Raw genomic sequence first — 71,708 nt, forward strand, 5'->3', positions numbered from 1 at the left:
TGACTAATACATCTAATAATTAATTAATTAAATTCTTTCACCTGCTCTGTTTTATCAAACTGATCATTAATAACATGTCACAACTTGATACGTCACTAATAACTCTCTAGGATGGTATGTCACTGATGAGTTGATCATAAGTGACGGTCTAGCAAAGGATGACCTGTCACTTATAACTGTTAATAAATAACGGGTCACAACTTGATTCGTCACTTATGATTGGCCAAAAAAGATCTATCACTTATGACTAGTAATAAGTGTCGGGTCACAACTATGAACCGTACTGTTATTACAAGTGACGAATCATATTACGATCTGTCGTTAATTTCGTGTCTCCTTTGTCTGTTTTTCAACTATGAACTGTACTATTATTACAAGTGACGAATCATATTATGATCTGTTGTTAATTTTGTGTCTCCTTTATCTGTTTTTTATATAATGATATTAGATGCCTCCTTTTCTTTTCTTCTTATGTGCCACCCCCAGAATGCACGCGTGAGTAGGAATAACACAACATCAGTATACACATGTATGAATATTTTCGGTTTTGGTTGCATCTTGCACGACTCACATGTGAATAGAACTGCTTCCCACATCATGTCGGCGCCTCACTGAGTCACTGTATATGATGAGATTGTGTAATAATGAACAAAAAGGCTCTATGCATCAAAAGATGGAAAAGGTCGGATTCCATTATCTAAAAATTGAGTCATTGTGCATGCATGCACCCTGGCTCCGTCACAACCTTGTACGGCTCATACGTTTCTTAATTCAATTAACTTCTTTTGGCGCCGCACATTTTTACCATGCAAAGGACTACATGTATGTTTACTACATGCAAATCGATAAAAATAACATGCCGATGCAACTACAATTTGACCCAGACTATTATGTTTCAGTACTGCAGAATCCCCGGTGGCCTCCTCAATCTCGCGCTCCCCGGTGAGCCCCATCGTGAGCGGCCAGATCCATGGCAGTGGTGGATCTAGGGTGGGCAGCCGTGGACGTTGCCACCCGAGCAGCGACCATGGAGGCTAACTGAGCACCTCTAGCCCACGCTCCCTCCCATCCTCCTCATCCTCGATGGCATGCCCCTCCTCCCCAGGCTCCCCGGTGAGCCCCGTGGCGAGCAGCCAGATCCATGATGGAGGTAGATCCAGGGCGAGCGGTTGTGGGCGCCGCCACCCAAGCGAAGGCCGTGGATGCTACCCCAACATCATTGTGCTGCACAGTCGGTTCATCATATTAACCGGTAGTGATAATAAAATACAATTTATTTTTGAAAAATCATAATTTTTTTTATGAAGTTATATAGAGACAGACTTTATATGACAATAGTAACTCTGGATGAGATTTACAATTTTATAGTTGCAAATTTTTTTATTTAAAGCCATATAAATGCTAAAATAATTATCTAAAGACTATCGAAGGAAAATCACGTACTGAACCGCAAAGTAAATTGCTGGATCTAGTGTAACACTAGTAGAAATGATTGAAAAAGCGAAATATGTGGTCACAAAGTTGAAAACTGTAACTTCAAATACTTTTATCGTGATTTTGGTAGCTCGGATTGATGAAATATCTACGTAGCACTGACTCTCAGATGCAACACTATATCTCAAAAAAAATTCCGGTAAATTAGAGAAGGTAAAAAACTTTAGAGGTTGTGCCGATGATCTTCAGAGGCTTTTTGGGGGGTGAAGAAAGGGTGTAAACACTAGTATTTTTTCAGAGGTGTCTCATCGTTAGCTTCGAAAGTAGAGATCAAATATTGAAATCGGACTCTGTATGCAAAAGTTATTGCTGATTTACCGAACAGTGCATGGATTGGTATCTCAAATTTATAACTTCTTCATACGAAATTGAATGGAGATAAACTTTAGATGAAAATTGTAGCACTCAATGAGTTGTAAACTTTGTAGTTGACAATACTTTTATTTGAAACAATCTAAATGCCCAAATAATCGTCCAAAGATTTGAGTAGGAAAAATCAAAAGAATAAATTATCCCATAGTCATGAGATAAAACTGTGAGGTGAGATGATAAGGATGCTTTGCGCGAGATGTGAGGTCACGAGTTCAACTCCCACAAACTGTTTGAGTGCATAATTTTCTATATTCGATTATTTGACTCCCACGAAAGCCACAGAAAACCTGTCAAATGGGTCGTGTCTACTGGGCCAACCCAAGGTCTACCATTGTAGACATGCCCAAGGCACGATACGGTGTGATGGACCATGCCTGGGCTGAGCGTGCGGCATGCCGGGTCGGCACGACACAGCTTGGCCTAGCACTGTAGCAACTCGTGCGGAACGGCAGCGGCCCGTGCGGCATGGTGTGGCCCGACATGCTAGCGGTTTGCACTAGCTGTTGGGCGCGTGGGGCTAGCCCGGCTAGAGCACGGGCGGCACAACCAACACGCCAAAGCATGTGGGGCACACCAAAGCATGCGGGGCACAGTTGGTTAACAAGTTAAATGGGCTAAGTCCGGCCTGTTTAACTTGTTAACCCGATTTTTTTGAATTTTGTATCCTTTGTGGGCGTTTGAGCTCCGAAAAATTCAAAAAAAAACCAATTTTCATCTATAAAAAAAGCATCACCCTTCCATTCCATTCCACACCAGCAACATCATTTTCTCTCTTCTTTCCTACTCGGCATGACATGGCCTGGCCTAGCACTATAGCAGCCTGTTCGGAACGGCAACAGCCCGTGTGGAACGACAGTGGACCATGCCGCACGGTGTGGCCCGACATGCTAGCGGTCTGCGCTAGCTGTTGGGCACGTGGGGCTAGCCTGGCTAGAGCACGGGCGGCACGACCAGCACGCTAAAGCACGCGGAGCACACCAAAGCATGCAGGGGCACAGCTGGTTAACGGGTTAAATGGGCTACGCCCGGCCTGTTTAACCTGTTAACTTGGTTTTTTTAATTTTGTAGCCATTTTGTGGCCATTTGAGCTTCAAAAAATTAAAAAAAACATTTTCACCTATAAATAGAGCACCACCCTTCCATTCCATTTCACACTAGCAACATCATTTTCTCTCTTCTTTCCTACTCTCATTCTTGCCTCAAAGTTCTTGTGAATTTGTGAAATTTGGTAAAATTAGATTGAATTGTTACCAAAAATCCGAGAAATTTTAACACTGTCATCCTGCTATCTTGAAGAAATCTTGGTGATTTTTTGTATTTTTGTTCTATCTTGTTTCTTCCAATTTTTGTTTTATTATTTGATTATTCCTAATTCCAATATTTTGATTATTTATAGTGTTATTCGACATTGATCATGGACGTCGGTGGTCATGATCATGATGATACGTCTATTGATCATGATTTTTTTCTTCAAGGACTCTCAGGGGACTACAACTCCTTCGACGGTGCTGCAGGTGACGGACCCGACAGTGACCCTCCAGCAATACCTACAAGTGCACACATATCAGCAAGCACCAGCTATAAAAGATCAAGAGCCACTACTTTTGAAGTTTGGCAAGGCTTCGAAAAGATCTACAAAGAGGAAGATGGGGTAAATATCAAGTATGCAAAGTGTTATATTTGCAAAAATAAATTATCTGCAAAGCCCTCAGGTAGAACGAGACACTTGAAGAGGCACGCCACAACTTGCAAGCAAACGAGTGCAACAGCCATGAAGCGGATGGTGCTACAGTATAATCCCGACTGCTCTGTTCATCATTGAGAGTATGACTCCGTCAATGCACGAAAAGAGCTATGATGTTTCATTGCAAGAATGGATCTATCACTTAACATCGATGAGTCTGCTGCATTTGAAGATTACATTAAGGAAGCTCATATTTCTAGGTTTACACATGTTTCTAGACAGACAACTAGTAGGGATATGATAAAATATTACAATGTGTGTCGTAGCAAGTTTAAAGAAATGTTGCAAACATGTACATTTTCAGTTGCTTTGACCTCGAATACACGGGTAGGTAGAGCTCGAGAGGATTATCTTAATGTTGTTGCTCATTTTGTTAATAATGATTAGGAACTAGAAAAGAGAATAATAGGTTTTCGATTGATTGACAATGCGCATATCGGTGAAAGTGTTGCTGAAAAAATATCTCAAGAAGTTGAAGACTTTGGTCTCACAAATAAAATTATTTCTATCACTTTAGATAATATCGGTGCAAACTCTAGAACAATGATATTCTTACTCTGTTGTTCAGTCATATGCTGAATCTTTCTTGTTACATTAAAGTTGTGCTTATCATATTATCAATCTTATAGTAAAATTTGGTTTGAAGAGGTTGTCGCAATATCTAGAAGATTTTCGTATTGTAATATCTTTTGTGAACTCCTCTAACAAATGAATTGCAGTATATAAGCAATACTGTTTTGCGATGGGTGTGTGTCCATGTAAGTTTGTTGTGGATATGTTGGTAAGATAGAACTCTACTTTCTTGATGCTAAAACATATTGTACCATATAAGAGCACATTTGATGTGTTTATTCATACACTCTATCATCAGCATGGGGTTCACACTTTACTTACGGAAGTGCATTGATATGTTATCAAAAGAATACTAGAGTTTCTTAATTTTTTTATGATTCAACTGTGAGTTTATCATGAATTTATTATCCAACATCTTTCTTAGTAGTGCATAATATTGTTCCAATTTCTACTCATTTAAACAGCTATGAAAATGATAATTTTTTAAGAGATTATGTAGTTCCTATGAAATCTAAATTCTGAAAGTATTGGAAAGAAATTCCTTTGTTGTACGTCTTTGTCTTTATTTTAGATCCTAGAGCTAAAATTGTAGCTTTTTGTAGAGTTCTCTCAATTCTAGATGATGATCTTGGTCACGATTATTCTAATTATTATACTAATGTTCGTTCTAAGTTATTAGAACTTTATGGTAAATATGAAACAAAATATGATAGAGTTCGCTTGCAATGACCTCCACTAGCATTCACAACAAGTAAAAAAACGACAACATAGGGAAAAATATTTGGTGAAGGTTCTCCATCAAGAAGTTCAGACTCTTCTTCACTATCGTCTACGAGTACCGGAATTCCAACATTCGGAGAGGAGCTAACTACCTTCATCGACAGCAATGTTATCAGCTATGAACAAGAAAACTTCAACATACTGTAATGGTGGCATGATCACAAGACGAATTATCCAGTGCTTTCACTGTTAGCACGAGATTTGTTAACGGTTCTCATATCTACAGTTTCTTCTAAGACTGTCTTCAATTTTACTGGAAGGATAATCGAAAAGAGAAGAACAAGTCTATCAAGTGAGATGGTAGAAATGCTCACCATAGTAAAAGACTAGGAACAAGCTGAAGCACGAGTGCAACACACTGCAGAGAACACTGAGCTTGAAGCTTCACTTGAAAATTTGTATCTAAATGTTGATGAGAATGTATAATTTCTAATTTTCTATGCAGGGTTGTACTCTTTTTTTCTTTGCTAGAAAGTTTTTTAATGAGGCAACCTATTAATAAAGCACATTTTTAGAATTAATTATGTGTCCCTATTATTTCTGATTTTTTAATTTCTCGAGATTTTTTCTTTTTTTTTCAAAAATGACTGGGACCCACCACCCACCTCTCAATCTCTCATCTTGGCCTATAAATAGCCATGAGGCATGCACGGAGCTACCATCTCAAACTCCCTCCAAGTGAACAACAAAGCTACTTACTAGTCAAAACAACTTACCCACTTCAACAAAAATAGTTCCATATTTTCATTCATGGATCAAGACAACGAGAACTCGCATGCATGGTCATAGGTGTGGCAACATTTTGAAAAGGTTTTTAGAGAAATTAATGGGGAATAGGTTAGATTTGCGAAGTGTAATATATGCAGCAATGAATTAGGTGTTAGGTCTACAAATGGAACGGTACACTTGAGGAAACATATTAAATATTGCAAGTAAAATTATGGGGTTTCTAAAGAAACCATGTAATTTTTGGAGCAAATGTTGTACTCTTTTTTTCTTCTAGTAGAAAGGTTTTTAACGAGACAACCAATCAATAAAGTTCATTTTATCTGTTTTCTATTTTTTGAGTTTTTTGAATTTTTACCTATTATTTTAGATTTTTTTCTTTTTTGGAGTGTTGTCAGGCCGATCGTGCCTCCACCGTGCCCCGTGTCTCAACAGTGCCCACTGGGCCAGCCGTGCGTCGTTCCTCCATCGTGCCATGCACTGAGGGCGTAGCACGCAGGCCAGCCTGACAACGCCCGTTTAACTAAGTGGGTTTGTCGGGTCATGCCATAATCAGGTCGTACCTAGCTAGGCCAGTGCTAGGTCACCCTGACAAGCCCATTTGGATAGGTCTGGCCGTAGGGGTTCATCACAAGTCACAAAAGCCGCCCGGGGGGGGGGGTCATTCATCGAGTGCAGAAAAGATTATGGTCCAAAAAATATTGGATTTGGGACTGAATATCACTGCTTACAAACCGATAGTGATAACTCTATTTTTGTTGGTTCCAAAACCGGTAGTACTACTATCGAGTATCACTACCGCTTACTCACTCTAGTTCTAAAACCGGTAGTGATATCATTTTTGAACCTACAGTGATGATCTTTTCTATAGTAGTGTGAGGACCACCTCTCGTTTGCTTGCTTTAATAGATTGGTTAACTAGGATGTATTTACTTTTTCGCAAAATGTAAAAGTAGGCACCTTCCAAGTTGTACTCTTTTCCTTGCAGTGGAAAGCCCACTCTGGGGTGCAAGATTTTGCCTCGCACATGAAGGACAGTAATCCAAGGACTCTCCTATGGCTGACGTCCAAGGACTTGCCGCTTCGAAGAACCGAATGAGCCTGAGGGCCCCAGAGAGTCGATGCCTAATGGCTCACCTATAACAAAAAAGGGTAGTAGTCTAAGGGCTCCCCTATGGTTGATGTCTAAGGACTCACTGAGGGTTGTCGCTCACGTATGGGCTCAACACCTTAGAAAATCGGGCAAGCATAAGGGCCCTAAAGGACTGATGTCTAAGGACTCACCCATGTTAACGGAGGGTCATTACTCACGTATGGGCTTGACACATCAGAAAATCAGGCGAGCGTATGGGGCCTGAAGGGTTACTACCTTAAGATTCTCATGTAGCTAGGACCTGGGGAACCACCTCGCGTAAAAAATTGAGCCAAGTATACATAACTATTGTGAAGGCTAGTGCCACAGGGGCGGATAGCACATACCTAACCGTGGAAAACGGGACCTTTGTAATCAGATGCCTCACTTCGAACAGAGTAGTCGAGCGAGACACATCACAGAGAAAACTGCCAACACATTATTACAACAGATAATGATACAAGATTACAAAGGAGCCAGGAGAACGATCGAAGATCCTGAAGGATCACCTGAGAATATCTCCCTATATCTATGATTGTGTGCCAGTTGGAAGGTGAAGCCATGCCTAGCATCAAAAGAAGCTTTAGGGTCTATTTCTTTGTTGGACCAATCCCTAAAGTGAAGGGACTCAGAGGATGAAACCTTGACAAACGCACCAAGCACAGCTAACTTGTCCTCTTCACCAGGATCCTCCTTAGGGATAAGGAGTTTTGCCTCTGAAAAAGGTTGTGAAACCCTGCATTTCCTTCGAGCTTCTAGTACTGATTTGTCAAAATTCTCTCAGAACTCTCGAGCCTCGATGTTATAGGCATCCTGGATAGACTGTCGTTCATGATAATAATCTTCTAAATCCCCCTTGAGATACCAAAGCAGAAATCTTTGCCATGTCGCGTGAAGCATATAGAGACATTTGTACTCCATGTCCAAAGGCATTACATCTAATACAGTCCTCTTCGGGTCAGGCCCGATGACAGGGTCTTCTCCTACCTGAAAATAGGATGAGGGCTGCGGCCGGCGGTGCATTTGAAACATTGAAGAGTGAAGAAAAGGCATAAGAAGTATGACCAATAAAAATTGTTTCATTACCAAAAGCATGCCTTACAAAAACTTGGCAAGGACTGAAGTGTTTACAAAAGCGAAGCGAAAGCCTCAGCCTATGACCTATCCTAGAACCTAACTAAATGATTGGCGAAGCTAGGGTCAAAGATTCACACCTAGGCTCTGCCAATGTTGAATCCACCACTCTGGATCGCCTCCATCATGTCCCCACCGCGTGATCCTTCGGGCATAGCAACCACCGAAGTCGAGGTACTGGCCCTAACATTTTGGGCCCAGCGAAGGCTTTGGCTCGGCAATGAGAGTACTAGTACTTCTCAAAGAGCACGATCGATCGCCCTCACCCCACGATTCGCAGCCTTCACGCTAGTATCTACTTGGAATTCGTAACTCGGCGCCCTAAGAACTTTGAAGTGGGAGCAGCTAGTAGCCTTCATACCAGTGAAGGCGGCTTTGATGGATGCCCCGACGCAGAAGTCGCTAAAGTTGCACACGTCGGACTTAAGAAAAGTAGTGGCACGATGAATCCACCCGAGGGCACCCTGGAGATTCTCTATTTCGGCCCCCCAAAGTCAGGACCAAAACCACAAAGAGGCCACTGTTAGGGTAATGTACCATGTTGGCCCCCATTCGTTGACTTCAGCCATATTAGCCAACCCCAAAGGCAAATTAGCAAGTCTAACGTTGGGACAGAGATGTTTTTCTTATGCTCTGCAGGGATTAGGCCGAAGGGCATACAAAGAAGGATTGGATGTCTGAGGATGCAAGCGATGATCCTGAAGGGAGCACATGAAGAAAGAAATACCGAAGCGATAATCCCAAAGGGAGCACATAAAGAAAGGAATCCCAAAACGATGATCCTATAGATAAGGGATATAAATGTAATGATGATTGGGGTGGTTGAGGTATGGTTATCAATACTCCCACTTGACGGATGTATAATAGAGATGAACAGTTATTACACCCATTGTACGAGTCCACTATTCACGGTGTTGTGATCGAGATCCCAACACATGTGAATTGTATTTGAAACATGCATGTACGTGAATGATCTATGATGTGAACTGTCGTGAAGATGTATTCACCATTTTCAAATAGTGTTGTCTCTGAGAAACACAACACAGTGCATGTATGTGAATGACTTGTGATGTGAACTGTATGTGAAACGTGCATGTATCTGAATGACCTATGACTTGAGATGTGTATATCACTACTGGTTCAAGGTTGGACCCGGCAGTGATAGTCCAACTGCTGGCTTATGTCACGAACCGGCAGTGATATGATTATTATTACTAGTTTCTAAGACGATAATAATAATCTAGACTATCACTGTCGACTAATCATTGTCGGCTTGAAAATTGGCAGTAAAGCCAATTACCAGCCGTCAGTAAAGGTCTTTTCTGTGATGGTGCTTGGCAACCAAATGCACGTTTTGGGCGAACGAATAGAGAACATTTTGGGAGCCCCTTGATTATTCTTTGAGCTTTGTGTTTATAAATACAGTTTGGGCGAATGTCTGTCTAATGACAAAGTTGAATGCTCCTTTTGAGATGGAAAAAAATTGATGTATTACTCGATGACTAGCTCCCTCCCCATTTTTTTATGTGCTAATGTTTCATTGCATTTTTACAGACAGTTGGACTTTACAATTTGTGAATTTGCATTAGAGAGCTCAGAAATTTATTCACGTTGTATGAGTTTTCTGTGTCAACTACCTGCAGCTCTAAAAAGTGATTAGTAAAAAAATCACTGCGAGCTATATTGTTTAAGCGCTGTCAAAAGTATTGATGGATGCATAGCGTGCAAATGCCCTCTTTAGTTTCACAATCGCATTTGAATATATTCCAGCTAACCTGGATATTATGTGACCACAGCCTTTTAAGGAGGGAGAAGGGCCAGGTAAAGCTTCTCACTGGGTTCTCTCTTGTGGTTATTTCCAGTGTGTATGTTGAATCGCATGCTTCTTCCAATGTATATCCTATCCTGATCCGTATATTATTTTTATACATACAGCTGATCTAATTTTTCACATTCTTTGCCGAAGAACAATGCTGGAACACTTATGTCCGCAGTTGCCCATAGTATTATGTTATCATATACCCAAAGAGTCAGAAGTAATCAGCACTTACGGCCATCGTCATCTGGTAGAAGAAAATTTTATAAGATTGTTCATCAAAAGATCTTTACGAGACTCTAATTCATGACATCCTTCTTTGATTTAACGGCTGACGTATATAACTGGGATAAATAAGAGAGACACATAACATGAAAAAAAAAATCTTTTATAAAATCAGATCTCATGTAATTTCATTCCTAATCTCGTGCGCCGTCTCCTACTCCCCCGTCTCTGCCTCCCCGTATGCTCACGCTACATAGCATCCTAGCCCAACAGCGTCTCCCTGTCCCCCACCTCTACATGATAGTCCTTGCGCTTCCTGCTATCTGTTCGTGGCACCGGCTCAACTGTTCTGCCGAGGAGGCTCTCACTGTAGCGACGTCCCATGTCAGCGAAGTACTTTTCATGCCTACTCTAACTTCTCCCTACGGTGAAAATTTTGAGCACAACATGCCTAAACAAGTAGTGAATTCTCTTTCCACGTGTCATCACATTCGACGGCAGCGAATATCTATCAAGCAAACCTTGATAAAGTGGTCCTACCTTCGTCATGAATAACATGCATGCACACTTACACATAAAAAAGACACATAAAAGTGAGAATTCAGGAGGACAGTAGAGAAGGGAGATGGACTCTGGATGCTTTGGCCTCAGCTATGCCCATCGGCCACCATTGTGATGTTTGTGAGCTACTCATCGCTACCTTTGGTTTGCTCATGCTATATAGGTTATATTTGGTATAGCTTATTGTTAACTTTTACTTTTAAAAAACTATAAGCTGAAATAAATAGATTGATGTATTGCTAGTTTTTTAAAAGCTGAAAAGCTGATTTCTGATGAAATAAACTAAAAATTGATAAGCTAGCTGAGAGTGATTTTTCTGAAAAGTTAGTATACTAAGAACTTAAAATTTTCTCATAAAAGCAAACAGCTTTTAACATAAGCTATAAACAACTTTCAGTAAAAACCGCTTTTTAACAATAGCTAATAAGTTTCATCTGTGTCCAACAGGGCCATAGGCATGAGCATGTTCGCCCAACAGTGCTTCTCCATCCCCACCCTTATGTGAGTTATTTTTTACTCTTTATGCTATTCCAAGGTGTAACACCCTAGGTATTCTCGTACCCGGAATGTTACAGTTGGTAACAGAGACAGACAATAGTTCATTGGTGTAGTTAATTATTAACTTAGGCAAACAATCATTGAAATTTGACATAGGCTTAACCAAGTTCAAAATTGACACATTGATGCACAGTGGGATGGGTTTTTAGGTCTTTCATTGCATCACATTCCGCATATTTATTTGTTAAATTTCTATTGTCTTGTATTATTGCGCCTCAAAGCAGGATGTTGCCACAGGAGGCTTGCAGTGTCTTGTCCCAGGTACGAGTAAGATTCAATTGTTGGTAAACGGAGATGGTGAATAATTATTGTTCAACTTTGACCCATCCTCATGGACTATAATGTGGGAAACAGAATTGTTGTCCATGATCAGAGCCGAGTACCTCAATGTCGGGTCATAGATCACCAATGTGCATCCTTTTATCTTGTCTAGCCCGTCTAAGATGGAGCTAATCTTCGGAGTTTGCCTTCACATTCTTGCTTTGTTAAGTCCAGGTTCATTGTGCTTTTGTAGTGAGGCTTAGTGTCGTTGTATATATCATTTTCCCGTGGTGTGGGAGCTAATTCTATTACTATGTGAGTTGCAATCCAAGACGTGAATTTTTGTAGTTATTTACCCCTTCTCCTGGTATTTGACCTATTCCCTCATCTATATCTTTTGGCGTGTTCTCTCCAAGATTATTCGAAAGAACAATTGGTTGCTTGCATTGCTACCCAAGTAGTTAGACGTTACAACATTCTGCTTGGATTCCTCGTGGGCTATTCGTAGCTAAGTGGGTCAGAAAACATTTGTTGCCCTTTATTAATGGAATTTTTTAAGTGGTTTTGACTTATGCCTAGGTACCATGATTGTAGTATTAGTGGGGTTTTGTTTGATTTATCTACCTAGCGTGGTGTGTGAATAGTATATCCAATGGATGGCCTGATCAACCGTGACGCTTGCTCATAATATTCATCCTAACTATGATGGTGTAATAGATCCAGACATTTCCCTTTGTAAGTCCCTTGTGAGCAAATATTCACTACGCTGAGTAGAGAAAGAATACGAATGGTGTTGGTTATTGTATGGGACCATTGGTGTTGTCTTTTAATTGAGTTTAAAGCTTTCTGTATTTGCCTTCTAACAAAATATAATATGTGTGGTTGTGATTATTTGTTTCCATGCAAATATATTTCAGATACCGCAACAAGGGAAGCACACCATGATCCATAATACATATTTGCTAAAGGTGTTCACACGGTGATTAATTCTTTAGATCAGGTTGTGATATCTTGTTATGGGACGCTGTGACTGTGGATCCTCTATCGGGTGAGAAGCTAGTCTTTGAAGGCTGTGTGCCTTTGTATTCTTCATTTGTGTTGACAAGTCTGTTTCCTGGTCAGCGTTCCATGAAGACAAGATTCCTATGGCCTTTAGCTGAGAAACCCAACTTGCCATTAGTGATTGAAGAAAATCATGTTGTTCATGATTACTCCGACGCCTTTGGTTCTGAGCTGCCAGGATTGCCTCCCAAGTGCGAAGTGGAGTTCTGTGTTGATCTTATACTCAGTACTCAACCCATTTCAATAGCACCATACTGACTAGTTTGTCCTTTTGAGGAAAAATTGAAGAGAAAGTTGGAAGACTTTTTGTCTAAAAAGTTGATCTGGTGTAATGTGCCACCATCCGAAGATGGAAGTTGATGTATGCGTGTGGATTGACGTGTCCAGAATGTAGTTTCTATCAAGAATAAGTACATACCACCCCTACATCAATGATTTATTTTGATCAATGAAGATGACCCGCACCTAAGCCTGACTTCAGCGGCTCCGGTCTGCTTGACATTGACAGTTGATGGCAACCTGAGCATCATCTCACCAGTGGTTGTAGCCTCGGTGATCTCGACGGCACCAATGTGCTCGACGGGGACGTTTGATGGTAGCCCGAGTGTCATCTCATCATCTGTGGCAGCCTCAGCAATCTCGGCATCGTCGGTCTACTCGACGTGGACGGTTGATGGCAGAGATCCCATCAGCAATTGTCAGGTCAGCAGGGGCAGTGCTTCAATCATCAAAGGCGGCACATGGACGATGAAACCTATTCTCGGCATGGGCGGCACTTCGATCTCACGAGCTAGGTAAGTCGTGCGTGGCTTCGCTCATGGATACCTGCGGCTTCATAGCGCCAAGCACGTCTGGCTTTGATCATGGATACATGCGGCTCGATAGCATTGAGCACGCCTAGCTTCACTCGCGGATACATGTGGCTCGATAGCGGTTCGCAATGGGAAAAAATTTGTGATAGCTCGTTGGCTTCCTGCTTAGAGCTGAGATGGACCAATATACATGGCTTAAATTGGGAGGTGTGCTACAGAAGGGGGATGTGGAGCACGCCTCTAGAGATTTTTTTTTTTCCTCCACTAGCATCCCTACTCTTAAACTCTGCAAAACAATACGCATATACATATAGCAATCCTTTTCCACGTGTCACGCATGCGTCGGCTAACATCTAATACTTATTTGGCACATACGACCCCATATCGAGGATTTATTTGATCAACGAAGATGAACCGCACCTGAGCTTGATCTCAGCGGCACCGAGCTGCTCAATAGTGACAGTTGATGGTAGCCCGAGCGTCATCTCATCAGTGGCTGCAACCTTGGCTATCTCAGAGGCACAAGCGTGCCCGATGAGGATGTTTGATGGCAGCCCGAGTGTCATCTCATCATTGGTGGCAACCTCAACAATATTGGCGTCATCGGTCTACTCGGTGGGGACGGTTGATGGCAATAATCTCATCGACGATTACCAAGGCAGTAGGGTGGCACTTCGATCACCATAGGTGGCACATGGACGATGAAACCTATTCTCAGCATGGGCAGCACTTCGATCTCATGAGCAAGGTAAGTGATGTGTGGCCTCGCTTGTGGATACCTAAGGCTCCATAGCACTGAGCACGTTTGGCTTCGCTCGTGGATACCTACAGCTTGATAGCACATAGCACGCCTAGCTTCACTCACGGATACCTGCAGCTAGATAGCGCTTGGCTCGATGGTGCCGCACTGGGGAAAAAATTGCGATGGCTTGTTGGCTTCCTACTTAGAGATGAGATGGACTAGTATATGTGGCTTGAATTAGGAGGTGGGCTGTGGAGCATGCCTCCAGAGAATTTTTTTTCTCTCCACTAGCATCCCTACTCTAAAACTCTACCAAACAATACACATATACATATAGCAATCCTTTTTCATGTGTGACTCATGCGTCGGATGACAGCTAATACTTATTTGGCACATACGACCCCATGTCAAGGATTTATTTGATCAACGAAGATGAACACCACCTGAGCCTGATCTCAGAGGCATCGGCTTGCTCGGCGATGACGGTTGATGGTAGCCCAAGCATCATCTCATTAGCGGTTGTAGCCTCGATGATCTCGGCGGCACCGGCGTGCTCGGTGGGGACATTTGATGGCAGTCCAAGTGTCATCTTATCATCGGTGGCAGCCTCGGCAATCTCAACGTCATCTGTCTACCCAACGGGAATGATTGATGGCAGCGATCTCATGGGCTGTTGCCAGGTCGGTAGGGGCGACGTTTCGATAATCACATGCGGCACATGGATGATGAAACCTATTCTCGCCATGGGTGGTGCTTCGATCTCATGTGCGAGGTAAGTCGCGCATGGCTTCACTCGAGGATACCTGCTTCTCCATAGTGTCGTGCATGTTTGGCTTCGCTCGTGGATACTTGCGGCTCGATAGCACTAAGCACGCCTAGTCTCACTTGCAAATACATGTGGATAGATAGCGCTTGGCTCACTAGTGCCACAATGGAAAAAAAAATTGTGATGGCTCGATGGTTTCTTGCTTAGAGATAAGATGGACCAGTATACGTGGCTTGAATGGAGAGGCGTGTTGTAGAAGGAGGGATGTGGAGCACGCCTCTCGACAAATTTTTTTTCTCCATTAGCATCCATACTCGAAAACTCTACCAAACAATACGCATACACATATAGCAGTCATTTTCCACGTGTCATGCATGCGTCGGCTGACAGCTAATACTTATCTGTCACATACCACCCCACATCGAGGATTTCTTTGATCAACAAAGATGAACTGCACCTGAGCTCGATCTTGGTGGTGACGGTTGATGGCGGGTAGAGTGTCATCTCATTAGTGGTTGCAGCTTCGGTAATCTCGATGGCATCGGCGTGCTCGGCGGGGACATTTGATGGTAGACCGAGTGTCATCTCATCATCGGTCGCAGCATTAGCAATCTCAGCGTCATCAATATGTCGACAGGAACGATTGATGGCAATGATCTCATCGAAGGTTGCCGAGTCAGCAGGGGCGGCGCTTTGATCATCACAGGCGACACATGAACAATGAAACCTATTCTAAGTATGGGTGGCGCTTTGAGAAGTAAGTCACATGTGGCTTCGCTCGCAGATACTGACGACTCCATAGCTCCGAGCACTTCTTCGCTCGTGGAGACCTACGGCTCGCTCGATAGCGCTCAGCACGCCTAGCTTCACTCGCAGATACCTATGGCTGATAGCGCTTGGCTCGATGGCGCCGCAATGGAAAAAAAATTGCGAAAATTGCGATGACTCACTGGCTTCCTGCTTAGAGATTAGATGGACCAGTATACGTGGCTCGAATTGAGAGGCGTGCCACAGGAGGTATGTGGAGCACACCTCCCGAGAATATTTTTTTCATCACCAGCATCGGTACTCTTAAATTCTGCCAAGCTGACAGCTGAAACTTATTTGGCACACCAAACTAAAGCAGTCCTTCGCAGTTTAAAAAGCATGTCCGGGTGGAAAGGGGTGGACGAGAATCAGGAACGTCGGACAGAGGTTTGATAGGCTAAAACATGTTTATATTTCTCTAAGAAACAATGCTATGCTAATTAACAGACCTTCCATAGATCTAGAATGGTAGATTCGCACCTAAAAACAATTTTGTACCATTTAACATGCCTCCCATGGATTTAGAATGGTAGCAGTTGAACAGTGACATCCTATCCCGACCCTTCTGCCACAAATACTCGTTCCTGCCACAAATCACATCCAACCAGACATGCATCAATGCTCAAGAGGTAAAGGTAATTTTGCCTTGTAGAGTTTGTTATGACGATCAAGGTACCTGCATAGTCATCTAAAGGCAACATGGTTGAGCTGACGCAAAATGCAACATTTGAACAGACATGTTATCTTAAGAGATTCCATAAACCGGATAAAAAACAGATAGAAACCACGCCCGAACTTGAAATAGTATAACAGGGACAAATGGCATTAGTGAAATATCTGATATCCTCATGGCCAAGTGAAACAACATTCCACCAAACTGGAAGTTCCAAAATTTGCACCTAAGGATCCACAAAGTAGCGCTCAAAATTTAAACAGTTGCATCACTCTCGCATTCTAGCACTAGAACCAGGATTTCCCAAACCCACAAGAAAACTTACTGAAACAAATTTGACAGACTTAACATTGTCACGAATGCCTATCTTGCAATAGCGTCTAACTCTTGGAGGCCTTGTCCTTAGTCTTTTGGATCTTCAACACCTTCTTCACAATCTTCTGTTCCTCAACCAAAAATGCCCGAATGATCCTGCGAGGTGTAGACAGCTTAGCTCACCATGTAATCAATGGAACAGATTGAACATACGAAGTGAAAGATTGGTCACCTCTCTCTAACTGCAGAACCAGACAGAACACCACCATACGGACGGTTAACAGTCCTCCGGTTCCTTGACAATCTGGACCTCTTGTACTCGGTAGGTCTCAGGTGTGGAATCTGCAAGTTAGCATATTTAATATATATATATATGAGAATGCATTAATACCGTGGCATTAAGAAAAGCAGCTGAATACAGCATACAAATGAGACACAAATTTGAACTTATTACTACTTGTAACAGCTGTCTATTTCCATTAATTAGCATGTTGTAGCTATTGCATATCCTAATATCCGATACAGCTATGCGTAGGAAAGAAAAGAACAATTCAACCAGGTTCGCTCAAAGAGGTGCATAGTTACAAGTCACATATGGAGGTGATGAATGCTCAACACAGAATGAAATGATAAAAAAAATCCCAACTATATAAATACAATTTAAGAAGCACAAGTTCCCAGAAGTAAGGGGTGTTATGAACACAACAGTCTCCTCTGAAAAATATACAGGACACAGAAAACTACATCCTAAAAAGATGAGACAGACATCATCAAATCAGTTCCGATTCTTCAGATTTTGTGGTAAACAAACATTCTTTAAGTTACCAAGATAAATTGGTTGGTCACAAGGTTGTCAGTTAGGAGCGAAAGATATTCAGTGTAAGCATAGTCATTACAGATGTAATCATTTGAACTATGCAACTGATCATTGTCCAACCTGACCATCCGAAGAGTGCACTACTGAAGATAGTACATGCAAAACAGACAACAGGAGCAAACAGACTGATTGCACAATGAGCGTTGCAAATCAAAACTAAAAAAATATGACAACGCTAAGGGCCTCATAGAAAAGGTTAGGTTTAATCCACATGAAAGTTTCAGACATATGCTTGTCATGTTTCTCGGTAATCATAGGCCCAGTAACATGTCAGAAACAAAGGACAGTACAAGCGCTTACTGCCCTGTGAGTTAATTAAATTAAAGAGATAAAACAAGTGCAGCACAGAAAGTTGAAACATAAAACTAGAACAGCAATTTAGAATATGCCAACAACAAAAACATACTTGTACTATACCAAATTTGCGAACTGAGCTTAGCTCAGTAGGGGTCCTTGTGGTGGAACCTGCCCACCTGGGTTCGAATCCTAGACTCAGCACGGGTGCTCACGTTTTCTAGGGATTTAATCCCGAGAGTAGTACATGCACATGTAGGTGTGTTAAGTGGTCAAAGCGTGTGCCCGCGCTACGTGAGGTTATGCCTCCAATTTTATTTAGACGTGTGAAACGGGTGTGAGTGTGGTGTGCGTGAGTGCGTCCTACTCGTACTCTAAAAAAATGACGATACATGTGTACCTCGGCACAAATTAGGACAAAGGAACTAAGAATTTATAATACCAACAACCAAAAAAATGCCTTAACGTGGAACATCTTCATCAACCATCAAATCTCCGATAAAATACTACATCAACAGAAGAACATTCAAGGGATAGAATTTTACTACAACTACATCAGATAAAAAGGAAACCAAAAAGGCATCATGAGATTAGGCAACACCCTATTACGGTCAGAACAGGATATTAAGGGTTGTAAGCCAATGCTGCAGGCAGTGCTTGGCTAAAAAAGGAATGGACAAAAGGCTCCAAAGAAATATCAAAGAGGGGGCAACTGTTTACAAAATAAGCTTTAAACGACAAAACTAAAACAAAGCGAAGAAAAGCACACCGCTCAAAGGCCTCATAGAGAAGATTAGGCTTAATCCACATGAAAATTTCAGACATATGCTTGTCACGTTTCTCTGTAACCATCGGCCAGGTGAATGACCCATACATACAACGGACACATGACATAGCAAACTAATGCAGGAAAGGTAAATAGAGAGGTGGGCAGTACGCACTCCTTGGATCTTCTTCCCGGTGACCGGGCATTTCGGGCCACTCGCGCGCTTGCTGGTGTACTGGTACACAAGCCTACCACCTGACCAAGAACACCACGAATCAACATCCGAGAAAAATAATACCCAGAATTAAACGACAACAGTGCGATATTCGTTGAAGCACATGTCGCAACTAAAACTATCCTAAATTCCACGCGAAGATCCATCTAGTTCCTAACCCAAACATGAGCAGCAAGAATCTTATCGAAGCGACCGGAAGAACGCGCGATCAACCACATGGGGCAGGGGAACTCGTCTCACCGGGGGTCTTGACGACGCGGGTCTGGTTGGACCTGGTGGCGTAGCTGTGCCGCTTCCGGTAGGTGAGCCGCTGCACCATCTCGCCGCTCCCGGGGCTCCTCTCCCAGCGCGTTTTCTCTCTCTAGCGAGGCGGCGGCGGGGGGGGGGGGGGCGGGGCAAGAAGAGGGCGGGTGGAGATGCAGGAGAGATTTTATAGGGCGGCTGGTGGGTCGGGTGACCTAGATCTTACGGTGGAGCAGCGATCTTCCGAGTGAGTGGACGGTTAGATTCGTTTCGTGGGATTATTGGGGTCGGTCCTCACTTGAGGTTGAACTCCCATACGTGGTGAAGATAATTTTTTTAAGCAAACCAGTATAACACACAGTCGTGCACGGAGCAAATGCTTTTTTTTCATCATGCCGGACGGCGCTCGTCCAAATGCTATCTTACCAAATTTCTAGCCTATATTTATCATCTAAATACTGTTGAAACCTGATTTTTATCGCACACAATAGTTCTCATTGTGAACAGTAACTATGAGCTAAAAAGGAAAAAATATGTCGATTTTTTACATGCTCTATAAGTCCTTCGCTGGTTACAAGAATGTGGGTCTATCTAAGAGCTTGAGGCTCTTTGTTTTTTGGCTGGGACTAAGCTCAGCCTTTCTTATAGTATTTCTCTTGTGCGGTACTCTTCGTGTCCGCTTTTGGTCTCTGTTGTGCTATTCTTCGTCTCTTGTTCTGTTGCTATTTCTCATCGTCGATCGATCGGTCGGTCCCGTCTTGCTTCTGTGCCGCCGGCTGCTTTAAGTATCCGCCGGTCGAAACATGCCCCGAACGGAAGGAGGGGGCACGAGTTTTGAGACGCCATAAATGGAAAGGGCGTCATCATTTCTTCTGGGCGAAGTGACCGGGGGTGAAAAATACGTCGCACGCCCGGTCACCCGTCACCATAAATGCCCTGGCAACGGGCGCCGTGGAGAGAGCCCATCGGGCAGCCGCAGAGCAACCCGGCGTGCCCGTCCTGTCTTGTTCCCCTGCCACAGCAGCGCGGCAGACGGAACGCTTTGATCCTTACGACGTTATCCCGAGACAAGCCGGATGGTACGGGACGGGACCCGTGCAATTAATGACCCCACGCCTCTCTGTCAAAACATGGCAGGGACTGACGCTGAGCGCGACGGGAGCAGTTGGAGGCGTCAGGCCACGCACGCTCATTAAATGCGGTCTCGGGCCTTTGACCGGTTGACACCTCATTGGTAGACCCCTCGGGGGTCTTTCTGGGTCGTCGGGGTACCGAGTGCTCGGGGGTACTGCTTACATCCCCGGGCACTCTCTCCCGAGAATGCATTTCCTTGTCCTCGGGGTGCCAGGTGCTCGGGGGTACTGTTCACATGCCCGAGCACTCTCTCCCGAGCACTCCCGCTCGGACCCTCAGGGAACCGAGCGCTCGGGGGCTGCCGCGTGCAGCCCCGAGCACTCTCTCCCGGAACTTAGCTCTTCTGATCGTCGGGGGACTAGGGTGCTCGGGGGTGACCGTATACCTCACCGAGCACTTTCTTCCCGGTACTTGGATTCCGTGGATCATCGGGGAACTGGGGTACTCGGGGGCCACCGACCGTGGCCCCGAGCACCTTCTCCCGGGACTTGATCTTTTCCCATCCTACAGGAGAGGCCTCGTGGGATGACGCCATGTGGCAGATGGCTGGCCTGGCCTTGGAATTCGGGGACCCCTGGTTCCTGATACACCGACAGTAGCCCCCGGGCCCATTGGCAGGCGATGGCCCAGAGACTGCGGATGGGCCCTTCGTCGCGAACGAGGCCGAAGCCGGCACAGACGCCACGTGGCGAGCTTTCAGAAGGTGGTCCCTTCGGTTCGGGCCTTTGGTACGGCCTAACGGGGAGCTGAATGGACACGCGTCCACACAACTCCCGAAGGGTATGACAACGAGACGGGCGGTGCATGATGACAGAGCAGGCGGCACGCGCGGCAGTTGCGCAAATCGAGGAAAATATGCCTGGCAGCTGCTGACACCGTACGACCTGTGGGAGACTCGCCTGGCAGTTGCGTCGATCGAGAAAACCGTCCCGCCGAGTGTGCTGTGGCAGGAGACGTTTGAATTCCCTGAGGTATAAAAGGAGGAGGGGAGCGAACCGCCCTCCTCTTTACGCCATCTCGTGATCCAGCCCTTGCTTTCTTCACACTCTTGAGCCCTTAGAATCTCCCTAGGCGATCAGAGCACATCTTCCTCTCCACCGTCCAGACCATCTCCCCCCCCCCCCGCCCCCCGACGAAATGCCGAGAGCTGGAGGAAGCCGCCGCGACAGGACTCCAGATGGCGTGCTGCCGGAGTCTCGCCTGACGAACGAAGAGGTGGCGGGAAAGATCAGGAAGTTGTTGGTCCCCGAGGACCAGCAGGGGGCCCTGGTGGTGACGCCGGCGAGCTTCCCGCTGGCGACGACCCGCCCGGGGTGCATCGTCCTGTTCACCTCTTTCGTGGCAGCCGGGCTGGTGCCGCCGTTCTCCACGTTTTTTCTTCAAATCCTCGACACCTACGGGATTCAGCTGGTGCACCTGAGCCCCAACTCGGTCGTCATCCTGGCGGTCTTCGCCCACTTCTGCGAGATGTTCGTGGAGGTGGCGCCGTCAATGACACTCTTCTGTCATTTCTTCGAGCTGCGATCTGCCGAGAAGAAGAGGGGTGAACGCATCGGGTTCCTGCGCGACGCCGGGCTCACCTCGGTGATGGTGGTGGCGGACTTCCTGCGCCGCCGCTTGGCGCACCTGCGGAGCGGGCCCGGCCCTGCTGGCTCTACACCGAGCCTGAGGACATCACTCGGACCCAGATCGGCGCGGACTGGGACCTGGGCACGCCGGAGTTGAAGGGCATGCTCCGTGTGGTGACCGGGGTGGACGAGATGGGCCGGGCGGAGCTCCCGTGGAAAGAAATGGCGCTCTGCGCCAATCCTGAGCGGGTGGCGATCCAGGCGAAGCTGCCAGAGTTCGACGCCCAGGGGTTGGTCGACCGGTCGAGGCGCCGGAGTCCCGAGGCCGCTGAGATCCCCGGGTTGGGTGAGGCGGCCGGCGAGAGGGCCGCAAGTGGTCCGGCGCGGACTGGTGGCCCGGGCGCCGCGAGCGACGAGCCGCAGGCCAGCAGTGGGGCCGCTGCGGGCAGCAGCCGCCGCACCGGAGGAGGAGGCACCGCCGGCAGCGGAGCGGCGCCGGCGCCGGAGGACTGGGGGAAGCGCCCCCGGCTCTTCACTCCTGTGCCGGAGTCGCCGTCGCCATCGGCGGGGGCGGCATTTGCGGTTCTGGAACCGCGCCTTGTTCGGATTGGGCCCGATCCAGCACCCGGAGACCACGCGGTGGCCCCGCAGAACCCCCAGCGGAAGAGGAGGAGGGTGGACTCCGGGCCGGCGCCATCGAGCCCGGAGTTCAGGATTCCGACAGCACGATGGCAGTACCGAAGACACACAAACGCGTAAGTCTTGTCCTTCAATCTTTCTTGGGCGTGCTTTGCCCGAACCAAGTTCTGGATTTCGATTTTGATCTTTGTCCTTCTTCTGCAGGCCACCCACGGGCGCCGCTGAAGGCCAGGGGCGACCGAAGGCGCCGAGGCCAACGCCAGCCCCCGAGCCGAGCGCGCCCGAGCCGAGCACACTGGCGGAGCCAGGGCTGGCCAGCGCGACGGCGGAGACGGGGCCAGCGGACACGGCGGCGGAGACGGGGCCGACGGACGCGGTGGCGGTGCCGGGGCCGACGGGCGCGGCAGCAGAGCCGGAGCCAGTGGACGCGGCGGCGATGCTGGGGCCGACGGATGCGACGGCCTTGCTGGGGTCGGCGGACGCGGCGGCCGAGAGGGGGCCGGCGGATGCGGCGGCCGAGACAAAGACCTTGGTGGCGGCGGAGCCCCACAATCCCTGTTTGTCGGCCTTGGTGCTTAAGAGCTACTATCCAGTCCCTATCTCCGATGGCATTACAGATGATATGAGGCATACGATAGGGTATCGATGGATGCATGTCAGGCTGAGATAGAGTCAAAAGTAAGACCATGATAGCTACTCCTGGGTGATCAGTGATTTAGATGTCCTTAGCGCCGATCTCGTGGAGTGAGACCCATGGTGTATGGCATGAGTGACCGAAATTGTGACTGGAGGGCTCATCGCATCATATTATTAGCGTGACTCAGACTTATGGATGACCAGAGCTTTTTGTTGTACATGAACGATGTGGAAGTATCTTCTTCTAAACGTGTACAGAGATAGTTTAGGTACCACCATGTGGTGCCAGTACCTCCCCCACAAGATGTCGGTCGGGTGCACAAGTGTGTTGTTGTAGGTAGCATTAGTATCTTAAGTGATCCATATTAATAAATTATAACTATTTATGCCACGAACATGAGGAGCGCATAGGGGTGGAGGCATGCGAAACTGGGCATCCGTGAATGCCGAGCACCTACAGTGGTGGACAAAGTCAGCCGTGATGGATGTCGTCATTCCTGCTGGACAATACAATGACACCGCGTACTTAGAGTACCTTTTATGGTACCATCTGCATGGATACCACCTTACTTAGGGGACTTGTAGAGTCGACCCCAAACCTTTTCCCGAGGATTATGCCCGCCTTCTTTATGTTGTGGTAAGTAATGCGGTACTTATAACGATTTTTATTGGTTAAACCTCCGTATTACCGACATGACCATCATCTTATACAGACTGAAGAGACATACAAGATACATACGAAAGCAGAGCAAGCTTGTGGGGAAGCAAGCGGATCACCAACGTGCAGGGATCGAAACCCTCTCCATGACTATATGAGAATGAGAGGGTCCCTCTCCTGTCCGCTATATGTGGTCTAAGTGGTTGTGCCTTGCATTGGAGGGGGTATGACCCACAGCAGGCACTTGTCTAGTGCCTGTGATGAACCTGTTTGGGTACAGTCACGAGAGACACGTTCAGCTTCAATGCATCATGAGGAGTACACTCAGGCTCCTGCAACCGAGCAGTGTACACTGGGTTCACATACCCTGAAGTGGGCACAACCTTCTCAGACTACACTGACACCTCTGCCTGTAGCATCACCTCGTCATGAGGACGTCATTGATTGCACGCAGCAGACGCCTGACTGTAGCGGCACACATGGTTTTGTCTGGGCTGCTGCAATGCAGGCCGCTAGCTTCACTGAGCTCCTCAGCGCACAATATCCCTAATATCCTGATGCACCTAGGGGTTTACAGTGGTACCAGCAGGGCGAGCCTTCGGCACACTGGACTCCATCGGAGCACGTTCTAGGAGTGTCCATACTGCTGCATGAGGATCATTCTTCATGGTACATGCAGGGTAGAGTTAGTGGGGTGGGATACACGTTCGATGAGGATCCTACAGGGTAGGACGATAATGATGACGAGCAAGGGAATACATGGCAGGGGCCAGCGTAGGCCACTGGGATGAGGGCCACATACTCGCTAGACGCGTACACTCCTAGGGATTGTGTGTGTCATCGTCGTTGAGTCGCTAGTGCAATTGTTCGATACACTTGTACTTATTAATGATGCATATATTTTTGACCTTACTATCATAGTCATTTCTATTATGTATTATTTATTTATTGTTAATTTAATTATTTTTAATTTATATAATGTTTGTCAAATAGTTCTGGCACATAACTTTATTTGTTAGTTATTTATTAAACTTAGTCACATATTAATTATGACATTTAATACTTGTTTAATGTTTCTTAATTAATCAGGGATTCGTGCTTTCATGAAGAGCTATAATATTGCAATGAAGGATCAATAAATCTACGACGAGATCTTCAAGTACAGACTTTTTATAGACACCTACAATGATCTATATAACACTTAATGCCTCCTTGCAGGTTGTGCATGAAAAAAGGATGATCCCTTCAAGTAGAACAACCTAATTCAAGTTGTGGCCAAATTTTGTGAAAGACTCTTCTGTTCTGCGTTAACTGCTTCGCTCCAACATGTAACCACCGAGGACCTTAGGACCCTCTTGCACGAGCAGCGTCAAACGTATCTCAGGGTGTGTGAACTGACCGACCATCCTTCTATTCTAGGTTTCTCTAGGAAGTAAAGAACGATAGTGATATTGCATGACCAGTATGCATTCTACATTCTGGTTCGTAATTTCATATATGCTCACCCTACTTATCTTTTTTTCATTGATTCAAATGCTCTTTTATTTTAGGCATTTTCGAAAGACACATAGTTGATCAACAAAGATATCACAAACTTCTTGGTAATGTATATACTCTTCGGTAGGGGTGTCATGCTTGGTTCGTGTAGAAGACGATGACAGTTAGCGAACCTAAGGGGTACAGAGGCGCCATCTACTACTCATCCAGAAAATGGCAAGGATGATGAGGATAATGGTTTCATGCCCCCCAATGCCTCAACGTTCTGGCAGCAGTACAAGAGAAGGTTTAATGATCACTGCAATAAGATGTTCACGCACTACATCGAGATGGCGTATAACCGACAAGGAAATATGATATGCTACTACCGTGATAGTTCAAGATGATGATGATGATGACAATTTCATGCCACAATGACCCCTCCTTCCAAGGCCTCCATCTCCGAAGGACATTGATGATCCTGAAAATTATGGTGAATTTGCTGGTACATATCCTTACAACTTCCAATTACCATCTCAGAGATGACAACTATCTTACTCTAATAGTATTGGTTGGCACAACTATTATTCTTCCGCTAATTTGTGTCGCCACTTTTCTTCGCCATCTTGAGATGATTTAAGTATTCAACATCTATAGACTATGCACTATGCAAATATCTGACATGACTATTTATTTTGTTTACTTTTCTATTTTATTAGTTCAGTTCGATGAGTATGTGGTTAGTGTTTTATATTAACATACTATGTTATAAATTATTTGTGAACTTTAGATCTAATTAATGTGATGGTAAGTTTATTATATTAACGTACTATCTAAGCACAATTTTTTCTAACATATGAAAAGTATTTGTGAACTCATATTTTGGACATGTCAATGCTTATGCTAGTGTTCTCTTGTGACTAATGTTGTAGCACGAGTACATTGAAGATTGGCATAGACTAGGGTTGTATCACCAGCATCTCAGTGACTAGCATTAATTGCAGCTTTAGCATCAACCATGTGATTGTATGAACCATTCAACCTCGGGTTGTGCTTGCTTTAGGATGAATGCTTAAAACAGGCTTTGACTTTGGATTAAGATCAAAGGGATAGATGTTACTTTTGCACCTATTCAAAATCAATAATTTTTATAGGGAATACTTTCATAGGATTCTATGCTTCCATACAGAAACAACAATAACTCATTGTTGAACTTTTGCAGAATGAAATAACCACACCAAGCAACATCTTTCACAGGGAATATTTGCCAAGCATCAACGCCACAACTTTTTCAGCTTTCACAGGGAATTTTATACTTCAGCCCCCAGCTAAGCCCGTGCACTTAGTCCATGCACTAGCCTCCAGCCACCATAAATAACCCACCCTCATATATGGATAAACCACTCATTCCTCAGCTCTCTCAACTACAATGTCTTCCTCAGCTCCATCAAGCTCACACAAGAAACATTAGGAGATTTTCATTCCTAGGGTGTCGAACCACCGATGTACTTTTGTTGCGGACCTTGTAGACTTCACGAGTACTAGAACATCTCCTACACATATGACATATGCTTTTTCATGTGTGTCAACCATCAGTACGACAAATCTTGATATGGACCATACGAGTACCCACCGATATAGCGACATATATCATTAATATGGCACTATCCGTACGATTTCATGCATTGTCTTACTAATCACCACTCTTGTTTTATTTGTTCAATATCCTCCACCTATCTGTGACTTCATGGAATGGCTGGACATGGAGCAAAATACGTACCGGAAGCGATGGGTCGATATGAGCATGTGGTGGAGGAGAGAAGCGTATGAACGTCGGGAGTATGAGCAATAGTAGAAGGAACTACAGCTCAAATGTCAGAATGAGGAGCGTATGAGGAAGGCAGCGAAGAAGCATGCCACAGCTGAGGCATGCGAAGCAGAAAGGGAAAGGAAGCGGGAGAGGGCCCGTTGCGCTAAAGCGGAGGGTCCCGATACCCTGCGAAAGGACAAATATCCTAAATGCACTCAGTAGAGAGTATATATTGTAACCCAATCTACTTTCATTCCTTAAGGCATGTTTGGTTTAGCAGCGGCATACTATTAAATTAGTCTTTAGGCATACCGTACATACCGATATTTGTTGTCGTCATCTCTTTATGGTTATGGTCCATTCGCACAACAACAAAAACTTCATATCCTATGTAATATTTATGAGCGTATATAACTTCTGTATCGAGTTATATGATAATCATATTTCACAACTATTATTATTCGACAAATTAAAATTTATATTATCCCAACACTGCTTCACTAAAAAGTTACTTATACATACAAATACATTAAATGAATAATAAAATGTTGCTAAAATTGCGTTCAAATAAATTTACACAAACTAACTCATCCAATTCCTTTCTTTATTTATTCGCTCGTGCTATGATAAAACAAAGTTATGCTACTACACTCTATTCAGCCTCACTATCTCCAGTAGGTACTGCATTCTACACAGAGAAAAAATATTAAATGACACGCACTCACTTATCAAATTACTTTATTTATTTATTTGCTCATATCCTAATAAAATAAATTTGTGCTACTGTACTTTATTCAGCTCCAAAATGACACACGACAAAACACAACGTAAGCGACGAAACGACACAGCTAGCCTGTATTCAACAGCTGATATGTCAAATACGGCACTATGTATCATATTCGGCACACAGAGTGATAAATATGGTGAACAATATCATATTCGTCAACTCAAATGCTGAACACATGTCTAACCTATCTTTTTTTGTCTTAGCTAGTGGAATATTTTTTTTTATATTTGAGGTATCGAATACAGATAATAAATTTGTAAATACATATATATTATTTATTTTAATAAATACGATGAGTTTATTGCATATTTCTGGATTTTTACTGGGAAACCAGAAACAAACTCTTTTCTTGCCCCGTCACACCGCTACCCCTTCCATTCGCTCTCCTCACCCACCGCCCCGAGATCTTCCCCTTCTCGCTCCTCGCCCCCTTTCTCTCTCCATTTCTTTGATCCGGCAATGGCCGCCACCGCTCCAGCCACCGCCGGCGAGCTCCTCCGCATCGACCCCCTGGAGCTCCGCTTCCCCTGTACGCCTCTCCCCTTCCCCCCGGTTTATTCTTTTCTTTGTCTTTCGAAAAGATCTTTTTTTTCTTTTTCCTTCCTGCCGGCGTGGAACGATTGGTTCGTGACCTTGTTGATTTGTTCTTGGTGAGCAGTTGAGCTGAAGAAGCAGATCTCGTGCTCCATGCAGCTGTCGAATCTCAGCGACGACTACATCGCATTCAAGGTCCGTTTGTCCTTCGCAGAATTTTTTTAGGTGATATTTCCCATGTGAATGATCTTAGAACCGTGGAAACGGATTGATACCTCGTTCTTTGGGGCTGTTGTGTTGCTTGTTGGATTTGTGGATGGCATTCTTAGTAATCCGTTTTTCCATGAATCGCATCATCGAATTTGACCTGGTAGCTGTAAAAAAAAAGGGATCTTTCAGACAGTTCTGCAACGCTATGCCTATAAATTGGACGTTTGCGTACATTAAAGGGCGATTTGCACGATTCAATCACCTTAGATTATTTATTTCTTCTGTAGTGCATTTATATTGCTATGTTGTTCATCACTTGGCAATATTAGTTTTCTAATATCTGTATGAAGGTTTGATACTTGGAGGTTGGAGGGGTCATTGTTTTCCTATGGTACCCGAACGTTAAATTGTAGTTAAGTGTCCCATTCAAAAAAAGTTGTCGTTTGGTTGGGCATTGTGATTTAGTTACCTGTTGAAATTTGCGATGATGTTATTTCTTTGTTTCTCTTGACATTGTCACAACTCACAATGGTTAGTGTGAAGCCTTTGTGTTGTTTAGCTGCTTGATAAAGCTCCTGGAATCCTGGAATTATTAAAGCTATTTGTAATGCTGTGTCTGTCTTCCAATCTGGAAAAGAAAAGCATGGATTCAAGGAGGTTTTGTTGCTTATATCAATTTTATTTGTTTCAGGTGAAAACTACAAGCCCAAAGAAGTATTCGGTGCGGCCCAACACAGGGGTTGTCTTGCCACGGTCTACTTGTGATGTTGTTGGTTTGTGACTCTTGGCATTTAGAAATTTACACCAGTGATTTGTATATGGCCAAACCAACCTCTGTTAAGTGCTTTTTATGTATTTATCTGTACTGTTGCAGTGACAATGCAAGCACAGAGGGAGGCCCCGGCTGACATGCAGTGCAAAGATAAGTTCCTAGTCCAGAGCGTCGTTGCACCCCCTGGTATAACTGTGAAGGATGTCACAGGAGATATGGTAATGTTTTGTTTTTGTAATATGTTTTATTAAGAATCTGTTGAGCACTACATATACAAGGATAAGGGCATCATTGCAGGAATTATTTTCTTGGAGCTGTAATCTTTTTCAAAATTGACTTTAGTGGCACAGTATACTAAAATTGTGTATTGATTGTGGTGATGGCTTGACAGTTTACAAAAGAGTCTGGGAGTAAGATGGAAGAGGTCAAGTTGCGAGTGACCTATGTTGCTCCTCCACAGCCACCTTCTCCGGTGCCGGAGGAATCAGAAGAAGGTTCGCCATCTAGGGTTTCTGAATCAGAAAACGGAGATGGTTCTGCTGGCGGATTCACCAGAGTTAGTTACTGTGACTGTTGAATCTTTACCTACCCGTTTTCTTGATGGGATGGTAATTTGTTTTGATTCTGAGATAATTGCACTATTGCAGGCACTGAGAGAACGCATTGAGCCACAAGAAAAATCTTTCGAGGTCAGTTTTTTTTCCTGATAGTATGAGGTTTCATAATGAATCCACTGATGATTTGATTCAGCCAAAATTCTTTTATTGTCTACCATTTTTAATTGATAGCTGGCATCTTTTGTGCTCCGCTTGTTTCCTCTAGTTTTGTCTCTTATGGTCTTGAGTGTTTGCATTGCAGGCTGGAGCTTTGATTTCCAAGTTGACCGAAGAAAAGAACTCTGCAATTCAACAGAATCATAGACTTAGACAGGAACTTGTGAGTGCAGCATTGCATTTTATCTTTCTAGCCTATTGTAATGTAGCTTCGTATGCAAATATTGTAAGTTTAGGGAGCGTATCTAGCACAAACCACCCATTAGGTGATATCTTTAACCCATTTTTCATATAACTTTCTGAAATGGCCATTTGGAATTTATTCCTTTTTGTTAATACTCCATGATCAATCTTTTATCACCGACCGTTCTTGTTGCTTGCTGATGCTACTGTAAGCTTACCAGCTCAATACTAGTTCCATAACATTTCTTGCACCCCTTGCTGATGCCACCACCTACAGTATACATTTTCAAAATCATTAGCCCCTCTTTATTTTTTGTATTTTGAAAGATCAAAGTAGTTTCCTTTCTTCTATTAAACTTAAACTTTATGTGTTGAGTTATTTCTCTAAGCAGTTGATGAATTTATAATTTTCTGTTTTGAATCTTAAATCAGATCCTATATCTGGTTAAGAGCATTATTATACGCAATTTCATATTTTGTGTCTATGATCCACTAAGTAAAACGGAAACATTGCACAGAGAACTACCCAAAGAACAATTTGTCTGATCCCAGACTTCTGGAATATCAAGAATTTTTACTTCTGAGAAACGACATCTGCCCTTATTATAGGAATGCCATTCTGTATGCTATAAACCCAGAATAACTAGTATGATTCTTAGAAGAAGGTAGCTGAACTAATGAGAATACGTGGGATGTAACCTGAGCCCAGCACAAGAAGCTGAATCTAAGGGTTTCTGTCTTCTGGGGTCCTCTTAGAAAAAAGAAAGTGCATTCCTGACCTCGGGGTTTGTAATCTCTCGGTGATGACTGTGATTAATAATTTCACTCACAGAACACCCCATGTAACAAGTCGTGTATTCTAGTGGTCTTTTAGGCCTTTGCATGACAATCTGAACTCTTCTTTTTTGTGGTAAGAACACGAGCATGAGATTTAATAATTTGTGGTGCACTAATGAATCCAATACAAAACGGGATGCTAAGGTAGTCTTCTTCAAAGCTTAAGAGTTACGCACAGTGGCATGCAATGAGGCTTTATGTTATCTTGACTATCCTAAAAGATATAGTGCACATAAAGTACTATTCTAGGATTAAGGTTACGAAAAACACAGACCTGTATCACGAACAATTCTTTTACCGGCCTACATTTTTGTTGAGAATTTGGGGTTCATTGTTGTCATTTGTTTCTATTCATGTGGCAGGATTTGGTGAGACGGGAAATCAGCAAGAGGCGCGGAAGAGGGTTCTCCTTCATAGTTGTTATAATTGTTGCTTTCATCGGCATCTTCCTGGGCTATTTGATGAAGTCATAATTCTTTCAGTCTGTTTCCTTTGGCCATATCAAAGGCAACTGGACTTCATTCTTGCAAGTTATGTTTGGGGATTCAGAAAAGACCATCCATATCAGATGTCGTGAAGTTCTCATTTCTGTTTTGTCAATATAGGAGTTTGTGAGAAATGATGAGCCAGTTTAAGCTTTTTTCTTTTGTTAATTTCGTTGGGTGAGTCGTGCGCTTTGCTGATGCTGTAACTTCAAAAACGCACTAGTTCTTTTTGTTCAGTGTCTTGTCGGTGCGAAATTGTCTTGTAATGTTACATATGTGCTGAGCATGGTGCAGAAATCTGGTTTGTGACAAAGTGATCTACGGTTCCTATATCTGGAGGAACAAAGTGATTTTCCTTGTTTAGGAAGAAAATATCTACCACAAACAATTTTTGAACGATTATTCTCCCTGTGCCTTGTCATCAATGCAATTCAAGTTGATACAAAGATGGTGCTGCTGATGGTGCAATTGATTGTATTGCCTTAATCCCATGTGCAACTGGAATCTGGTGGTAAATACCCAGAAAATGTCTCAGCTCTTTTCAGTTAAGAGAATATGATACATGTATTGCACTTCATCAGTCCAGCAAATGAGTGCTTAGAAATTTCAAAATTTTGCATATAGTCCAGCAAATAACAAAACATTGTAAATTTGATGGATACAAACTGATGATTACTGATTATATTTCAAGGAGAAACTGAGAACTGAAAGAAACATGAACATTAATGTTTGCTGAATCAACAACACTTTCCTGAAACCTCAATTAAAAAATTTCGTAATTTCCTCCGCATACTGTTTACATGTAACAAAGGAGGCCAACATTCCCAGCAAATGCAGAGTCGGCCAATCCAGTATCATCTTGTACGAAGGGAGTTCCCTTTTATCTACACTAATCAAAACAACAATAACATACAAGCTTTACATATCTAGTAATGCAACCAACACAGGCCCAATATATTTACAAGGCGCCTAAAAAGAGCCTTGGGCTCTGCAACTTTTAAGGTGTATTCATCTCTATCTTCTAAAGCTGAAAACTAATCTAAGCACACACTTCTATCTTCTGCTGCCTCTATACTTGAAGAGAAGAAAAATACTATCTGAAGCTGCACTGAGCAAGTCACTCAGCAGCTACATCTCTTTGCCTTTTTTTTCGGTCTCAGATCAGAAGTGATTAAGAAAGGTGGTGAGAAGCGGGAACTGCAACTTCTTGCCAGGCACTTTCTGGAACTACAGAACTCTAATCCATAGTGCATCAACCTATCTCAAGCACAACCAGATTGCACTTACACTTCATCTGAGTAGCTACCTTGTGCATCAGTGGCGTTCTTGCTCACATTGGGGGCCATCTTTCCTCTTAGCTCGGCGCATACAAGCTGTGTCAAGAGGAGCCCAGCAAGCAGAGCTGCTGCCATCAACATTGTGAACACAGCACTCCAGCTCTGAGATGAGATGTATCCAGTCAGCAACGGCCCGATGGCAGCACCAACAGACCCTGTCCCGTCAATGATTGCTGTCACAGTGGCCAGAGCTCGAGAATTGCCGTTCAATGAGCTATGGGTGCCAAGGTCAGCTGACACTGCAGTTGTGATCAGGGCATAAGGGCCATTCACAAACATGCCAGTGATGAACATGAGGCAAATGTTCCACATTATCGACATGCTTCCATATGTGCGGTACAAGAATAGGGCAGGTATCGCACAATACATGAAGCTAGCTGCTGTGACTGCTCGTGCATTTAAGCGATCGGAGATGTGACCGGCAATCACTCCTCCCAACACGCCACCAACATCAAAGACTGTTGATAAGCTGCCAGCCATAGCATCGGAGAGGTACTCACTGCCAATAGCTGAAAAAAGTAAAGGTCCATTAGGAAGAAAACTTTGGAGGGCAGTTCCAGTTATCGAAAGAAAAGGATGCCAATAGCTACTGCACATCAATGGAAAACGATGTCACAAAGGTTTGAAGGTTGAACAAGAACACTTACGTGTATGGGTGATGTAGAATGGTAACCAATACAAGAAGGTATATGCAACCAATTTGGAGAAGAAGAGGCAAAGAGCAAATGGTGCAACTCCAGGAATCCTCCACGCCTCTAAGAAACCTACTGCCTGATGTTTCACTTCTTGGCCTGGTTCCAAAAGGGGCTCCTTCACAGTATCCTTCTCACAGTTTATTTCCCCACCGTCAATGCCTATTTCCATTACTTCAGGATTAACCGGCAAGAAAATAAATACTATCAACCCAACAAAAGCCATGATAAGGCTAGGGATGGCAAATGACCATCCCCAGCCAAACTTCAGCAGGAATGCAGCAAGCAATGAACCGGCTATGTTCCCGATAGAAGTATGTGCATTCCATATTCCCATGATTAGCCCCCTCTTGCTCTTCCCAAACCAGTTTCCAACAACTGCAACTACTGAAGGCCATCCAATAGATTGAAACAGACCAGAAATCATCTGAATAACCAAGAAATAGTAGAAGCTGTGGATATTCAGCCAATATCCAGCACCAAAGAGGGTAGTGAATACGGCAGTCCCAAGCATGCCAATTGTCAAGAAGATCCTTAAATCCATGCGGTCACCAAGATGTCCCGCGAAGAACATCCCGATAGAATACACAGCAAGGAATGCAACATCAATCTCACCAAGCAATGCTGATCCATCAACAGTGTTAAATGGCAACCAACCAATGTTAAGAGTGTTGCGTGTGTGCAATCGTCCCCAGTGAGAAAACCCAACCTTTGTCTGGGGATCAAGTGCACTCTTAACAATGCTTGTGATCTTCCGGGCCATATGAAAGCAAGTGTATGCAAAGAATGTGAGGACCAGGACTAGTGTCTGGTATGTTCTTAGCGAATTGGCACCTCCAAATAACCGAAAACCTGGAGGTTTCCTACTCATCATCCCATGAGACTGAGCCATGAGAACACAAGATTGCTTGTAAAGGTCACAGTGCACTTAGCGCCCGAGCAGAAATACACTTCTTGATGCAGGAGTGATCACCACCTGAAAGCATCAAAGAAGGATGTAGTTAAGACAATGGGCAAAAGTAGTACATCAATTGCATACTGAGAATTGAGATACACAAGCGAAGCTATACACCCCTTAATTGGTAACAACAATATGCACTCATGGTGCGAAAAGGATTAAAACCCACTGATACAATGCAAGCTTGTACTAATATTTCAGTTGAACTTAGACGTTGGGGGAAATTGATGCATCGAACGATCCAAAGCGTCTCAGCGTATTTTAGGAAGGAAACCAATCCAATTTTTTAGTAATCTGATTCAGTGAACACAGGTGCAAGAAATCCCCTAAAGCACTGAAAAGCAGAAAGTCGTTGATCGTGATCCCTATAATAACAAAGGACACAGCATCTCTGACTTTGATCATGCACAAATTACTCATTTTGTATCTCCAAGATCTCGAACTAATCAAAATTTTATCAAATTAGTGCTCCTGTTGACCCCTAATATTAGTCCAACTGCATTCCGTAGTAACCAATCAACTAAGACTTTTTAAAACCTGCACAGGAACGAAGTTTCCAAGTGGATGCAGGTAAAAAGCTGATTTTGACATATTGGCTCCAATGCCCTTGCAAAGATTTCACAAGTCCAATCAGAGGACCTAAACCATCCTATTTCCAATTCAACAACTATGATATCACATCTGACGTCTCCCGATTCAGGGACAGAAAAAAGCACCTTATCCCATATTCCCATCAATCCTTGACCAAATCATCCCTCAGTTTCCATCCAAAACCCCCTAAAACCATTACAGTTCTACGCAATTACACACCACCAAATAAAGAACCAAAATTTATCCCACAGAACCAACAAACAAGCTAGGACTGAGCCCAGGATCAGCAAGAATCAACACTGAATCGAGAACAGAACCGGGGTTCGGATAAAGCACGGACCTTCTCAGAGCGCGAGCCTTCCGAGGGCCCGCCGATCTGCGCCGGGCAGCGGGTCGCAAGATCAGGGGCAGCTACTGCGCGGGGATGGATTGGACCCGGTGCAAATGCGCACGCAAGCGACGAAATCACGCAATGGGGAGGAAGAGAAGGGTGTGTGCGTTTCTTGGTGTTTGTCCTCGAGGCCGCTTTGGGTGGTGCGAAGTCTCCAAGCGGGGGCTTGCGCCCATTTATTAGAAGCTACGTCGAGTTTTTCCTACATATTTACGGTGCTGCCCTGGACCTAAATACCCTTTGCTTTGGTGCTCCTCTGGGAAATATAAGGGTAAGTTTGGATAGAAGCAGCCAAATATTTGCTTGTCCAGACTCAGTTGTTGGCTGTTATTTGGAGTCAAACTAAGTTTTGGCTCATCTAGTCCCAATTTTGGCTCGTCCAGCACGGAAAACATCTGCCAAGTATTTAGCACATCACCAACTTGGCAGGGCAGGGCAGGACTAGGCTGGGCAGAGTCCAAACATGCCCTAACTAGTGGTGAAGCCACATGGGGACTGGTACCCCCAACGACGCTGCCATGCTACTTGCTATACTACTATGGGAAGTTGAAGTTGTCGCCGTCGATGCGCTCCCAGGTGTTGGCGGGCGGGCTGATGTAGACCTAGAGTAGCAACACGGTCATGGTGATGAGTTCTGATCAGACGAACACGATGCCTTAGGAGGCCCTTGGCAAACTGGTAGAGGTGGCACAACACCCAGAAGTTGAAGAAGGCATCACCCAAAAGCTTGCTCCATTGCGTGAACTCGATGTATAGTGTGCGCGCCAACACCACCGCCACCGTCACTGCGTTCACCATCATGATCGTCACGTGCGGCACCATCAGGAAGCTCCACCGCACCTCGCAAAGCTCCGCGAACGCGTCCTCCTCGCTGTCGTCCTCCTTGCCCGGCTTCGATGTCAGTGTGGAGGAGATGTCCATGCTAGCAATCACCTTGAGCAGGCCCTGCAGCACCGCGGCTAGGTGCACGCTCGTGCCACCGATCACCTAGAACTGCTCGTTGTGCCACCACTCGTTCAGCGTGATCTCGGAGAAAAGATGTGTCTCCTATACATCTCCTCAATTCAACCCCAATCTCCCATCTTGTGATCTACAATTATCTTTTTTCTTTTTCTTTTTGAGATGCGATCTGCAGTTGCTCAACCCGTTATGAACTAGTTGAATGTCGTCTGATAAGTGACCATGCAACTAATTTTAATTACTAAACTCTCATCTTGTTTACAATTTCAATGTTATTCAATCAAGATTCTCCATCTTACTCCGATTGTTGTAGACAATGGTCACATTGCCCCTATGTCTAATTCTGGCTTCGCCATTGGCCCTAACTGACACAACAAAATCAAGGCTACAAGATATTATTTTTAACAGGCATCACGATTCACAAAGGATTAGTTCAGCACTGACAATTTTGGTAAACAGGGACCAGGGTAATTTGGTCAAAAGAAAAAAAAACACCCAAACTGGATAGCAGATGGGTTCAAAGTCCTATCCGGAACTTGCCTCGCATCCAGTGCCCTTTGCACGTTGGAGGTCTCGATTTTCATGTGTAAGTTCAGATGGGAGCACAAGGATATTTCAAAATTTTGGTGTGCCTTTGACCTTTGAAAAATTCCTACTACACAACCCATGCTTTGAGCAATTCCTATTATTCTAAAAAATACTGCACAACATTAAAAAATTATGTGCCTCATGTTTTGGGTGGTCTCACTTTTTTCATAAAAAGTGAGACCACGCACATAATTTAATGATGTCATGGTTGCCAAATTCTGCCAAGTTTTATAAAGACTATTGTGCAATGAGTGAATTCTTTTTAAATTAGTTCAATATATTTTGTACTCCCTCCATCCGTCAGTGTAAAGTGTATTTTAATTTCAAGAAGTCAACCTTAGCAAGTTTGGACCAATAATTTGTCAAACCATATGCATATTTAGTATGCAAAAGTTACATCAAAATAGATTCTTTTTCAAAATGGTTTTAAGATGATGTTGAATTTGTAGCAATTGACAATATATTATAAGAGAAATTAAAGATCAAAATATACTTTTGAAAACTTTCTCCAATGAAAATATGACTTACATTGATGGATGTGAGAGGGAGTGCCAATTATAAAACGACCACCTTACTTTCTCGCCTACCCCACTACCGATAACGAAGAGCTCAGCCTTGAAAAAGAAAAACAATTCTGAAGCATAGTTTAATCCATCATGTACATGGGTTTAACTAGATTTTAATCTATCATATATGTTGATGACAAGATTTAATATTTATAGTGGGTATTGCAGCGACGATGGGCTTAACGAGCGACCTAATAAACAGCAACATGATCGGATAAACAGTGACTGACCAGACAAATAGTGCTCGACCAGGTAAGCAGTGATTTCTGACCAGTGAACAGTGATTTCCGCCCAATAAACAGTACCTCTGACAAGTAATCATGGTTTGTTCCTACAGTTGGTCTCCAGACAGATAGAAGAGTTGGTCGCATCTAAGAAGGCCAAACTACATTAAAGCATATTTGGTAAATATATGAGAGTTTTACATGTTTAAATATGAAATATATGTTTGTTATAGAAAATTTAGAGATCAGGTAGGTATAGCCGAATCATATATGTAAGTTTTGTTCGGTTTGAGTTAGGAGTCCTCATCTCTTACGGCTAAGACCTACTGCCCTTTAAATATGAGAGGGTTATGGCCGATTGAGGACAACCAATTGATCAAACATAATTTACATTATCTTTCATCTTTTGCTTAGCTCATATAGTCCTGTTCTCTTTTCCCATCTATATTACTTCATATTTTTGATCTCGACAACCAAAGACAAGCCACAGGTCACTCACACTCCGACAAGGTCCCTCCCGAACATAGGTGACGACGAAGATCCGATGACGCAGCGTCACGACCAGAGCATCCTGATTGCTGCTCGTCGGATATTAGACACGAGGTGCTCGATAGGTTGACATGCCACGTTTTCGCGTCAACAATATACAAGGTTTTAACCAGTTATTAGTATATGCAACTGTAACAGATCGACTGTACAAATCAAATCAGCTAAAAAGGACAAATCCTGCACGGGGTTTGAAAGGTTAAAATGTTGGGTGAAACTTACCTTTCGTGCTACACCTAGATAGGGAAAAAAACACCCTCACCACTTGTTTACTTGCTCTAAACTTTTACGGCTGTTATTTTATGTTTGAAGCCAGTGACTATATGCGCCAGAACCGAGGAGGGCAGCGCAGAAATAAAGTGTAAAAGGGCAGGCTAGAGTCGGAAGGCGGGAAGGGTATCCAATTCGTGGCGGGGCGGCGATGCTCTCCGAATATTCCATTCCCGCCACGCGAATTATCCCTCGCGTGCCGTGCGTGTCTTCCCCCTCGCGCCGCGTCACACGTTGCGGCCCCCTGCGGGAGGCCACAGGAGGGGCCATAGGGGCCCGGCCGCAGGCGCAGTATAGCCGTGGGATCATAGAGCGCGCTACGAGGATATATCTGTGAAATACGTTTTCTAAAAGGGGTAAAAGATAAAAATTCCACCTTTGCAGAGGGTGGGCCCCACTTCATCCTACTGTACTGTAATTTGTCAATGGGGTGGGCCCCGCCGAACTGTGCTGGAGAAAACACCTCTGTAGCTACCGCGGATCGTCTGCGCCGTGGTTTTTCAGCTCCTCGAGGGGCGGTCTGCCGCCGCCGCCGCCACGCGACCGGGATCTGCATCAGCACCGGTATATTCTTGGAATGATCCATGTGAGATGCGTTCAACCATGCAAAACCAATTATTGGCACCCATACCATGCTTTCACGTAAGGTACATTTAGTTCTTTAGATTTTATTTGTACCAAGGTGCTCCTTCCCGATATAAATAATAATGTTTTGGACACCTCCACGTTTCTATTTGAGTGTCTTATTAAATCAGAATTTTTTAGTGGTAGAAGATTTACTTGTCAATAGCTTAGGTTTGTGATAACTTTGTCGATAGAAAAAAAAAGCATGACCTAGGTTTCTTTTAACGTCGGATAGTTTGGTGTAGGGAATCTATAGTCGTCGGAATATCCGATGAGTTAAGTAAATTATTATAAAAAAAAATATGCTCTTTGAAAATAGCCCAGTGAGGCATGAAGGGTATGCCAGATTATCCGATCAACGTAACTTTGTATCGAAAACATACTCTCTGGACAAATTAGTCTGACGGTACATTCGGCGGACACTGGACTATCCGGTGCTCATAGCTTAATCCTCGCTGAAAATATGCTCTCTACGAGAATTAGTCTGGTGAGATATATAGTGAATGCCGGATTATTCGGTGAGCGTATAGACGATTTCTCAGAGAGAATTGCTCTCTGGAAAAATCAGTTTGGTGCATGATCCCGTGAATACACCGGAGAGTGTAAAGATAATTTTGTGCAGAAAAGTTTGCTCTCTAGAAAAATTAGTCCGATGGGTTATCTGCAGAGAGTTTGCTCTCTAGAAAATATAGTCCGACGACAGACTCTGATGAGTACAATACACACGTCAGAACATGCAGTGCAGATCAGGAAAGAATCTAGGGTTCCAACCAATTGAACTCGCCGTATGATCCGATGTTAATATTATTATTCTCACCGGATCATTCGGTGTTTAGTCTGAAACTGAATCAGGTTAGATTCGTACATCTATTCGAATTCTTTTCGTGTTTTTGGCTGAACATGATGTGTTTGCATAGGTTGTTGGGTCGAGAGTCCTATTTCTATAATGGTAAAGCCTAAGCCACCCTATATACAGCTGAAGGGGTGGAGGCCGATTACAACAACTCAGTAAATCGCAACTATTGCATATACTTTTCGTTCTACTTTACTTTTCTGCACTTTATGGTAGTTTTAGAGTAGTTATTCGTTGCTACTTCGAATCCCCGCGATTTGAGTGGTAGTTCTTTGTTGATTTCATAAATCATCCGGGCGGCGATCCCTAAGGTTACCGATCGAAATTCTTTGCTTGTGAACAAGTCGTGTGTCGCTGCGAAAAGTGATAGTTATCTAGGATGGATCCGTGTATTTCATGGGATTGCCAAATTCCCACCCAACAAGTATGTGCTGTGTGATCGAGTATTTACATGTAATGATATAAGTGTGTACGTACATCTATAAGTTGTACAAGTGTTTCTCGGAGAAAAAACAATGAGTAACTGAAGAACCACTTGCTTGGAGCAAGAAAACAATATAGGATCTCCACCCTGTAATATACTCAAATGCATACTAGTTATACACACTGATTCGAAACATCATGCTGTGTCTCAACCATGATAGAGAACGAGAATAAGGGTGGATGGAACAACCCCTCAAGCATACAGAGGCCAAGTGGTCGATGCTCCATCAGATAATAAAGACTAGGTATGGACGGTGATGTCGATGGCACAAACAGCCACAACACCAGTGAGATTAGCTTGACAACTAGATGGGTTGCCGTATCTCTACAAGCAAAGCCTAGCGCCCTTCATCCTATCGTGAGCCGTTGCAGCTGGATTTGGACCCCCTATCACGTAAACTACAACAACATGCCCTCAAACCCAGTAGCGGATCCAAACAAAAAAATCCACCTACACTAGTGCAGAACTCTTTATTATTGTCGACTCCAAAACCTCATTTACTGTTGGTTTTGGAGCCGATAGTGGATAACGAGTAGTGATAGTTGGGACTATCACTGCCGGCACGGAGGACCGGTAGTGAAAGATATTTTCACTGTTGGCTGAAGACTCCAACCGGCAGTGTTTTTCCTCTCTGGCCTCCCTTCCCTCTCCTCCGTGTCCTCTCTCTTTCCTCGATCTCTCCGTCTCTCTCCCTATTAATACATGCATACAATAAGACATATTTAATGTGAATCAATAATAAAGGCAACTTCATTAATATATAATAATTCATGTCATCGACAAACACACATATAAACATAGTAGTTCTCACAAGTCACATCCTAAAAAGTCGATCGAATTGAGTCGGTCCAATATTCCTCTACCTTTCCCGCGATAAGGATCGTGTCTTCACATGGACGGTTGATGGTGTGTGTATGCCCGGTGACGCCAGGGGGTTGATGGTGGTGGAGCGAAGGACCTGACCATGTCTGATCGACCGCAACATCGCCTATGCTCCAGGCTCACCGGCGTGTCAAAGACGTCGAAGTCGGATGCCTGAACGCCACTACGGTTTGAGCATTCAGCCTCCTCTGCAATGCATTGACGGGCTAACCTCTTGTGCTCATCCACAACACACTGACGAGCCAGCCTCTCCTCCTCCTCCTCCTGGGCATGCTTACAGGATGCTGCTTCTTGCTCCTCCACAGCGCATAGATGACGGGCAAGCCTCTCATTCTCCTCATCCTGGGCACGCTTACAGGCCGCTACTTCTTGCTCCTCCTTCGTATCATCGTTGGAAGGCCGTTCTGTCGAAGAGTCGTCTGACGGTACCAACTCCAAAAGCTGGTCGAAGGCCACAACAGGATCCTCTGGACCAGGTGCACTGACAGTGGTGCACTTCTACCACGGCTTCTTCGAGGCGATGGCTGGGGAGGTGGGCTTCTTCTAGGAGATGGCTAAGGAGAGGGAGATCTTCGAGGAGACGACGACCTAGGGTGTCGTGGAGAGTAAAGGTTCTCGATATCTGTCCCTAGTGAAAACACTATGTAGGCCTTCTCCCACACGATGAATGTGCGCTCATTCTCTCTTATAGTGTTCGCCCCCTCCTCTACAGGGTAGTCCATCTCAACATGACGATACTGGTCAACTACCTCATCTACTTTGACCATGGTGTAGCCCTCCAGTATCGAACGTCCATGAAAATGTTCATGGGAGTCGTGGGGATAAGCCACACCAGAAGTCACCTTGATAGTAATGTTTGCAACACCAATGTATAGTTCACACGGTGTCCGTGCTGTGATGGGATCAATAGTATAAGTGATTGTGTTAGCTCCCAGAACTCGCATGGATACACAGCTACTCCGATGACCATCGGGGCTGGAGCACGTAACATTAGGAGATGCTGCCGGTCATTTCTATTGGCTCACAATGGCGCCCCATTGACGCATGAGGGCTTACTGTACTACGTGTGCTATCTTTTCGTCTGTATGTTCCCTCTCCTTTTGTAGCATCTGTTCAAGCATTTTCATCATCCTAGCTTGTCATACCTCTCGTTCTGCATCTCGCTTTGCTTAGGATATCTTTCGACTCTTGTAATTGTCGATGTTGTCTGTAAATCCATATTTTCAACCCATCACCACAACGCCTCGCGTGCAACCACCATGCTTCTTGTTTCCCAGTGCTAAGTGAGCTCATCCCTATCTCTGCCTAGCTTGAAAGAGCCTTGTGCAGACTGCTCGTAGGCTTTCACAAACTTTTTTACAAGAGTTTGTGTCACTTCCTGGTCTTTGGAGGTCGTAAAGTATAAGCTTCTATCAAACGAGTAAGAAGCACTCCTCCCAAGAAGGAAGTGTGTCGATCGTTTGCTCTAGCCCTCTGTCTCAGGCGTGTACACCTCTCTCTCACAGTTCATCTAACTATTGTTACCACTACCGTTCTTTCCTCACGTACCCACGACTACCTACTTTGTGGGGGGTAAATATTCTTCTTTGAGTTTGCTTTGTTCACCTCACTCAACCTCTGTGCTTCTTCTGACAACTTATACTCCGCAAAGGCTTGCCAATGATCTTCCAGTAGCGGCCATATGCTGAAATCTAGTGATGTACCTGTTTGCACATAGATTCTGTTCAGTGTGCCCTTCCAATTCTTAAATGAAAGGTCCATAATCATTAGTGCATTATGCTTAACTATGTCCATATCTGTCTCTGCAGGGAACTCGAATCTCTCTAATATCTTGGGCCACAGGATGTCGTTCTTGATTGAATTAGGAATCACGTACGGATCGCCTTGTTCCCCAGTCCATAATCTATAGATGACTGGCATGTGATCCTTAATAGCTATCCCACAGACTGACTTGTATGTTCCCGGAACTCTCTCTAGTGCAGTTGGCTCCACTGCTGGTAAGACCTTCGTGATCACAAATCATCTCGTAGGCATCCTTGAGGGACCTAGGGTACGATGCCACTCCTAGGATTGCTCATTATCGTGACCCTCAGGAGCATCAGACATCTGCGCATAAGCGAAAAAAATATTAAGAACCTATACAATAATATGTCGAACAGATACATTCTTCTACTTATGAATTACCTCATTGCCTCCACAGTCGTCTATTTGGTCCCGATTGAGGTAGTGACTTAAGCTACCTTCTTCAATGTTTGACGACGGTATTACAACTCCTTCTGGCACCTAGGCCGGTGGCACTACAATCCTTTTCTGGAAGTTCTGCATACGACGATGACCAGCAGTTGAGTGTTCTACATATAGAGAGCTGATGAAGGAGGGAGATAGAGATAAAGCCGACGATGGAGGGAGAGAGGCTGTTAAGAGTGATAACTATGAAGGAGTCGATAGATAGAATGCATACATATGCAATATTGTAATTGAGTATATTATGACCACATTTAACAGAAAGAAGTCACATCTTGCGTAGCAAAATAGGCACAAATATATACAAAAGGTACTGACAAGTGACACATTGATCTTACAAGTCACATCATCTTACATAGCAAAATAATGATTATAACAAGAACTAGGATTACAACATCTTTACATGTGAAATCAAATTTCTCATAATTTTCAAAGGTAGCCAATTTTAGCTCGGTATAGATGTTTTGACTGTTGTATACCATAATAGCTTCTTGTTTGGACTTGTGTAATAATCATCCCAGTCGAGCTTTGCATTCATATGTATGGTCTCTAATTTCATCATTTGCAAAAAGAAAAATAAGTATGAAAACAGTGCAATTTTTAATATAACACATAATATGAGTAAAAAAGAAATATGGCGCTCAGTGTACAACAAGAACTGGACAGTAGGTGTATAAAAGTGCGCTCAGAAAATGAATAACAATGAGCCCTAGGACAATCAACATTCTGCCCCCTAATTGTTCTATTGAGTATATCAACGATTGGATAATTTACTAAGTTCTCATCTAGTTATTAGAATCTGGACAAAATTCTCAAAAATTACATAAAATCATCATAGACAGTGCTGGTGTACCAAATTAGAGAACACAGATTCTAAAAAGGACAAACAATTTCCTGCCAAGACAAAAATAGAGACTGAATAGCGGGATTCAAATAAATAATGATAGAACAAAAAGGATGAATCAACTGCCTTATCCAGAATCTGATATGCTAATAATTCTCTAATTTAAAGCAACACACCATCCAGGGATCAATTATAATAGGTAGCCCACTATAGAGACAACACAAGAAATATATCTCGATATACAAGTACAGACAAGTAAGAACCATCAACAAGTCTCACCAGGGGCTACCGTAAATATTAGATAACTAGAGAATCACACGTCTAAATTATCGGTAAATTGCCCAGTCTCAGTGTATCAATTCATCATCGAGCAAAGGGAATATATACCAGTGCTGTCCAAAATAGAAGAGGAGAAATACTCATAAGCATCATTTAAACAAACAAAAGAACCACAAGCAACATTTGTTCTTATCATTTAAACACACAAAAGGACCAATGTAGCATATCTGTTCTTATCAATTGAACACACAAAAGGACCACCAACAATATCTGTTCTTATCATTTAAACACACAAAAGAACCACAAGCAACATCTGTTCTTGTCATTTGAACACACAAAAGGATCGAGACAGTATATCTATTCTTATCATTTGAACACACAAAATGACCACAAGCAGCATCTGTTCTTATCATTTGAACACACAAAAGGACCACAAGCAGCAGCTGTTCTTATCATTTTAACACATAAAAGACTGATGCAACATAACTATTCTATTATTTGAACATATAAAAAGACCACAAGTAGCATTTATTCTTATCATTTGAACACATAAAAGGACCACAAGTAGCATATGTTCTTATCATTTGAATTCACAAAAGACCGAGATAACATATCTGTTCTTATCATTTGAACACACAAAAGGACCACAAATAATATCTGCTCTTATCATTTTAACACACAAAATGACCAGCATATAAGCATCTATTCTTATCATTTGAACACACAAGCAATCAGCCATGAATCAGTACGAACTTGCGCTAAAACCCTAGGAATCGAAAGGGAAAAAGAGATGGAGGGGATCTGGGAGACCTACTCGACGTCAGGGTGGTTGTCCACGGTGACGGCGACGATGGACAAGGGTGTAGGGCACGGCAACACGGGCTCCTCAACGTCGGGGTACTCATCGGGGTGAAGGCAGCAGGCTCCTTGGCGTCGGGGTGGTGGTCTCGACGACAGTGGCGGTGAACGATGGCGCAGCGCACACCCTCACAGACACATTGATGTCCTAAATTTTTAAGGTGGCTGTCTACTTGGCTCCTCTCCTCTCCTCTTTGTTCAAATCCTAGCTCTGCCTCTGAACTTAAGTTGACTCCAAGATGCTATGAAAAAACTGTAGGATAAGGGAGTTTATCCTAAATCCTAGAAGAAACAGGGGCAAGCAGAAAAGGCCGTAGAGTGGCGTACATAGTTGGAGTGTTGGACCCCAGATTGAGTCGCGATGCGTTCCCCGACGCGCCTGCTGGATATGGCGTGAGGTTCCTCGCTTCCTGCCAAGAAAGCTACTCCAGATTCAGATTGGGTTGCCCGGAGCTGGCTAGACAGCCACCAGCAGACCCACACGTATTCAGACGGATTCCGGCGTGCACTCCAGACACGGCAGGGAACCCGGCCCGGTGCTAACGACGCACGAATGGTTACGTGACACTGCACCGGCTCAAGACTTGAAGAGCCCCAAGATCGAGAGTGAAGTGTGGTCGCATGCAGCAAGCACGTCGAGAAGAAGAAACTGGTGATGACGACTGATAGTACCGATGGTGTGGCCACGCACAGCAACACGTCTTTCTTTCTTCCTACAATTGCAGAGAATGGGCTATTGATTGCACGTAATGTTGCTTTCGATGATGACCTGTAGTATATACTCCTATTGTATTACTGCGTTGTGGTCAGCTGTATACTAGTGCGTTCTCTGGTGAGTCTATAATGACTGGCTACAGGGGATGTGGCGACACCGGAGGAAGAAGCGTCGCGTGCAGCGAAAATTAGGCTCTCGCTTTTGGGGCCACTATAATAGGAATCCTCATAAATAGGAATTTAAAATCGTTATCAGTTATAAATTTTAAATCGTTACTGATTACTTAACATCGATGGTCACTTACTATAAGTGTCGGGTATAGAACCGATATTAAAAGTCAGTATCACAACCGGTTCGTGGATCAAACCAGCACTGATTGTATATCTATCGGTGTCAGTTGATAGTATCAACCGGCACTGATATATAGAGTATCAATGCCGGTTTGTTTAACCAACCGGTATCGATAGGCGTGTCCCGTCCTTTTTAAAATTTAGCGGTTGCCGTTAATACAATGTCTATTTTCAAATTTTTGCTGTCACTGTCAATACTGTACGGTATATTTATAGATACGCACATATAAATTTAATTCGCGAGACGTCAAGTTTGATAGCAACATGTATACACAAGCACACATCAATTTAAATTATAAAACATCATGTTTGAACTCATCACAGTATATATAAACCGTATACATATCAAATTTCATTACAACATGGAAAATGAGTTTAAGATTTTCTTGTTAATCAAAGGGACTGAACTTTGCCCTTTCTTGTTGGATAAAAGGTATCGAGAGAGACGATCTAATTTTATGGAACTCGCTGATTAGACTGATGATTTAGTCAGTGATGAGCCTGATAAGTTGTTCTTGAAGTGTATTGATTTTAATATGCATGAGACTACCTTTGGATAGCTTGAAGAGCTGTAATTTCAATAATTGAAGAAATCAATTCTTATGAACACGTATCGATCTGAAAATTAGTCATCAATATGTATACCGCCTACCTCAGTACTAACCACCTGGAGCGATGTGTCTCTATTGAATCTGTGCATGAATTCTATTACATAAAAAACACATAAATTATTGCCAGGGTCATGCTTCTTACAAGGAAAGCCATGTCGCACTATCCATTCTTTCGTGAATAGCCGGTGTCTAACATTTTTCTTACTCTTCTTGATGTATCATGGGTACACTCTGTATGTGTGTGATTATTACCGTAAGTAGACATATATTCAATTAAATCAAATATTACAGGAGCAATAATGAAATGGTCCAGTTTTACCTTTAAATCAAGTCAACGATAGGTTGGTAGGTTTCTTTTGGATTATTTTGTGAGTCGAAGATAATGATCTTGTTAACATCTAGTTGGATGACAAGGAGGATCCAGTGATAGCTACACATAGGTCATCATAGGTTAGTTTGTCCTAATTTCTAATGATGTATTGCTCAAAAAGAGTAGAAAATTCATGGAGGGAAACACATACCCAAAGTGGTAGGATAAAAGTATGGATTTCTTCAACTGTAGATCCAGAATACACTTCAATGCATAGTCCTTGGTATGTTTTGGATCAGATTCTATCATTATCGGGTTTACATGATGTGAGTCGATGAATCCAACATGTTGGATGCCCTCTGTCTTGCATCTTTGTACCTTCATTCTACACAAGGAATAAGTTAAGACATTCAATCCAATGGTATATAAATATATATTGTGAATTATACGTATACAACACTTATAGAGTCCAATAACTCAAGATAGACATGTTAATGGTATCTTGCTGGTACACTCGATATATTTTCTCAAATAATATATAAATAGTGATGTTTTTATAGAGTAAATCTCGATCCTTGTATCTAGCCTCGAACAATTGTCTACCCTCTCTTGACTCCTTCATGTACCACATATGGAATTTTTAAAGTTGATATGAAAGTTTGTCCCACACGTTTGGCACGACTAATAGTTCGCCTAGCTTAAATTGCCATCTCTCGGTTGCTTTTAGTGCCAAGGACTCGTCTAGAAATTGCTCTCTTGTCATTTTGTCATCTTTAAGGAATCTTTCTAAATTCTGTTCTTATAGTACCTGTTTGATAGAAGACTCCTTCAAATATTTCTTGCTTTTGATGCGTCCATAGTCTAATTTACGCTTATGCTTAACAGTTGTGGCCATCTTCAAGAAAAACTTTTGTGTTTCTGCATGGATTGGTATTTTTTTCTCAGGCTCTGGCTTTTGTATCCATTTCTTGACACCGGTGTCCACTATCGCTCTGGTTTCCTCTTCAGTTTGTTCATAAGACAACTTCTCAGGTGTTGCCACCTTTTTAGGTGGCCTTTGCTTCTAGGATGAAGTCAACTTCTGAGATGAACTCAAATTTTTAGATTGTGAACGTGTTATCAACTTTGGATGGGAAGGAGTTGGCTCTCTTGGTGGCAGTGGTGCTGACTTTGGAGGGAGAGGAGTTGGCTCTCTTGGTGGCAGTGGTGCTGACTTCGGAGGGGGAAAGGAGTTGGCTCTCTTGGTGGGGACTTGCGTGAGGGAGGAGTTGAAGATCTTCTTAGTGACGGTGGCGTTGACAGTGAGCGTGGAGGAGTTAGAGATCTTCTGTGTGGTGGGTTCGACTCCGTATCAGACGACTCGTCTGTCTCTTCTTCAAATACTATGTAGCGCTTGTGCCACAGAATGAGACCACAAATGTTTGATCCGAGCCTCTTGTAACCCATGTCTCCAGGGTAATAATCCATGTCAATCTTATGGTACAGCCTTCACATAGAGTCCACATGGATCTTGGTGTATCCCCACAGTATCGGGAGATCATTGAACAGAGCCACTTTCATGCATTGGTCGACCTGCCCCATAGCCACCGTGGTGGCAATGTTTAAGGTGGGCACGACAAGTTTGCACATTTTGCTTTCTGTGATGTTATCTACAGGTTAACGTGCCAATTCTTCTTCTGCAAACCCTGGAGATGTGCAGCTGCTCCGATGACCACCGGGGCTCACAACATTATCGTCGGCTTGCTGCTGCCTATTTTCTTACTAAAATGCTTCTCTGATTTTGGCATCTGTCATCTGTCGCTCTTATACAAGTTCTTATCGTACTAAAGCCAACAACTCTTCCAATTTTTTTCTCCTTCTCTTCCAACTCCTATAACTTTTAGTGGCTTCTGGGAATACCTCTTTCCAAGGCATCACACCCTTACTTCTAGGGCTACCTGGGTGCTCCTTGGTTCCCAGTACCAAGGTTAACTGGTCTTTCTCCCTTTTTGGCCTAAAAGAGCTATGGGAAGACTAGGCATGGTCATCAGCTATTCTTTGAGTCACTTCCTATTCTCTGTCACTTTTGAAGATTATGTTGCCCTCTGCGGACAAAGTCACCCCTCTCGCGTATAGATAGTGCTTTGCTCGTTCAATCCAGTCAGTCGTCGCAGGTGTGGCACCACTGTGGGTTACTTGTTCTTCCATCTCTTCCCACTCGTCGTATTTCCTCACATACTCACATGAGCCAGTTCTGTGGGGGTATAAGTTCTTGTAGGAGTTGACTTTATTTGCCTCACTTAGCTGTTGTGCTTCCCCTAATAGCCTATGCTCTATGAAATTATTCCAGAATGGTTCCACCATTGATTAATCATCCCATTTCAGTGTCTGGCCCTTCAAGCAATAATTTTTACACAACTAACCCTTGAAATTCCAGAACGTGATGTCCATTGTTGATATGTCACGACTCCTCATTTTGGCCATATTGCATCCTTTAGGGTATTCAAACTTTGCCACTAACTTGCCCCGCATAAGTTCCTTGATGTTATTAGGAAACACGCACCTGTCATCTCACCTGCCTCTCCAACTTCTATATGTGATTGCAACATGGTCCCTCACTAGACACTTGATTGCTGTCTTGAACGACCCCAGAACAACTTTAGGTCTTGTGGGCTCCTCGACTGAATTGACCTCTATGATGACAAAATGTCCCTCGGGCATCCTGCTGGACCTCGTCTACTCCTCTCTTTTTCGAATGTCTCACCCTCCGAAGCATCAGCATCAGGATTGACTTGACCATCTAGAGCATCATCTTCGATCCTGCCTTGCGCAGCATCAGCATCTGTCTCCAACTCAAATTGATCCATGTTGAGGTACGCACTCAGGCTACCACCTCTTGTCTAGTCTAGCTTCATATTTGCAGGCTCTTCTTGTACCGAAGCTGGACCCAGATTTGAGGAGGAGCCTTGTATCAAAAGGGAGACAGGACAGGGCCATGCACAGCAGTTGGATTTTGTATGTACCATTCGTACATAAAAATTCTAAAAATATGAAATTCTTGGAATAATCTTAATTGAAATACAAGTTATTATATTATCAGAATCATCCATGCATGATATGAAATCAGACATGCAGATAAAAGCTCCTCGATATGGAATCAAATATCCTGCTGAATATAGAAGTTACAATATGTCGGTAATGCATCTATGTATAAGGCTCATTCCATATTTACTGTCAAACTTAAAAGGCAGAAACTTTATAAGCATCTACTTATTTGGTGTGTTTATTGTCAATATGATGTTGCACCTACCGATTAATCCTCTGATAGAGTCCTACTCCTAGTCACATTTGAATGGCCATGTATAAAAGCTACTTCTGCTAAGTTTCCATCATCTCAGAGTTTATTAATTCAACGAGTGCCTCACTACAGCATGCAACCTAGACTGTTTGAACCGACACTTCCAGTCACACTACCCGAGTGTTCAATCTGATTCAAATGAAGTGGTCATGAGAAGAACATGTAAATAAAAAAGACAGTTCAATAACCTACATGACAATACTTGGTGCTACTACTAGTTCAAATATGCCCATTGCATGTATTTCACACATAAAAGATCCATGTAAAATTTTTAGAATTATAGTGTATATTCTGGCTACATAACCAATACTTTTATCCATAACCAATACTTTTATACATAACAATACTTTTATCCATAACAAATAATATTACAAAATTTACTAGTGAATCCTTACAATGAACATACTCTTACTACCTCCATCTCCTTAAAACGATGAAACCCACGGATGAATCATTACCAACTTGTGATTTTCAAAAAATTACGGCTACTAGTCTGCTGCATGTTAATCTTTGTACCCAAAGTGCCCATGGTGCTACCACACTTTTGAAATGACTACTGATTCTGAAAATGTTGTTGATTAACTCTTCACTTCGAAGGCCTGAGAAAAAAGTGGTTGGTATAAGCGAAACAAAACGATCATTTTAATTGATTAAAGCATGTAATACTAAAATCACATCTGGGTTCAAAATGAAAGTTCAGAACAATAAACAAATAAACTCTAAAATCCATCGGCATCTAAGTAATTTACAATGAGATTGTAATCTAATGTGTGTCCAAAGATATCATTTGCTCTAATTATACCATAGGAACAACAAATTAACTATGAAGTGCACATCCTAACTACAAGTCACACATTGTTGCCCCTTTTGCTACATCCTCCATCTAAGTCCTGACCCTTTTGCTAAATAATAGAAGTGCATGGAAACATATTTCTAACAAATATGCTATGTATCACAGTTTAAACAAGACTATATATATATATTCACACCACACAACTCAATGATTTTTTAGCTTCTAAATGTTGAATAAGATAGAAATTACTAGTCCAATATTTTATCTAGGAACAGAAAGGGGCCAAAATAAAGTAAACAAGAAACATGACCAACTCATAATCTTTTTTTCAATCAAGCTCATCTCTTATTGCTTCGCATCTCTTCTCTTAGAAAGCAAAGTTACTTACTTAAATGATCCTTTAATACAGAGTTTCATTTTCTTTGAAACTGTGATCTAATTAAAACCTGACTAGTTCAGTTTGAATGTGTTCTTATCTTTGACAATGAAAATTATTTCAACATTCTTAATTACCTACTAACGATCCAAAGCAGATTCTAGTGCATGCCTGATGATAAAACTAAACATCAATTAATTCAAGAAAAAGGAAATATCCGAGATTTCTTGCCAACTAGCTAGCATAGTTCTAACCATCAACCACAGGGCAAATAGACCGTCTTATGTACCCAATTGCCCTAAATGGCTCCAACAAGTTCTTGCCCTAAACCTAACATACTGACGCGTAGAGGTCGAGTCCAGAGGAGGCGGCGGCCGGGGAGGAGGCGTCACGTCGAGGTGCGGTCAGGGAGGAGGCGGTGGCCAGGGAGGATGCAGCGCATCGAGGTGTGGTCGGGGAGGAAGCGACGGCCAGGGAGGATGTGGTGGTCTAGGAGGAGGCGGCCCATCGGGGAGGAGGTTGTGGTCGGGGAGGAGGCAGCGATCGGGGAGGATGCGTCCCATAGGGAGGAGGAGCGGCATCAAGCTAAATAGAGCAAATAAGGAGAGCGGCTAAGTGTTGAATATATATGTGTGTATATATATATATATATATATAAGAAGCATTAATGCCAGTTCTAGTTTCTAACTGACACTGATACACGTATCAGTGCCGGTTCTATTTACTAACCAACACTGATACTTTAACTATCAGTGTCGGTTACTACTTATAACCGGCACTAATAATTATTTTCTCCCAAAAAAATTCTTTTATTATTAAATTTGGCTAAAAACTTGAAAATTCATAGAAAAATAATTAGAGTTGAGAAAAATATAAAACCAAATTTGTTGAGTTTGTATTACTGTCGTCTACATGATAAAAATACTTGCATGCATGAAATGTGTAGTGAATTATCTTTATTCCATTAATAAATCTATAATTTGTTAATTTCATAATGAAATTATGAAATATCCATATAAAAAAACATGTGAAACTAATTATGTTAATCTTAATTTTCCATACTCTTTATAGGAAAATAAACATTACCCACTAATTATTGATTAACTTTGTGATTTTTAGCTCTTTATTTGATTTTCTCCTTTTAATCCAATTTGAATTCTAACCAATTCAAACATGCACAAACTTAATAATATAGATTTCCAACCAGAAAAAAGAGTGGTGTCACATAAGTTCGATCACCTGGTCTGACACTTAGATCAGAACTTTTAAAAAGTTACTCTTCACTATTCATATCCCCGATCAAATTTTAGCAAACACATGAAAGTTGCTTTCATTAAATGATTAATACTTTGTATGTAGGTAGCTTCCTCAGTGTCATCAATGAGAGGCATTTCGACATTCTCTCCAAAAGGAGGCAGGTCGCGAATTTGTCATTGTCTTCTTCGTCGACAACATCCTCAACACTGATAATATTTCTTTTTCCTTGAAAAACTACGTGATGCTCCTCCTTGTTAGCTGGGTCCAGGTCTTTTACATATAAGACTTGTGCCACATCCTTGGCAAGCACGAATGATTATTCTATGTATTCGACGAGTTTGAGGTCTACGTTAGTCATATCGTACTTGTCAACCTTAACTCTCCCTGGGAGTTTTAGCTATTGGCACCGAAACAGAGGGACCATCAACTTGCCATATTCAAACTCCCAAATTTCCTCTATAAATTCATAGTAGGTCTCTCTATTACCAGCGCAGTCATAGGCATCAATACAAAAACCGCTATTTTGGTTAGTGCTCTTGTTGTCTTGTGCTCTCGTATAAAATGTATAGCCGTTAATCTCGTATGCTTGGATTGTGTGAATCGTAGTTGACAGGCCATTAGCCAGCAGTTCCAACAGAGCATTGTTGGAATCCTTACCCATCATGTGTTGACGTAACCAATTACCAAAATTATCTATGTCCTCTCTTGCGATCCAATCGTCTGACTTCATTGGATTTGTGGAGCACAGCATGCTTACGTGCATATTGACATACGGGCCCACTACAAGTGATTATTGCAAAATTGCGAAGTGTACTTGAGTGAATGAAACACGATCTTTGATATGGATTGAAGTACGACCTATCATCCCTTTTCCCTTTAGCCTCCCCTCATAGCAAGATATAGGCATAATAATCGCGTTCAGTTTCATGTAGTCAACACAAAACTCAATGACCTCCTTCGTACTCCACCCTTGGGCAACGCAACCTTCCGGGTGACATCGGTTACGAATATATTTCTTCAGAACCCCCATTAAACTTTCGAGAACATACATACGACGATCTTCATGCGTGAAGGGAGGGGAGGAAAGAAAGGGCGGTAGATGATAATGCGAAAGGGCGCCGCGTCTGGGCGGGCGGGCTGAATGGATGAGCGAAAGATGCCATGGAGTGGGGAATATCCCGAGTCTAAAGTTAGACAACTAAATGCACTTCAAGGTGCTGCCGAGGAACTGGGGGACCTTCTCGAGCACAGGATAAGCAATTGAGAGAAATTGGTACAAGAAGCCGTGGATACACTTCTTGATAGTGGGTCCCGCGGGCAACCAACGAGGGATGGTCACAATAAAGTATACAAGTCACTTTCAGATGTAATTGAAGGTAAAGAGGGAAGGTTTCGCGAGTGATACATCTGATGCAAAAACACAGGGCTAAGGCTCTTTATCTCACCCACAATATAAATAATTAGATGAGGCATTATATCAAAAAATGTCGTGGAGAAAATAGTCTCAAACTGACATATAGTATGGGCTATATTTTCCTGCAGCTTTACCAGTTTGTTCGGGCCAATGACCTTTTGTGAAATTGCATTGAAGAACGAACACAACTTTATGATTGGGTCTCAGAATTTATCCAGCAGAATACCTCTAATTGCAACTAGAAGCATCTGCGTCATTATCACGTGACAATTATGAGACTTCATGCCAACTAACTTCTTATCTTTTATGTTTACTAAGCTCCTGATGTTGAAGGAGTAACCAGTCAAAACTTTGACACCACGCAAGCAACCACACAGGCTGATCTTCTCTTCCTCACTCATAGTGTAGCAAGTTGTGGGAAGTTTATTTTTGCCGTTGTCTAATTATATGTAATGTAGGTCATTCCTGAGGTTTATTTCTTCTAGGTCCAGCCGTGCATTTAATGTATCTTTTGTTTTACCAAATATGTCTAGTAAGGTACCAATCAAGCTATCAAACACATTCTTCTCCACGTGCATGACGTCGATTGCGTGTCGAACTATAAGATACTTCCAATAAGGTAGCAACCAAAATATTGATATCTTTTTCCACATAGAGCATGTTGCTCAGCTGAGATTTTTGTATTGTCTTGCCCATTTTCAAGTACAACTTTAAGTGCCTTTACCATCTTAAATATTTGTTCTCTAGTGCGAATCTTCAGAGCTTGACAATGATCCATTATCCCGTCAAAAGCTTTTTTATTCTTGCGGTATAGGTGATCCGGACGAAGAAACCTACGGTGACCTATAAAGATCATTTTTACTGTTCATTAGCCACCACCCCCTATTTCCTGCAAGCACTGAACACATCCATTGTACCCTTTTACAGTCTGCCCTGATATGTTACCAAGAGCAAACCAATCTAAAATCATTACGAACAATATTGCATGCAGAGTAAAATTCTCATGCCTGTACTTACAACTCTCTATACCCATACGTCACCTTTTCACAGTACAACAAGATCTTCAACCAATGGTTTGATGTACACATCAATACAATTACCTGGTTGATTTGGCCCACTAATCAACAAAGGCAACATAAGGTACTTCCGCCTCTTAAATACCCAAGGTGGAAGGTTGTAGATATAGAGAGTCACGGGTCAAGTGCTATGAGTACTTCTCATGTTACCGAAAGGATTCATCGCATCCGTACTCAACCCAAACCTTATATTCCTCACTTCATCTCTGAATTCCTTGTATTTTGTATCAAATCTCCTCCATTGCATGTCATCAATAGGGTGTCTAAGCATTCCATCCTTCTTGTGTTGTTTGACGTGCTATCACATCAACTTAGCATTCGCTCTGTTAGCAAACAATCGTTTCAAACAGGGGATTATAGGGAAATACCAAACCACCTTCACGTTTTTTTTTCATATTTCTCTTCACCCCCACGCCACCGCTCTCGATATCATCAATGTTGTGCTTATACCGTGGTGAATTGAAAATGCGACGCGCTTCGAAGTCTGCATCCTCGCCGCGAAACAACATGCAGTCGTTTCCGCATGCATGCATTTTCTCTACTTTCAATCACAATGGACAGACAACCTGCTTGGTATGGTACGTGTTTTCGGACAACACGTTCCACTTTGGAAGCGATTCCCTCAAGAATTCTAATAATTCATTGAATCCCTTATCGGCCCAATCATTGATAACCTTCATTTGCATCAGTGTCAGCACCACATACAACATGCTATGCCCATATTTACAGTTCAAGTAAAGTGGTGGTTTAGAGTCCTCTACCGTACGCTGAAACTTTTGATGTTGTCTTTCATTGGTGAAGTTCCCCTCCCTATCACGCAATATTTGTTCTATGTCATCTTCATTGTTGCCAACAAAAGTGTCCCCTCCATCATTCTCGGCAGAAGTATCTTCAAATGCTGACATATCAAAGTCATTGTTAGTCATCATATCATTGCCTCTGTCTTCTTCGACGGTTGGTTGTCCTTCATGCTCAACATCTTCAAGTTCACCATGCTCAGTCCAACGAGTATAGCCAGCCTTGAAACCCTTGCGAATCAAGTGTGCACGGATCTACTCTATGTTTAAAAACTATTTCTCGTTCTTGCAGTCGACATACAGACGACATTATAGTGATTGGTATGTTTCCATTTTGGCTTCTTGTACGCCACGGCAGCCCTCAAAAAAGCCTCAACGCCAATAAAGAACCCTGGCCCTCTATCATTTTCATCCATGACCAGCCCATCTGCAAATCATTATAATTAAACCAATTCAACTTATAATCATTAAATATTTTAAAATTTTGAACAAATTCATTGAATTATCTAACATCTTGATTTGTCCCTATTTGAGGGCCCATCTACTTCTGGTACTTGGGCCAGGTCGGAGGACCTGCCTTCCAAAGGCTGTCGTGTCCAATTACAACCTATGAATAGACATGTCATCCCTACAACATAATATTCTATCAATTGTGTTAAATTCGATAGGTTGAATAATGAATAGAGGAAATCCACTGGATTATTATTTAAATTCAAGACCTTTAAAATATACGCAATCCACATACTAGAAAATTTGAGCTAGACTAAAGGGAAATTTGCAAATTCCTCGCTTGTTTTTATTTTTTTTGCAAGGATACCACTCGAATGACAGTTTTTGTGGCATTTTTACAATTTTTAATGGAAATAACAGTTCAAATAGTGACAAATTTGCAATTGTCTCTAGATTTTAATGTACGCACCCACATATATTTACATGTGACTTTAATATACTCCTTAAATTATCTATAATGATAAAATTACGATCTTTCTCTAAATTATATCAATATTGGAGCTATTGCTCCTTCCAAAATTCAACGCCAAGGAACAACCACCTAAATTGAAACATAGAGCAATCTAGCAACTAAATCCAATTAAGAATGAAATGTAGATAATCTCTATATATCTAACAATAATAAAGTTGTAAACTTTTATTAAATTAGATCTCAATTGGATCTCAAAATTCATAACCATGGAACAAGCACCAACCATCAACCCTAGAGTAATCTACCAAGTAAATCTATCTAAAAATGAAGTATAGATCATCTCACTAACCTTAGAGCAGTTAACTCCTCCAAATTTTGAATCCTACAACCGTAATACGGCAAAAAAATGATGGCCGACGCTGTTTGTTTGGGCTCGCGACGGCTCTATTCTAGTCGAGCTAGGAGAGAATGTGTGCTTTTATATTGTAGCAAGTATCAATTTTGGTTGGTTCTTTAACATATATATATATATATATATATATATGGTGTTACGTAGTAACAGTCTCAATGATGTATGACCATTGATAAAAATACTGGAGATACTATCTGGGGAAGGTTAACACGAGATAAGCACACGTCGATTCGTCGGCCAGTTAGCATAAGATTGATCTGTCCAAATTCGACGTGTGGGTCTGCGGGCCTCACAGCGTGGAGCTATGTGCGGGTGTGTGTTGCAGTTGGAGGTGAGTATCTCTGCTTTGTTGTTTAGGATCCGAGGACCGCTTGGCTATGGTCCAAAGGAGACAGGTCGACATGGCTTTTGTTCCTTTGAAATTGTGCTCCATGACGGTTCACATTGGACGGTCCTGCTAAGGTGAAATCAGAGTTGCTACATTATGAGTGTCCGATTAAGCTTGAAAACGATGTGATGCATCTGGCTCTTTTGATACGGGGATCATGCACATGGGTGAAGTGATATCGAGATGAAGACTGAACTCCGCTGTGGTAATATTGGAGCTACTTTGTTGAATGGGGTGAAACGATAGCGAGGTAAAGTCTTGTAGTGTCATAGTATGCTTCTAGTCGCGTCCAGTGGACAATTGCCGTAAAAAGCAGGATGTATGGAGCGATCGAGCTCATGGCCTGTAGTGGCCGGCGAGAGAAAACTAGACAAAGTGCCGAGTTGCATGCAACCGCAAAATTCCGAGACACAGCAGGAAACCACGGCCGCTGCTAGGAATTGCACACGCATGGTTACGTGACAGTGCACCGGTTGAAGATCTGGAGAGCTCGATCGAGGGTGATGTGTGATCACACAAGTACGTAGAACAAGTTACTTGGTGAGATGATGTGGCCGGCTGTTCCAGAAACAACTACAGAGATACAACGACCACACTGGATTCTGCTCAAGCCAGACGCACGTACACCTCTCTCTAGCTACACACTTGCAGATTATGAAATACTATTAACTACTTACAGAAATAATTTAATAGTACGTTCCTCGTACAGACACATATTTGAAGTTTGAAGCTTTCTATGTAAAAAATATCGTAGACAGTTTTAAACTAAAACTGTCTGAAAAAATAATGAGGAGTAGTTATAGACTATTTTTTACCGACAGTTTGAAAAAACATCCTGTATAGAGTTTCCTTGGATCTGGACTGGATGGACAAAGTAAACGAGAGCATGCACACAGATGCGGAGGGGAGGCGCGTTCTGGTCCGGTGGTTCTGCTAGTGGCTGGACGCCTCCATGGAGGTCACCTTCACCTGCCTAGCTCTCTTCCGGTCGCTGCTGCTCCTTTGCCTGGTTGGTTTCTCGGTTAGGTTCGGTCGCCGTCGACGGCAAAGCAAAGCTAGAGCACACGTATGCTAGGTTCCCTGCTTGCATACATGTCACTCCTGCTCACAGCGCATGCAGTGCCCAGCTAGCTGCAGTCACATTATTATACATTTATAAATTCAAATCCAAGCCCAAGCCCAAGAAGCAACTTTCCGCTCTGTTTTTCCGCTCTGTGTGTTCTATTTGTCCCTCGTGGCGCAACTGCAAGCGCAGGGCACGAGCAGCAGCCGTCGATGTTGTTGTTTGATCAGACTTGACGGCCATGAGCACTCCAGCCAATAGTATACGAAAACCCAAATGCACTCGCACAGCCAAGCAGTTGCTGTTTGATCAGACTTCTCAAGAAAAACAAGGCACCGCATTAGTGCTATTACTTCCATTTTCAGTGCTACAGCCATGATTACACCCCAAGCTACAAACAGAGTGTCTAATCACTGAAGAAAAATGCAAAAGTTTTTTTAGTTGATCGATTGAAACCCACAAGACATGCAAGAAACTTCAATCTCTCTTTCATCCATTCATGTTCTGAGACATACGGTCCATGAGATCACCTCTTCCCTACAAAGGTAAAAGGAACCATACAATGAGTTATTTGAAAGTACTATCTGGTCTGCTAATAAATTGTACAATCTAGAAAAATGCAAATTAGCACCTGAAGAAGATCCATATAAGAGCTCATGTGAGATGATAATGCCAGCTGATTTAATTGGAATTCCTGGACAAAATTGTTGTGTTGTAAAAAGTACAGTAATACAGAAGCGCATACGAAAGTATAGTAATTAATGTTTCACCTTGCCATCTTCAGTCTTTTTAGAGCCTCTTCTTGTCACACCAAATTCCATCTTCCGAGCATAACTTTTGTAGAAAACTAGTAGTATGGTCCTGACTGTCAAATAACATTCCACTCTTCGGCTCTGAAAGGACAGCTTTCTCTGCTTCTTGGCCTTTTGAATCAGTTCCAATATGCTCAACCACAAAGTCATCTTCCTCTGATATTGCATTGTCTTGTTGCACTTCATCTGAAGATAGCTATGTATCCATTACCTAAAATTGGTTAAAAAATATTTTTACTACCAGCAAAGGTATCAGTAGAATTTCAAAGAGGAAAGACAAGAAAAGAGAGATAGCACGACATTTTCTGCTATTTACTAGATGAGAATAGAAACAATCTAAAAAAGAGAAAATATCAGATGTACAAGAGTATATTGGTGCACATGTGCAGAAACTCAATCTCATATATTAGATGAGAGGTGTAAAGTCCCTGATTTGAGTAGTCCATACGAGAGGTGTAAACTCCCTGATCCAATTTGGTCCAATCAGATCTGATTTGAGTGGCCCACTCAAATCTATTTTTTTGGTGGGTGGGGGGGTCAATGGAGTTGTTCCTAAGGACTAGAAATTCAAATATGCAAATAAAGCGTGAGATCAATCAGGGCTTTGGCATACCTTCTGTCACGTGATTAAGATGAATACTCCCTCCTGATTGCTACATAGTACATCTGATTAAACTTGATTGTTAGTTTAGGGTTAAAAGCAAAGAACTGAATTAGGGTGTAGGATTGGAAGACAGAAGTTGGTCTTAGGAATACAAAGAGACCTGATCGGACGAGTGAGTCGTGTGTATAGCATTCTTGCTGAAGAAATATGCGAAAACCTAGGAACCAAGCAACTAACCAACGCGTGCAAGTTGCCGTAAAAAAGGGGGTGGAGGGGAACGGATGGCGTAGGGTGGTCGGCGAGAGAAAACAAACGAAGGTGCCGCGACGTGATGCGACAAGCATGCACCGGTGGTTCTTTATCTTTGGGGCGGTTGCTGTCGTTTCTTTCTGCTTTTCTATGCGCGGCCCGTGATCGGCTACCGGTCCGCCGGTACATTTTGAAGCAGTGAATCTTGATTTATTCCATCCACATTCAAGACAGACACAGCATGTGCATAAGACACAGTGCAAAAGTTCATCTAATTATTCACTCAGACACGTACTGTAGGAACGGAATCAGTGCAAGTCCAATTCACCTGTTGAAGAAGATATATGATTGTTGATGATGCTACATGGGAGCTCTGCACCTGACCCTGACCTTCGGCTGTTCTTTCTCCAAGGATTTCTAGCCATGTCACACCCAGTGACACTCAGGCAGGCAGGGATTTCAATTCCACTTTACAATTTTTTTCATCCATCGGTGAAAAGACTAAAATTTATAAAAATTTGAAAATTCGGTTATTTTTTGTTCTCTACTCCGTAGGTTCCATATATCAATGAAAAAAATTCTAAAATTAGATATTTCATTCCACTCTAAAATTCACGAAATTTCTCAGAAATTCTCAAATTCACGTTGAACACAAACATTTCCAATAGTTCATAACAGAAGTCCACAACACTAGCACAACACTGGAACGATGCACTGTCACACACTGACGGGTGCTTAACTGTAATCATGCATGTAGGCAGTAGACCTGAGCATAAAAAGCCTGGCCCAAAAAAGCCCGAGCCCAGACCAATTTTTGCCCGCCCAAATAAGCTTGTTGGCTGTAATGGGCAGGCTTGGGCAGCAAGTTTCTGACCCGAAAAAATCAGGCTCGGCCTAAGCGTGCAACCCAAAACATTAAAATAAATTATTTCCTCATGTAAAAAACATGGGCAGCCCGGCCCGACCCGATCATGGCCCATTTTTCTGTCCGATGGGATTTCTGGGCTGGGCCTGGGCAACCGTTTTAGGCCCAAAGCAATCCGGCTTTTCTTAGGCCCGGCCCATGCTCAGGTCTAGTAGGCAGCTACTCTTCGTCGTCGTCTATGTCCAGCAGCACGGTCTTCTTCCTGCTGCTGGTCCCAGCGCCAGCGTCGGCGGCGGCAGAGGGCTGCTTCCTGCGGTAGGCCTCCTCGTAGCGCCTGGCGTCCTGGAGGCCGCGGTCGGCGAGGCTGCGGAGGTTGGGGACCTTGTAGTTCTGCGCCACGTACGCGCCCACCGCCGTGCCCATCAGAAACGGGATCAGCCGCCGCAGCAAGCACCCCATCTACTGGCGTGGCTATAGCTAGCTCAGCTCGCTCAAACACACAGGGCGATGATCGGGCCTAGCTTCCAATCAAGCAAATGGCACCGCCGAGCCACTGACTGATAGCTAAGCTAGCTTGTCATGTATTGGTTTCTGCTGCTAATTTGTATCTCCAGCTGCTGATTATTGGCAAGCCGTCGTCGCTGCTCTCGCCGGCGAAGTGATGAGTGAGTCTGATGGCAGCACGACCCGTCGCTTATATAGTCGCGGCAGCTACGTTGGCTTGCCTTGCCCGACCTGTTTCATTTCTTGAACAAGGGTGCAAGAAAGAAGGCGATCGAGGAAGGTACACAGCTCGATCAGATCAGATCGATCAGGAATAACAAGCAATGGAGGTGCATGAGCTGCCTGCAGATGCGTAGTGTGGTCATGTATGCGGTATAGTTTGTAGTAGGGATTAAAATTTCACCAAAATCTCGAAAATTTTAGCGGGGAACGAAATATTTAATTCTGAAATTTTTCACTAACATGTGGAATCTGTAGAATAGATGATGAAAAATAAATAAAATTCTGATATAATTTTTCGAATTTTGATCTTTTCGTGGGTAAACGAAAATAATTATAAAATAAAATTAAAATCGCTTGCTGATATAGTGGTACTATATACCTGCCGGGTATTTGAATCTTTTGAGTAGTTTATTGATTTTGTTGGATCATGATGCAAACTAGTTTGACGACTAATTCGCACAATCGAACGGCTTGAATGTGTAGACAGGCAGATGAGATGACCGAGCAACTTCTTCTCCAAGGGTCAACGGTGCCCATGAAGAAGTGATGTCTTCTTCTTTCTTTTGACGGCCGAACCCACTGGCCTCACCGCTGGCCCACCGGAGTGGACTGAGGCAATTTCCAATACATGATGTCTAAGCTATTTCTTAGAGCAGAGAATGCAAGAAATACCTCATAAGAAATAACCTTCCAATACATAATATTTATAACTTGTATCTAAATAGATTTCAATGACCAATAGATAAATACGAGAACATCACCCGATGATATTATGTATCCCCCTAATGCATATTTGCTTTGTTCTTTTTTCTTGGATTTCGAATCTATCTTGTTTCTTCTATAAAACATTAGCTCTTTCTATTTTTTCATTTAATTGTTTGCCACATCAGATTTTATCTTACATGGACTTGCATTTAATATCTAAGACATAAGTCAAGGTGAAGGATGATGAATGGCATAACTAATTAATTAATAGCAGCTAAACAAGGGCAGCTAATTAGCTTGATCTGCAATTAATTCTGCATGACGTTATCCTCGTGTGCTCTGAACTAAGTTTACAAAACCGTTTGGAGCACAAAAACCGAGACTCAGCGGTAACCGAAAAATCACGGTTATCGTGATAATCATTCGAAATTCGGCGAGAATTCGCTTAAACTTCACTCGGTCAAATTTGAAATTTGGCGAGAATTCGGACCAGATTGACCGAACGGTAACCGAGCGGTTTCGCCGATTTATCGAGCGTATTTTCCGCATTTTTCGCATTGACAGTAACCGCTCGATTTTATCAGTAACCGTTCAATTTTAGCAATTTATCGACTGGTTTTCTCGAATTTCAGTGATATTCAACAAAAAAATCAAAAAAATAGTTCAATATTGTAAAATCAATTTTAAAGATCCTCTTAAGATACACCATACACAAAAAATATATATATTTGCATGTTAAGCTTTTCCTTAACATAAGTTAATAGATGAGATGCGCGCTTCAAGTTTTTTTTTTTCAAATTTCCTCCCTATAGAATATGATGCAAACGATATTATTTTTGAATTTTTTTTCCCAAAAGTTCTTAGAATTGTCTCTAGTTTTTTTTAGGATTTTTTCTGATTTTTTATTTTTTTATTTCTTAAATTTTTGAATTCAAATTCGGTAATAATATTATCGAAGCGGAGTGGTAAGATCGGTTACCGCGAAGAATTTTTTAATCCTGTCTCTGAATTACAACCTCGACTGGATTTCCGTGCATGTTCCGTACTATCTGATCATCTGATGCTGGCGCCTTCTTCGTCTTAGCTCTTACTTACACCATTGCCATATCTGTCGCAAATTATGTACCTTCGTTATTTATTCTGTACAGGTGCACAAGTTTTTCTTTAGACGTACAGGTACACAAGTAATTAGAGATTTCTTTTTTTTTTCTCGAGATGGTCAATTAGAGAGTTGAGACTCAGTTGGTAGAGGGTGTTGATGTGGGTTATCCACCCTTGTTCTCTGAGAGAGACAGAGAGAGACTGGAGGGCCAAAGCCTGTCTGTAGCCCAAGAAACTCCAAATCAATTTTGCCCAGTTCAGTTTAGGCCCAATATTCCATCGAGCCTTTTGAAATGTTGGTGGTGATTTTAGTCCCAAGAGGTGATGGTCGTAGCAGTAAGTGGTAAGCAGTAAGCAGATGGAAACAACAATTTCGCAGAGCAAAAGTGAGAACATAATGTCGAATTATCTGAATAATTCCGCAGGTGCTCCACGGAGAGGAAGGGGAGAGAGGATGTAGAAGAATAGAGAGAGGAAGAAGAAGAGGGGGAGGGAGGGGTTGGAGGAGAAAGAAGGAGATTTTCCCTAGCAAGCAGCTATCATGTGTTCGCCACTGTTCACTGCTATGTTTGATTGGAGATCGATGAGACACCATGTCAAGTGATTAGCTTGATATTCACAATCTTTATGTATTCAATTCACACCAAGTGAACATAACAAACACATAACAACCTATAGATCGAAGCTTCACGCATCTATTCCCACACACTATGTGTGGACTATATATGCGCTAGTACAAGTGTACAACACCGAAACACCAATTAACCACATGCTTATGATCATTGCAGCTAGTTACTACTCTTCGTCGTCGTCGTCGATGTCCACCTGCACCACCTTCTTCTTCCTGCCGGCGCCGGCGTCGGTGGCGGCGGGCTTCTTGCGGTAGGCCTCCTCGTAGCTCCTGGCGGTGTGCACGCCGCGGTCGGCGAGGTGGCGGACGTTGGGCACCTTGTAGTTCTGCGCCAGGTACACCCCCACCGCCGTGCCCATCAGGAATGGGAACAGCCGCCGCGCCAAGCAGCCGGCCATGGTCAGCTCACTGCTCACCCCCAACACACAGTAGCCTGCCTATGAAATCGATCGATCACAGCAGCCGGACTGTGCGTATTTATTTGTTCTGTTTGTATAGGTATATCTTCAGTGAGTGAGTGAGTGAGCTAGTTCCATGGCAGCTAGCACAACCGGCCCGCCATTTATATACGTGCAGGCTTCATCTGATCACCTGAAGCATCTCGTTTCTTGGACAAGGGTTCAAGAAACAAGGTAAGGAACCCTATAGCATGCTCAGAAAGGAATATTAAACATGCAGTGGCCATGTGGTGCAACTAGCTTAGCTTGTACAATATACCGGGAAAACTTTTTCGGTAAATCGGCCGTAGACCTGGTTTTTTGCTTCTACCCGCGGGATACCGATAGGAAAAAATATACCATATTTATCGATATTTTGTTTGAGTTTATTTGAATTTATTTAAATTTTATTTGGTATGTCAGATATTTTCGATAAATCGTGTTTACTGGTAAAGTAAACCTTGCTGTATATACTACCATTTGGATAATGGATATTGGAATCATGTCTTGTAATCGATTTTGTTGGATAAGGTTGTAACTTGCAAGGCAACTGCCTAGTTTGACGACTACCTCACACGGTTTCAATCGATCGGCACAGAGATGATGAGATGAGCAACTTCTTCTCCAAGGGTCAAAGCAAAGGTGCCCAAGCACGAAGAAAAGAGATTTTTTCTTCGTCTTGCGGCCGTGGCAAGGAAGGCTCCTAGTGTCATTAGTTGCCTCTGGCCTGATGGGCCCGCCGGAGTGGATCAATTAACGGCCAACCAAAAGAGTACTTAATTTTTATCAGCAATTGTATTGTACTAATAGGTGCACAAGCACAATATATACACATCAGATGCTGAGCTGAATCAGCTCTGACGATTCTATTTATCAGCAATTGTGCTGACACCAAGCGGCAGGCCCTCTGATATGGACTCTAATACTATGTATTCGGATGTTTAAGGTTTGTTTATACTTTGGAACACACCTGATCAAGCAATCAATTACCTCCGATCCAAAATATAAGTTTATTTAGATTTATCGTAAGTCAAACTTTTTAGTTTTAACCATCAATAACAAAAAATCATATAGATTGACAACATAAGTTTGATGTTACTAGATTTATCATGAAAAATACTATAATAATATATAACTCTTTTTATTTAAAATAATATATTTTTTTAGATATTATTAATCAGATGTCATATTGGAGATCGTGTTGATATCTAATGAACTTATATTTGGAATGAGAAGAGTATGTTGTTAGTTTTTTTTTAGGAAGCATGTTCTTAGTCCTTGCTACACCATTACGGTATCAGGTCAAAGGGGACAAGAATAACATAGGGGCAGGAAACGATCTCAAGATTTTCGAACTACGGTGCTAGCAATTCGTCTGTACAGACAGTATTATATTTGAATCCGCTCATTGAATAAGTGCAAATTAAACTTAATTTACGGTGTATTCAGAGCATCTGAGCGGGCCATGTTTACACTGTAATATAGTAAGCAAGATAATTATCTGAACATATAATATAATGCCACACCTTATTATTTGGAAATTTAGCAACTCTTTTTATTTCTCTGTCCAGAATCATTCATAATACAGCGCACGAACAAAAGAAAAGAGTACCCTCATGCCGTTACAACAAAAAGAAAAATTACTAATACAGCAAGAACATGGTGATCGTGATTGATCAACTCATGATAGGATGATATGGCTGATCTTAACAAGCTAACAGCAAGTTGAGATCAACATGCGGCTAGCTGAGCCTGAGCAGCTCAACAGACTGAATCAATCCGACTCCTCTTCATTGTCTCCCTTCTTCACCTTGCTGCCCTTCTTGGGGCATCTGGTCCTCCCCTTCTTGCTCTCCTCCTGCAGCTGAAAATACTCCTCCCTCTCTCCGGTCTCCGGTGACTCGTCGGCGCAACTGCGGCGCAACTGCGGCGCAACTGCCTTTATAATATATTTTTAAAATAATACTTATAAAAATATATTATTTTAAATATAAAGGGTTATATATTATAAAGGCATTATTTATAATGAATCTAGTAACATCAACTTTATGTTACGAATTTATATGATTTCTTAGCTGTTGATGGTCAAAACTAAAAAGATTTAACTTAACACAAATCTAAATGTACTTATATTTGGGATTGAAGGGAGTAGTAGCCGGTTGTACTACACTACCTGTGGTAAATTAATTAAACCTTTGATTACTTTGATGGCACGGGCACTCTGATAATTGAAGTATAAACCGACTGGTTTGAAACTTGGAATCATGCACGGTAATTCATCAGGGGCTAACTGAACAAGCTTCGTTCGTCAGAACTTAGAAGTACGTACTTTTCAGGCAAGGATAAACCTGGTTTTATCGATCATATGTAGAGTATTTGGAAATCATTTGAAGCGTGGAATTGTGTATGCGAGTAATTACTACTGCCTTTTACGCTGATCTCGCCTCGTCCATCGGCCCGTCCTGATGTCTCCGGTCGGGGTCGGGTGCGGCCGGCGGCGTTGCCCGGCGGAGCAGAGCAATGGCCAGCGATGCACGATGTACAATCGGAGCAGGAAATATGCTAAAAACATCACAAATATGCAGCTGCTATTGTGATTTTTCTAGAGCTAGATGATCATTCAATTGCTCCCACAAAATTTCTGATGTACTGTTTTTAAAAATATGTATGGCTTGAAAGTAAATTACCAGAAGAGCGAAGTAATTGTTGTTGGGACCACAGAATAGGAGCAGTTGAGAGTTGCAAGCTTGTTCAATCGTAGGGCTGGTTCTTTGCCAATGAAATATCTAGGTATCTTTGTTAGTGATTGCCATTTGAAAAATTCAGAATTGAATTGTGTTTCTCAGAAAGTGGAGAGTTCCCCTACATGGCAGTGTGCTCACCTTTCTTCAGGTGGAAATTCAATAGTGTATTGGCTAAATGTATCTTCAAGCTAGAGAGGTGATTCCAACTTATGTTGTGACTTGTTGAGACGAAAATACTTACGAGAGGCAGGTTTTTACAGTAGGAATGCAGTGGGTGGCTCACAGTTTTGGAAAGGGCTACACAATGTGAAAGGAAAGTGCTTGCAGGGTCTGAAATATGCAGTGGGTAACGGCTTGAAAACTAGATTTTGGCATGATGTATGAATAGGTGAATGTCCACTGAAAGTGAAATTTCACAGGCTGTGTGTAATAAGCAGAGGTGTTTGATAGAGATAGGATCAATTTAACCTTCAGACGTCCTTTTGGAGCCCAAGAGATAGCTGTGTGGCAGGATTTGAGAGAGATGGTGGATTCTTTTGAGCTTTTAGGTGAAACTAACTCAGTGTGAGGATGATAGATGTTTTTGAGCCTTTGAAAAATCTGGGTCTTTTACAACTTCTTCTTTATACAAGCATGCGACTTTCCCTGGAGTTAGATATGTGAGGATGATACATATTTGGCAAACAAAGCTTCCTCTGAAAATCAATCTTTTGATCAGTTTCTCGGCAAGAACTTGCCTGCAACAGAAGAATGTTAGTTGTGTGGGGCAGTGGAGACATCTGATCACATAATGTTCAAGTGCCCCATTGCAACTTTTTGTCTGGTGTGTGTTTAGAGAGATCTTTCGGTGGCAGTAGTTGCCTTTGAGTTTGGATCACTTCACTTCACTCGCAGTGTGCTTAAACGAGGGTCCAGCACCAATGTTCCTGCTTGCAATTGGTTGCATCTATCTACTAGACCCTCTGGTTAACCAGAAATGATTTTGTGTTTAGGAATTAATGTTTTAGTTTCCTCACCATCTGCAGTGGTGTACAAACTAATTTCATTCATGCAGCGATGGAAGGTCCTAAATAAGGAGGACAAGACGGTGGAGCGCGTGAAGACTCATTTGGATGGACTTCGTCAAAATGTTACTGCCAGTCTACCGGCTGGAGTAGGATAAAGTCTTTTGAGTAACCGTTGTGTAATATAATCTGAAGTTACTTGTTGTTTCTCTTTGTGAACTAAGGATGTCCAGAGGTAGAGGCTAGATTAGAGTTATTGTGTGTGTGTGTGTGTTTTTTTTTTTTTTTTTTGCATGGCTGTAGTATATTCCTGCCTTTTATTCCCGATCTGTGTAAATTTTGCTCTGCGAGTAGGGATCACAATTTAATCCGATCATCTATAGATAAATACACTAATAAGATCGGGTATGAAACCCATTTGATATATGTGGGTATGTTTGTGGACGACGGATATACAAGTATATATATAGATAAGACATAATTCCTTGAGCTCAATCCTCCAATTCTCCGAACTCTAATCCCTTCCCATTTCCACCTTCCACTTTTATCATGTCATCCACTCATCCACATCTCCCTATCCACATACCACATCTCCCTATCTACAATACTTGTACTTTCGAATCGAGAACTTCTATTTCATTTCTTCTATTTTTACGTTTTCAAATTCTTGTGTGCCACTGCCAACGAGGCCCAGCCACTATAGGCCCGTGATTAATTGCACAAAGTTAAAAATAAAAATAAAAACAATTGAAGAGAAAGAAGGATTATGAACCTCGGTCGAGCGCCATATATGAAGCCACAGAACCAGCTAGCATTAATCGGTTGCTTACGAGTCCCTGAACGACTACAAATACTAGTCCGAGCCTGCAAAACCCCATCACTCTTCAAAACTCGAAACAGACCAAGATAAAGACGATCCAAATTCCAAACACACCAAAGTTCCAAAAAGAAGAAAATCCTTGCAGCCATGCTCTTGGCCTACCTCCTCCCCTTCCTCCTCAGCCTGTCCGCCTCCGCGTGCGATGCCACCAGCCGGAACCACCTCCTCCTCCTCCATGTCAACCCCAGCGCCGACGTCGTCCCTGCTCCTTCGCCGGTGACCCATGACCGCCGCCGCATCGCCAAGGTACTATACTACTACACATGCACGTACTACGTCGAGTCCTGTGCTCGTGCTCCATGCATGCTGTTCAACTGTTAATCAAGCGCGCGCATGCACGTCCTGCATGCAGGATCTGTCCTACCACGTGCATTGCTCGGCGATGATGGCGCGCCGGGGAGGACCGTCGCCGGCCGTCGTTGAGGTGAGTGGCGTCGAGGGCGTGGGGCCGCCGGAGGAGGAGATCAGACCGGCGATGGCGCCGTCGCCTTCGCCATTATTGTCGTGGCAGGTCCACGGCGGCGGGTACGAGGAAGCAGGAGGAGGGGACGTCGGCGGCGGCGAGGGAGGGTGGTCGTCGGAGGTCACCGCGACGGACCAGGAGGATAGGAGGACGGACGACGTCGGCGTCGACTATGCGCCGCCGAAGACGCACCCTCCCTCTCACCACTAGCTTAGATGGTCGATCGATCGATGACGATGGCGATCAGTTCATGCATGCGTGTGTTGCTTAAATATTAATCTACCTATCTATATTATGCAATCTGGTTATTAGTAGAAGTATTCTGCAAGTGCTTTAGTGTTTGGTTTTTGGCATTTCGTTGTTCATGCATGCCGAGTTTATCGTAGATGGTTTTCTTGGTTGCAATTTGACCTATAATCTTAGCTTCTTATCCAATAATACAATGTTGCTACGTCCAATAATCCTCGATCAGCTAGCTAGCGAGTGAACAATGCTGCTATGTGCCGTGCATGCTGCTTTATTGTCGTTTTGCACTCACTTGGCTTTATGTTTTGCGCGTGGATCGAGGAAATTATTTTGTTTTTAAAAAATGCATTTTATTCCAATGTTCTGTATTTGTGGTGGTGCACTACTCTTGATAGTATGGTGTAGGGATGGGTGTGAATCGATTTGTAGATCTAACTAGTTTAATTTAATGAACTAACTAGTTAAATTGACTAGATCAAATTGATTACTCTCACCGTGTCAAAATGACATTGTAGAGTTGAGCGTAAATACGAAGGTAAAAGATAAAATAACTATCTTAATCTCTTCTAATACCATTTATTACATGAGAAATGAGATTTACATTGGGAAGAAAGTTACTACTTAATAAAAAGGTAAGATTGGAAAATTTAGACTAAAATTACCTTAAAATTATAAAATATCATATATTCTAAATATTATAGAAGAGACTAGAACGATATCTATTTTGAGACGGGAGTACTTACTAGTTGATTAATTTGA

General features: G+C 42.8%; 5 protein-coding genes, 1 long non-coding RNA gene and 1 other non-coding gene across 7 annotated transcripts; 1 reads left to right on the forward strand and 6 right to left on the reverse strand.

Moving 5' to 3' along the window:
- Positions 1-16,361: 16,361 nt before the first annotated feature.
- LOC133899636 (large ribosomal subunit protein eL34-like) lies at positions 16,362-19,108 on the reverse strand. Its single transcript, XM_062340660.1, has 4 exons — positions 18,966-19,108; positions 18,666-18,745; positions 16,786-16,895; positions 16,362-16,709 (listed from the first exon to the last, which is right to left on the reverse strand). The coding sequence occupies exons 1-4, from the start codon at positions 19,042-19,044 to the stop codon at positions 16,619-16,621; spliced, it is 360 nt and encodes a 119-aa protein (XP_062196644.1). The 5' UTR covers positions 19,045-19,108; the 3' UTR covers positions 16,362-16,618.
- LOC133899827 (small nucleolar RNA snR60/Z15/Z230/Z193/J17) lies at positions 17,399-17,494 on the reverse strand. Its single transcript, XR_009906437.1, has one exon. It is a non-coding gene; the product is annotated as a small nucleolar RNA snR60/Z15/Z230/Z193/J17 (small nucleolar RNA).
- An 8,905-nt stretch (positions 19,109-28,013) lies between the features above and the next one.
- On the forward strand, positions 28,014-31,800 carry LOC133898481 (vesicle-associated protein 1-2-like). The gene is made up of 8 exons (XM_062339197.1): positions 28,014-28,205; positions 28,335-28,405; positions 29,112-29,193; positions 29,295-29,410; positions 29,584-29,748; positions 29,840-29,881; positions 30,051-30,128; positions 31,348-31,800. Exons 1-8 carry the CDS (start codon positions 28,136-28,138, stop codon positions 31,456-31,458), a joined length of 735 nt encoding a protein of 244 aa, XP_062195181.1. The 5' UTR covers positions 28,014-28,135; the 3' UTR covers positions 31,459-31,800.
- A 417-nt stretch (positions 31,801-32,217) lies between these two features.
- On the reverse strand, positions 32,218-35,599 carry LOC133898480 (putative glycerol-3-phosphate transporter 1). Its single transcript, XM_062339196.1, has 3 exons — positions 35,389-35,599; positions 33,455-34,475; positions 32,218-33,316 (listed from the first exon to the last, which is right to left on the reverse strand). The coding sequence occupies exons 2-3, from the start codon at positions 34,389-34,391 to the stop codon at positions 32,754-32,756; spliced, it is 1,500 nt and encodes a 499-aa protein (XP_062195180.1). The 5' UTR covers positions 34,392-34,475; positions 35,389-35,599; the 3' UTR covers positions 32,218-32,753.
- A 24,513-nt stretch (positions 35,600-60,112) lies between these two features.
- Positions 60,113-61,055, reverse strand: LOC133898476 (uncharacterized). The gene is made up of 3 exons (XR_009906242.1): positions 60,908-61,055; positions 60,253-60,505; positions 60,113-60,176 (listed from the first exon to the last, which is right to left on the reverse strand). It is a non-coding gene; the product is annotated as an uncharacterized LOC133898476 (long non-coding RNA).
- Positions 61,056-61,773: 718 nt separating this feature from the next.
- Positions 61,774-62,778, reverse strand: LOC133899378 (uncharacterized). Its single transcript, XM_062340369.1, has one exon. The coding sequence runs from the start codon at positions 62,469-62,471 to the stop codon at positions 62,232-62,234; it is 240 nt and encodes a 79-aa protein (XP_062196353.1). The 5' UTR covers positions 62,472-62,778; the 3' UTR covers positions 61,774-62,231.
- Positions 62,779-65,189: 2,411 nt separating this feature from the next.
- Positions 65,190-65,719, reverse strand: LOC133899432 (uncharacterized). Its single transcript, XM_062340418.1, has one exon. It carries the CDS (start codon positions 65,571-65,573, stop codon positions 65,340-65,342), a length of 234 nt encoding a protein of 77 aa, XP_062196402.1. The 5' UTR covers positions 65,574-65,719; the 3' UTR covers positions 65,190-65,339.
- Between the last annotated feature and the right edge of the window lie 5,989 nt (positions 65,720-71,708).

The sequence above is a fragment of the Phragmites australis genome, chromosome 18, assembly GCF_958298935.1.
Source record: "Phragmites australis chromosome 18, lpPhrAust1.1, whole genome shotgun sequence".
In the NCBI taxonomy this organism is placed as follows: Eukaryota; Viridiplantae; Streptophyta; class Magnoliopsida; order Poales; family Poaceae; genus Phragmites; species Phragmites australis.

Excerpts from the sequence above, each read along its gene's own strand:
- LOC133899636 (XM_062340660.1), bottom strand. The coding sequence starts at position 19,044 with ATGGTGCAGCGGCTCACCTACCGGAAGCGGCACAGCTACGCCACCAGG. Across the intron at positions 18,746-18,965 it reads CCGCGTCGTCAAGACCCCCG|GTGGTAGGCTTGTGTACCAG; the intron begins GTGAGACGAGTT and ends GTTCTTGGTCAG. Across the intron at positions 16,710-16,785 it reads GGTTCTGCAGTTAGAGAGAG|GATCATTCGGGCATTTTTGG; the intron begins GTGACCAATCTT and ends TACACCTCGCAG.
- LOC133898481 (XM_062339197.1), top strand. The coding sequence starts at position 28,136 with ATGGCCGCCACCGCTCCAGCCACCGCCGGCGAGCTCCTCCGCATCGAC. Across the intron at positions 29,749-29,839 it reads CTGCTGGCGGATTCACCAGA|GCACTGAGAGAACGCATTGA; the intron begins GTTAGTTACTGT and ends GCACTATTGCAG. Across the intron at positions 29,882-30,050 it reads CACAAGAAAAATCTTTCGAG|GCTGGAGCTTTGATTTCCAA; the intron begins GTCAGTTTTTTT and ends TTTGCATTGCAG.
- LOC133898480 (XM_062339196.1), bottom strand. The coding sequence starts at position 34,391 with ATGGCTCAGTCTCATGGGATGATGAGTAGGAAACCTCCAGGTTTTCGG. Across the intron at positions 33,317-33,454 it reads ATTCTACATCACCCATACAC|CTATTGGCAGTGAGTACCTC; the intron begins GTAAGTGTTCTT and ends TACTTTTTTCAG.
- LOC133899378 (XM_062340369.1), bottom strand. The coding sequence starts at position 62,471 with ATGGGGTGCTTGCTGCGGCGGCTGATCCCGTTTCTGATGGGCACGGCG.
- LOC133899432 (XM_062340418.1), bottom strand. The coding sequence starts at position 65,573 with ATGGCCGGCTGCTTGGCGCGGCGGCTGTTCCCATTCCTGATGGGCACG.